This window comes from Trichosurus vulpecula (assembly GCF_011100635.1).
Source record: "Trichosurus vulpecula isolate mTriVul1 chromosome X unlocalized genomic scaffold, mTriVul1.pri SUPER_X_unloc_1, whole genome shotgun sequence".
In the NCBI taxonomy this organism is placed as follows: domain Eukaryota; kingdom Metazoa; phylum Chordata; class Mammalia; order Diprotodontia; family Phalangeridae; genus Trichosurus; species Trichosurus vulpecula.
In genome coordinates this window covers 8,211,797-8,283,118 of record NW_023494377.1, presented here as the reverse complement: position 1 = coordinate 8,283,118, position 71,322 = coordinate 8,211,797, and the positions used below count along the sequence as shown (strand labels likewise).

General features: G+C 42.7%; 2 protein-coding genes and 1 pseudogene across 2 annotated transcripts; 2 read left to right on the top strand and 1 right to left on the bottom strand.

Moving 5' to 3' along the window:
* The first annotated feature begins 24,376 nt into the window (after window positions 1-24,376).
* LOC118833089 (medium-wave-sensitive opsin 1) lies at window positions 24,377-40,899 on the top strand. The gene is made up of 6 exons (XM_036740477.1): window positions 24,377-24,485; window positions 25,141-25,437; window positions 27,007-27,175; window positions 31,644-31,809; window positions 37,120-37,359; window positions 40,789-40,899. The coding sequence occupies exons 1-6, from the start codon at window positions 24,377-24,379 to the stop codon at window positions 40,897-40,899; spliced, it is 1,092 nt and encodes a 363-aa protein (XP_036596372.1).
* Window positions 40,900-41,307: 408 nt separating this feature from the next.
* TEX28 (testis expressed 28) lies at window positions 41,308-49,741 on the bottom strand. Its single transcript, XM_036740385.1, has 3 exons — window positions 49,020-49,741; window positions 46,335-46,470; window positions 41,308-41,881 (listed from the first exon to the last, which is right to left on the bottom strand). The coding sequence occupies exons 1-3, from the start codon at window positions 49,733-49,735 to the stop codon at window positions 41,528-41,530; spliced, it is 1,206 nt and encodes a 401-aa protein (XP_036596280.1). The 5' UTR covers window positions 49,736-49,741; the 3' UTR covers window positions 41,308-41,527.
* A 12,393-nt stretch (window positions 49,742-62,134) lies between these two features.
* LOC118833045 lies at window positions 62,135-64,117 on the top strand (annotated as a pseudogene).
* Window positions 64,118-71,322: the final 7,205 nt, after the last annotated feature.

The following is a 71,322-nucleotide window of genomic DNA, read 5'->3' as shown; positions in this document are numbered from 1 at the left end:
CCAAAGTGATTTTCTTTAAATGAAAGTCTGATCATATTACACAATTCCCCTCCTCCCCTTCAGTAAACTCCTGTTTCCAGGAGCAAATACACAATGCTCTGTTTGGCATTCAAGCTTTTTATCACCTAGCCCCCTCCTACCTTTCTAGTCTTATGCTTTACTCCCCAACATGTACTACTTAATCCAGTGACAATGGCCTAAAGTCCGTTCCATGAAAAAGACCCTCCATCTTTTGGCTCTGGGCATTTCCTCTGGCTGTCCCCTATGCCCAGAATGCTTTCCCTCCTCTGCTCTGACTAGTGACCTCCCTGGCTTCCTTTAAGTCCCAACTAAACTCCCACTTCCTATAGGAAGCCTTCCCCAACCTCTCTTAATTCCAATACCTTCCCTCTGCTATTTCCTATTTATCTTGTATGTAGCTTGCTTTCAATATATTTGTTTGCACATTTTCTCCCATGGATTATCATTTATCATTTTGATGGAGCTTCCATTTCAGAAGTTCTCTAGTGCCTACAAGGTCTTGTTTACCTTGGAGAACTTTGAAGGGGAATACCTCATCACCAATAAAACTGCCATGAAACAGATCAGAAAGGGAGCTTAGATGGATGGGGAAGACTAGTGAAGTCTCATACTTGAAACAGCTCTCCAGTCGAGAGCTATTAAGCAGGGACTTATTCTCACTGATATTTTTTAGACTTTCAGTGGGAGATAAGGAAGAGAACTGTGAAATTCTTTTTCTCTGCTTTCACAGTTCTGGCCAGATTGGAGATTGCAGAGATAAAGACAGGCAAGAAAAGAACGGAAATCTTTTTTTTTCCCAATTTGTAGAAATTTATGGCATTATAAACTAATTAGAAACTAAAAATTGTAACTGAAATGTCATAACTTTAGTGTAAATTTCCAAATTATGATTTAAAGGTTTTTCTAACTGCTAAAATATCTTAGTGGATTTTTAGAAGATTACAGTCATGTTCCCAGCCAACTACTTGACCTTTGAGCTTTTTGTCAGGATATGACTGCTTGTAGAGTAGAGAGTACTTTGTTCCAAGTTCTAGGGGCTGTTTTCAGAGCTACTTCTACTCCACCATCACTGCAAGCTCTGCCACACCTGAGCTTTTCCTCCCCCAAGAACCGCCAACCAGGATGGCGACCCAGATCCAAGCAGGGCAAAGCAGGAGAACCTGCTTCTGTGCCAGCAAAGTGCTCTTTGCATTCCAGCTCCCTTCCTGGAGGGTGATAGTTGCATTTTGTTCCAGTAGAAGGTGACTTCACCTATTAGAGAATAAGTAGAACTGATGCTAGTTTGAAATGGTTCAACAGAATTTAGTTCTTTAGGTAAATTAGTAGCAAAGTCACCTAAATTGAAATAGTCTATGCAACTCTGGAAGCAAAAGTATAGCAATTAATTGGTATTATATAGGGAAGTCTTTACAGGAGAGATTCAATGGAATGTTAGACTAGAACAGGAATAGGGAACCTGCCCCCTCAAGGCCACATGTGGCCTTCTAGGTCCTCATGTGCGGCCCTTTGATTGATTCCAAACTTCACAGAACAAATCCCCAATGAAAGGATTTGTTCTGTAGAACTTGGACTTAGTCAAAAGGCTGTACCAAGGACCTAGAAGGCTACATGTGGCTTCAAGGCTGACAGTTCCCCACCCCTGGACTACAATATGATTGAGAAATTAGAAGAGATAGACTTACTGAGGATAAATTGAAGTGAGAAATGAGTATAAAAAGAAAGGTCAGTTTTGAAGTGGTAGGCTTTTATTAAAGTCAAGAAGGCAAGAGAGAAGATTTAAGTAAATAGAGATGAGAGAAGAATGGGTGGAACATTGAAGAAAGTCAGAGTCTATTCATACTGACTGAATAGAGGGTTTGCAAGTCAAAGATTTTGAGTGTTGTAAAGAGGTTTGAGAAAGTTTCTTTATTCCATTGAGATAAGAAGGATTTGAGAAACTTTTTGGAGAAATGCCTGTTAACAATTTTAGACAGACAATATTCTATGGGTTCTATCAAATTATTTGTTGTTCAGTTGTTTTCTGTCATGACTTTCTGTGACCCCATTTGGAGTTTTCTTGGCTAAGATACTGGAGTGGTTTGCCATTTCCTTCTCCAGCTCATTTTGCAGATGAAGAAACTGAGGCAAACAAGATTAAGTGGCTTCTCCAGGGTCACACAGCTAGTAAGTGTCTGAGGTCACATTTGAACTCAGTTCTTCCTGACTCCAGGCCCCAGCATGCTATCCACTGCAGCTCCCCCTAGCTGCCCTCTATCCGGTTACCAAATGGAAACCATAGAAATAGATTTCTGGCATGGTAATATTTGAGGATAGTATATTAAAATTCTGTTCTTAAAGGACATTAGATGGGCACAGCCCAACCCTTAGAGCCTCATGAGCTCCAAAAAGAGGGGAATGAGAAGGTGAGACTGTCACCATGAATCCTTGAAAGGGAGCTAACTGAAAGCAGTGGGCTGTATAATTTAAGGTGCTGGCAGATAATGGCCCTTAGGAAGATTGAGATTTTGAATGTTATCATTAGACAGAGAGACATAACTCTACTCTAGTACCCTTCTCACCCAGACAACAGAGTGGCCAGCCTTATGACCCCTTTTCATTCTTTCCTTAAAGAAGGACTCACAGTCTTCCTTAGAGAGGGGTGAGCAATATTGTAGAAATAGCCGTTCAAGCTTCATGGCCTATCTATATGTTTCATATCCATGTGGATATGCGCATCTTACATGGGCAACACACCTTGCATAATGTAAAATATTTTTAGTATAGTAGGTTATATATATTTACATAATTTACAAATTAACATATGGGGGGTACATTTAAAATTTTTTTACCAATAGAGGTCTACTATTTAAAAAGTTTGGAGATCTTTACTTTGGAGTATAAAATCATTTGAAAAAATATTACAGAGGAAGGTGACAGCCACCTCACAAAATGGCAAAAAGCAGTGGAAGGAAAAATAGAAATAGTGAAGTGTTGAGGCAGAGTACATTTAGGGGAAAAGGTAATGAGTTTTGTTTTGGATACATTGATGTCAATAAGACCTCCTGATGGAGAGATCCAGCATGCAGTTGGTAATGCCAAACTAGAGTTCAAGAGAGAGATATTAGGGTTGGATACCGTAACAGCAATGTTATTTGCAGGTACTGTGGTTGTGTAAGGCCAATAACACCAGCACAAAGGAGGGCTGCTAGCATAGGTTCTTTGATCTGCTTTTCTAAGGAAAGCAACTTTAACGGGTTTACAATGTCATTTCAATTAAACATACATATATCATTCATTTAGTTCAGGGGAAAAAGTCAGCACCCTGAACTTCAGAAAAAACACAAACAGAAATTAGAAGCAGAAATTATATAAACTGAGCAAACAACACAGATCAGCAGACAGAGCTTCTAACTGTATGTCCATAGCAATACATAGATACACAGTTACCAGAGAGAGAAGCACCAACATCTGGATTTTCAAAGCCAGGGCGGGGGGGGGGGGGGGTGGGGTGGAGAGGAGGTTACTTAACAGCTACTCAGAGTCTCATCTGGCCAAATCACATGAATGCTCTTCCAATGAGTGAGCCCTAAAGCAAAATGCTAACCTCAGAGTATATATACACTTCTTCAGGGTCACAACCATGTGACTCAAACTCATGTGACTTAAGCTTTCTTGTGACTTAAGCAGGTCATCAATGACTCTTGATTCAATCAAAGACTCTTGATTCAAACAAAGGCAACACTCAATCAAAGGCACTTGATTGCCTTAGTGCTGAGAAGCACTCCAAAAGAAAAAAAAGACAGCAAAAAGTCCCACTTTGCTTGCCATTACAAATACATAGATGGAGAAGTCATCTTTGTAAAGATGTAAAGATCAAACTATGGGACTTAATGAGATTGGTGAAAGTAGAGTCCAGGACAAAGACTTGGGGGTAGGGGTGAGAGGCATTTACCCTTGGCAATGAATGATGATCTGTCAAAGGAGACTGAGAAGGAACCGTTCAAGGGAGAAGAGCATCTCAGAAGGCAAAGGAGGACAAAATATCCAAGCCAAGGGACAAAATACCCAAGACAATGTCAAAAGCTCCAGAAAGGTCAAAGAGAATGAGGCTTGAGAAAAGTTCATTAGACTCATTTATTTTTAATTAACAAGTATATATTTGCTCTCTTTCCCACCTCCTCCACTCCCAATCAAAAGATAACAAAAAAGTAAAATAAAGTCCTCATAACAAATATACCCAGTCAAAACAAAACAAATACCCACATTGTCCATCTTAAAAATATGTCTCAATCTGCACCCTGAGTCCCCCACCTCTCTGTCAGGAGGTGAGTAGAATGTTTCATCTCCAGTTCTCTGGAATTGTGGTTGGTCATTGCATTGGTTAGAGTTCTTTCAAAGTTTTTTTCCCCCTTATAATGTTTGTTGGGGGCGGGAACACTTAGAGCTAGCTTGCTGCCATATTAGGAGATAAAGTAGGACTCAGCCTGTGATTGGACGATAGAGCTCGCATAGGGAGGGGTAAAGCTATAAGAGCACTCGCTTCGGGGAAGTGCGGCGTTCAGGGATGTAGTGGCGACGGAATAAAGAGCTTCCTGATTACCTCAGGTGTTTTGTCTGGTTCATCCTCCGCGAGGGTCGCGGAGGCCGGTGGCGCCCCGAAGACTCATCATGCTGCGACTTGGTGAGTGAGAGGACGGGCTAGCAGTGGGGGGACAGTAGCGCGAGTGCTGGAGATAGAGCACTCCGCAAATGTTACTCCATACACTATCCACTTGGTTCTGCTCACTTCACTCTGTATCAATTCATACAAGTCTTCCCAGTTTCCTCTAAAACAGTGCATTCTGTCATTTTGGATGGCACAATAGTATTCTGTCATGCTACATGCCATAATTTGTTAAGTCGTTTCTCAATACCTGAGCACCCACCTTAGTTTCCAGTTTTATTCTCCCACAAAAAGAGCTACAATGACTACCTTTGTACATATAGATTCTTTTCCTCTTTCTTTGTTCTCTTTGGGATATAAATCTATTATCAGTATCACTGAGTCAAAGGGTCTGCACGTTTTAATAACTAGCATCTCTCCTCATTCCTCCCCTAGGACTGAGACCCTTATCCAGGAGTGGGGTAGAACCAGCTCTTACCAGCTTAGGAGAGCCAATTGTTAAATTTTTGATGTGATCGTTTACACCTTGGAAACTGGCAAACACTACAAATCAGGGCTTGATTTCTTATTTTGTTGATTGTCTAAACTTAAGAAAGTGATAGAGAAAATGCTAATAATGCAAATTAAACTTAAATGTATGTTACACAGATTTTTTTAGAAAGCTGGTTGTTAAATATTTACCAGCACACCCCTGCACGTATCTCCGAGATTTAATTCTCTACAAAGCTCTATGCTTAGCTTCCCATTTCAGCCAAGTACTTTTCTGAGTTTGGAAATGATCTTTCTGGCTTCTCCTATTTTGGGGGGATGTCTACTTTTGCCCTCTAAATACAGGGAAGATGACAGCTATGTTATCCTCTCACCTGCCCTCTCACCCTCACCATCTGCCTGAAAACAGCCTCCTTCTTCCTACTACCCACCAAGCCAGGGAAGACCCTCATCCCCCTCCTGCCCGGCTAGGGGATTACAATTTGGAGTTGTCTTTAATCTGACTAGCCCAGAGTGAACTGGACATCCCAAGGAGGATTAGAGAATCACTGGTGGCTAGGTGTCACTTTTCATCAGGCTCTGCTTCTATATCTGAACAGAAGGTGGGGGGTTCAGGGAGGGGAAGAGGAGGTGTTCCCCCTTCCCTCCCTGAAGTGAGCTGATTTGGAGCACTTCTCATTAACTAGCTTACTGCTTGGGGGTGGATGTGGAGGAGGGGAAGGGCACTGAAGAGGAAATGAACTTGGATGTGACCTTGGACAAGTACATGAGTCTGCTCCCCTCTTTGTGCTTCACTTTCCTCCTCTGTAAAATGAAGGAGTTGGCTGTCATATTGGCAAAAATGACAAAAGATGGAAAGACTTAGTGTTGCAAAGATTGTGGATTGTGGATAGATACCCTAATGTACCATTGGTGGAGTTGAGGATTGGGCCAGAGCAGTTGGAAAGTATTTTTAGAAAGTGACCAAAATTTCCAAATCCTTTGACCCAGAGACCTCTCTGCTAGGCACAAGTGGCAAGGAGAAATTTATCACATGGCTTTTTTGTGGTAGGAAATAATTGGAAGCAAAATGAGTTGAGTGCCCATGGATTGAGGAATGGATAAGCACATTGTGGTATATGAATATAGTAGAATATTAATGACTTGCAGGAAATGATGAATATGAAGAATTCAGAGAAGCATGGGAAGACATGAGCTAATGCAGAGGGAGAGGCAGGAGTAGAATGATTTATACAACAAACAGAATAATGTAAAGGAAACAACACTGAAGTACATCCGACCTCCGACCTCTGCCTGTCTTGCCTCAAAGGACTAACGATTAAGCATGTATTCTTCCTACCTCTGGGCAAAAAGGTGTCGAACTATAGGGGTAGAATGGGCTAACATTGTTACACATAGTCAGGGGTTGGGAACCTGCGGCCTCAAGGCCACATGTGGTCTTCTAGGTCCTTGGGTGTGGCCTTTTGACTGAGTCCAAGTTTTATAGACCAAATCCTTTAATTAAAGGGATTTGTTCTGTGAAGTTTGGATTCAAAGGGCCACACTTGAGGACCTAGAGGGTATTTGTTCTGTGAAGTCTGGATTCAGTCAAAGGGTTACACTTGAGGACCTAGAGGGGATTTGTTCTGTGAAGTTTGGAGTCAGTCAAAGGGCCTAGAGACCTAGAGGACCTAGAGAGTCACATGTGGTCATGACATGGTCAATGTGGTGATTTGTTTCATTTAAATTATTTTACTTAACTCTTTATTGAAAAAGGGAGCTCTATGGGAGAAGGGCAAAGTTACAAGGATGTGACAGAAAGAGCATCAAGAAAACCTTTAAAAAAAGACAGTGTTGGTTTGATTCCAGATCATAAAGTTCTTGCCAGCTCTGACATTCTGAGGCTGAGACCACAGCATGTATTAAATAAAAGATATTTGTTTATGTTTTGCTTTAGAAACAAAGCATATGGAGTTGGATGTTGGATTAAATTTGTCTCTTAGATTTTGTGGAAAAAATTAGGTAGGTTGGAGTGGAGACAGGGCTCACCCGGACTCTTCTCTGTAAAGGGGATGAGCTCAAGTTCATCATGAGATCTGCTTCTCTTCCCCCCACCCCCTTCTGTGTTGCTCAGTCATACAGTCACGCCCATCTCTTTGTGACCCAGGACTAGACTGTCCGTGTCCATTTCTTAGCAGATACTAGAGTGGTTTGCCATTTCCTTCTCCAGTGAATTAAAGCAAACAGAGCTTAAGTGACTTGTCCAAGGTCACATGGTAAGTGTCCGAGGCTGGATTTGAATTCAGGTAGCACTGAATCCACTGAACCACCTAACTACCTCCTAGGCAGACAGAGGTTGAGTGACTTGCCCAAGGTTGCACAGCTAGTAAGTGTCTGAGGATAAATTTGAACTCAAGTTTTTTTGACTCCAGGCCTAGCCCTCCATCCACTGAGCCATCTAGCTGCTTCCCACCCCTCTCTCTACCCAATGACAATACCTTCCCAGGGAACAGGAGCCCTCAGTGTGAGGGTCATCACTAACATTGTCATGGAGCTCAGCCTTAAGATTTAATAAATGCCTTGTCTGCAGAGAGACCGCTAAACATATCTTCCTGGACTCCAAGATATATGGTACCATGGTGGCTGAGTGGGGTCAAGTGACCTCAGGATTTCAAGCCTTCATGGGTCCAGATTCTATAAGCACTGGCAGACCTCTGACAATGAAGATCATGAGCCCTTCCTGTCTTGCTACATGGTTTTTCAGGGTTGCCATGGCTGGAAAATATGTTACCCTGTGCCCCATGTGTAACTAGCAGGGCTTGTCCTTGGCCACTATACATACTCTCCATCTATAGGCCCAGACTCCAAGCCTTCCTGACTTGGTAGGATTGAGAAGGCACCAGAGGAAGACAACAGTGGAGACAGGTGAATCAAGAGCACACATTTACAAGAAGTTGTTAGTATCCATAGGTCTTTATTGAGTGCCTAAGGTATGCACATTCCTATGCTCAGTTGTTCTGCCTGAGGGCAAAGGACTGGGTCAGATGAGCTCTCCAAGTCTCTTCAGGCTCTAAGACCCATCTTATTTTATATATGTAAGTCTCATTTCCTCAGCTAGATTCCAAGCTCCTTGAGAGGAAGGCCTATGTGTCCACCACAGAACAACTGAGCATAGGAATTTGCATATAATTGGGGAATGGCTCTCACTTTCATAAATTTGACTCAGTTCTCTATATATTTGAGAAATGAGGACTTTATCAGAGAAACCTACTTCAAATTTTTTCCCCACAATTACTATTGCTAACTGTATTTCCCTCCATCCTATTCCCACCCACATTTATTCTATTCTCTCTCTCCTTTCACCCTATCCCTCCTTAAAAAAGTGTTTTGCTTCTGACTACCCCCTCTCTCTATCTTCCCTCCTTTCTATCACCCCTCGTCCCTTATCCCCTTCCCTTCCTACTTTCCTTTAGGATAAGACAGATTTCTATAGCCAACTGAGTGTGTATGTTATTCCCTCTTTGAGCCAATTCTGATGAGAGTAAAGGTTCACTCACCCCTCACCTCCCTTCTTTTCCCCTCCACTGCAAAAAGCTTTTTCTTGCCTCTTTTATGTGAGATAATCTATCCCAATTCTACCTCTCATCTTCTCTTTCTCCTAGGACATTCCTCTCTCATCCATTAATTTCATTTTTTTTAAGTTATCATCCCTTCATATTTAACTTACACCTGTGCCCTCTGTCTAAATATACTCCTAACTACCCTAATAATGAGAAAGGTCCTATGAGTTACAAATATCATCTTTCCATGTAGGAATGTAAAGAGTTTAACCTTATTAAGTCCCTTATGATTTCCTTTTTCTGTTTACCTTTTTATGATTCTTTTGAGTCTTGTATTTGAAAGTCAAATTTCTATTCAGCTCTCGTCTTTTCGGCAAGAATACTTGAAAGTCCTCTATCTCTTTGAATATCCATTTTTCTCTGGAAGAGTTATACTCACTTTTACTGGGTAAGTGATTCTTGGTTGTAATCCTAGCTCCTTTGCCCTCCAGAATATCATATTCCAAGCCCTCTGATCCTTTAATGTAGAAGCTTCTAAATTTTGTGTTATCCTGACTATGGCTTTGCCATCCTTGAATTGTTTCTTTCTGGCTGCTTGCAATATTTTCTCCTTGGACTGGGAACTCTGGACTCTGGCTATAATATTCCTGGCAGTTTCATTTTAGGATCTCTTTCAGGAGGTGATCAATGAATTCTTTCAATTTCTGTTTTACCCCCTGGTTCTAGAATATAGTTCAGCTTTCCTTGATAATTTATTGAAAGATGATATCTAGGCTCTTTTTTTGATCATGGCTTTCAGGTAGTCCAATAATTTTAAAATTATCTCTCCTGGATCTATTTTCCAGGTCAGTGTTTTGGCAAGGAGATATTTCACATTGTCTTCTATTTTTTTTATTCCTTTGGTTTTGTTTTATTGTTTCTTGATTTCTCATAAAGTCATTAGCTTCCATTTGCTTCATTCTAATTTTTAAGGATTTATTTTCTTCAGTGAGCTTTTGGACCTCCTTTTCCATTTGGCCAATTCTGCTTTTTAAGGTATTCTTCTCCCCATTGGCTTTTTGGCCCACTTTTGCCATTTGGCCTAGTGTGTTTTTTTAAGGTTTTTTTTTAGTATCTTTTTGTGTCTCCTTTAGTAAGCTGTTGACTTGTTTTGCATAATTTTCTTGCATCACTCTCATTTCTCTTCCCAATTTTCCCTCTACCTCTCTTACTTGATTTTCCAAATCCTTTTTGAGTTCTTCCATGTTTTGAGACCAATTCATATTTTTCTTGGCCACAAGCTCTGTTAGGCTAATGTTCCTCCTTGCCCTAGGACTGCCACCTAGGACTGCAACCCAGATCTGAGTTTGGGCAAAGCAAGAGTCTTGTCCCAGTGCTATCAAAAAGACCCTTGTAATTTCCTTCTGAGCAGTTGTTCAATCTCCTTACCTTCTGTGGGCTGAGAGCCCTGGAAGCTGCTGCTATGGATTCAATCACTCTCAAAGCCTGCTCCTGGTTTGCTGTGGCTGGGGCTGTGCTGGCATGGCCTGTGCTCCACTCTCACCCAAGGGCAACAGACCTTTTCTACTGACCTTCTAATCTGTCCTTGAACCTTATGAGCTGAGAGGTCTGGAAACTGACACTGCTGCCAGTGATTCAGTTGACCCAAGGCCTGCTCCAGGTTGGCTAGTGCCTGGTCTGTGCTGGTATGGCCTGTGCTGGACTGTGTTCCTCTCTCACCCTGGTGCAACAGACTTTTTCTTCTGACCTTCTAAGTTGTCTTGGGCTGGAAATTTGTTACACTCTGTCTGTTTGTGGGTTCTGCTGTTCTAGAATTTGTTTAACATCAGTTTAAAAAGTTATTTGGAGAGGTATGGGGGAGAGCTCAGGCGAGTTTCTGCCTTTACTCCACCATCTTGGCTCTGCCTCCTGGAGATCCCCTTAAATACCTACAAATGCACTCACTGGTCTGAGACAACATCATCAACATCATCATCATCCTCACTCCTCCTTAGTGTCACATCTCAGGTGTGTACAACCTTTTTCAGCTTGCAAAGTGCTTTTCCATCCATGGGTGATGGCTTGAAGTAGTGGTCAACATGCTAGATTTCTAGTCAGGAGGCCCAATTTCAAATCATGCCTGACATACTTTATAGGATCATAGTACACTGACTGCCTGTTTTCCAGCCAAATCTAACTACCATTTATTAATCAACAGGCATTCATTAAGTGCTATGTTCCAGGCATTGTGCCATATGCTGGAGATGTAAAGAAAGGCAAAAAATAGACCCTTCTCTCAAGGAGCTCACAGTCTAAGTGGGGCGGCACAACATGCCAACAACCACGTACAAATTATATATATATATATATGTACATATATATATATACACACACACACACACACACACACACATATATACATATATATGTGTGTGTATGTGTATGCATATATATATATATATATATATATATATATATATAAATAAATAAATATATGGTAAATTGAAAGTAATTAACAAAGGGAAGGGAATAGAATTAGAGATCATAAGGAAAGGCTTCCTGTAGAAGGTGGGATTGTAGTTGTGCCTTAAAAGACACCAAGAGGTAGAGATGAGGAGGGAGAACATTCCAAGCATGGGAGACAGCCAAGGGAAAGGTTTGGAGTCAGGAGATGAAGTATCTAGTTGAAGGAACAGCAAGGAGGCTAGTGTTACTGGATCAAAGAATATGTGGCAGTTTGTAAGGTGTAAGAAGACTAGAAAAGTAGGAAGGAGCCAGGTTATGCAAGGCTTTATAAGCCAAACAGAAGATTTTATATGTGATCCTAGAGGCAATAGGAAACCATTGGAGTCAATTGAATGGGGTGGTGGTGGTGGTGGTAATGATGTGGTCAGACCTGCACTTTAGGAAGATCAGTTTGAGGCTGAGTGGAGGGTGGACTGGAGTAGGGAGAGCCTTGTGTCAGGCAGCCCTACCAGCAGCTATTGCAATAGTACAGGGGTGAGGGCTTGCACCATGGTGGTGGTAGTGTCAGAGGAGAAAAAGGGGCATATAAAAGAGATGTTAGAAAGGCAGAAACAATAGGACTTGACCAGTGAATGGATATGGGAGGGTGGTGAAAGAAAGTGAGTTGAGTATGATATCCATGTTATCAGCCTAGATGACTGGGAGGATGGTGGTACCCCCAACAGCAATAGGGAAGTTGGGAAAAGAGAAAAATTTTTTGGGAGGGTGTGGAAGACATGCTGTCTTTTGGATATGTTGAGTTTAAGATATCTATGAGACATATAGTTTGAAATGTCCAATAGGCAGTTGGAGATTTGAGACTAGAGGTCAGGAAAGAAGTTAAGGTTAGACAAATAAATCTGAGAATCATCTGTATAGTTGGTTGTTGTCCTTTGTTCTCGAAGAGGACCAATATGACAGGACTATGTTGAAGCCAATGTGTCCAACTGTGGCTGATCAGACCGTTATGAGCTTGGAAGGCTCTACCACAGGTTGGGCACAAATAGTCCGTGTGAACCTTTGGGGTGGAGATGGCTCTAAATTTGCACAACTCTTGTTTCCTTCAAGCTACTGCCATTCTGCTTTGCTTATAGAGCACAGAGCCTTCTTTGATGTGGGCACAACATGCTGGGCAATCCTATGCCAGTGTCTCACATGTCTCACAATTGATTCCAAACTTCTTCAGAGTGACCTTGAGAATGTCCTTGTATCACTTCTCCCAACCTCCATGTGAGCACTTGCTTTGTGGGAGTTCTCTGTAAAGTTCTCTGTAGTCTTTTAGGCAAATGTACATTTGGCATTCAGGCTACATGGCCAGCCCATCAGGGTTGATCTCTCTGCAATAGAATTTGAATGCTTGCCATTTCATCTCAAGACAGGACTTCAGTGTCCAGTACCTTATGCTTCCTGGTGATCTTCAGACCCTTCCTATGACAATTCAAATGGAAGTGATTCAGTTTCCTGGCATGGTGATGATATGCTATTTAGGTTTCATAGGCATACACCAATGAGGTCAGCACAATGGCTCTGTAGACCTTCAGTTTGGTAGTCAGTCTAATACCTCTTCTTTCCTATACTTTCCTTTGGAGCCTCCCAAACACTGAGCTAGTTCTGGCAGTTGTGTCAGATGTTGAGGTTGACGCATACATCTGCATAGAATAATAGTTGAATCTATAGGAGATTATGAGATCACCAAGTGAAATAGTACAGAGGGAGAAGAGAAGAGGGCCTAAGATGGAGCCCTGTGGGACACCCATGGATGAAGATCCAGCAAAAGAGACTGAGGAGTACCTATAAAGAATAACCAGGAGAGAACAATGTTATGAAAACCTGGAGAGAAGAGAGTATCCAGGAGAAAACAGTGATCAACAGTGTCAGAGACTACGAAGAGGTCAAGAAAGACGAGAACTGAGAAAAGGTCTTGAGATTTAGCAACGAAAAGATTGTTAGTAATTTTGGAGACAGTACTTTTGGTTGAGTGATGAGATAGGAAGCCAGACTAGAGAGAGTTGAAGGAGTGAGAGAGAAGGCGATGGAGGCATCAATTGTAGGTGGCCTTCTCTAGGAGTTTAATCACAAAAGAGAACAACTATATAGGAACATAATGAGGACTTTTTTTTAAGAATTGGGGGAACATGGGAAGGAAAGAAGGGAATGGCAAGTATACAGGGAGAGATTGAAGATTTGTGACAGTGGGGAATGATAGAAGAAGCAATCTGCTGGAGAAGATGAGATGGAATGAGATCACTTGTATGTGTAGAGGGTTAGCCTTGAGAAGGAGGACTGCTTCTTCATGTGGGTGAACAAGGGTGAAGGAGGAGATAATGGAGGAAGGCATCTGTGTGATGGGAGATGAAGAGGAGGATAGAAGAGGTACCTCTCAGTGAGTGATCTCAGTTGTTTCAGTAAAATATTAGGCAAGATTCTCAGCTGCGAGGTTGAGGAAAGGGGGAGTCATGAAAGGTTAGGGAAGGGATGGAAAGATTTGGAAGAGCCTTTGTATAGTTTATAAGCACTGAGGTTATAAAAAAAAAGTGAAAAACAGTCCCTTCTACCAAGGGGCTTAGGTTTTTTTTTAAAATTTATTTATTTATTTTTAGTTTACCACACACGGTTCTACATAGTTTTGAGTTCCAGATTTTCTCCCCTCTCTCTCCCTCCCTCCCCAAGACAGCATGGAATCTCATCTCATATAACTGTCATGTATAACTTCGCATTGAATTAATTTATGCACTAGTCAAGTTGTGGAGAAGAATTTTGACCAATGGAATGAATCATGAGAAAGAAGACACAGAACCAAAAAAAAAAAAAACAACCCAAAAACAAAAACAAAAGAGAAGCAAAAAAAGGCGAGCATGTAGTGCGCCTCGATCTGTATTCAAACTTCACAGTTCTTTCTCTGGATGAAGATAGCATTCTCCTTTGTGAGTCCCCTGGAGTTGTCCCTGCCCCTTAGGTTGCTGAGAAGAGCGCAGTATGTCAGGGTTGGTCCTCACGGAATCCATATATCTGTGGCTGTGCACAACGTTCTCCTGGCTCTGCTCCACTCACTCAGCATTATGTCGTGTAGGTTTTTCCAGGTTGTTACAAAGTCTGCATCATCCCCATTTCTTATGGCACAGTAGTATTCCATCACCTTCATATACCACAGCTTGTTCAGCCATTCCCCAATGATGGGCATCCCTGTGATTTCCAATTCTTGGCTACCACAAAAAGAGCTGCTATAAATATTTTTGTACATATGGGTCCTTTTCCCACTTGTGTGATTTCTTTGGGATACAACCCTAGAAGTGGTATTGCTGGGTCAAAGGGTATGAACATTTCTATAGCCCTTTGGGCATAGTTCCAAACTGCTCTCCAAAATGGCTGGATCAGCTCACAACTCCACCAGCAATGCAACAATGTTCCAATTTCCCCACATCCTTTCCAGCATTTATCATTTTCCTGTTTTGTTATTTTAGCCAATCTGACAGGAGAGATGTGGTATCTAAGAGTTGTTTTGATTTGCATTTCTCTAATCAGTAGTGATCCAGAGCATTTTTTCATATGCCTATAGATAGCTTTAATTTCTTCCTCTGAAAACTGCCTGTTCATATCCTTTGACCATTTCTCAACTGGGGAATGGCTTGTATTCCTATATATTTGGCTCAGTTCCCTGTATATTTTAGAAATGAGGCCTTTATCAGAGATACTAGTTGCAAAGATTTTCTCCCAATTTTCTGCTTAAGGGGCTTAGGTTTTAATCAGGGTGACAGCATGTATATGTATATATGTATGTTACTCAAGCCCCAAAGCCAATTGGTTTGGGATTTTCTCCTCATTGGTGGAGATTGATACCACTCCTGTATGAGGAGCAGGGTGGAGCTGGTGAGAGCAAAAGAGAAGAGAGATCCTCTCTCTTCAATCTCTTCGGGCTTTTTAACCTTTTCAGGTGCTTCTGACTTACAACTTTGAGGGAGAAGATGGATGATGCCAACCTCTCTTCAGGTTGCTCAAGGGAAGAAAAGGCTCTGGGAAGAAGTTGACATGCAAGGAGCTGATAGCCTTCATCATGTCCTCATCCCCAGCTTGTTTCACTAGAAACTTTGGAATTTTCCCCTTTGGGTGAGATCATACAATAACTTGGATATTGTAACCTGTTAATGTAACTTGAGTCCCAAAGCCCATTTGTATGGGACTCTCTCCTCATTGGTGGAGATGCCATGCTGGTATAAGAGGCAGAGAGGAGTTGGTGAGAGCTAGAGAGAGGAGAGCTTTCAGACCTCGGCAGTCTCTTTGGTGTCTCTTGAGTCTCTTCAGGTTCTGCAGTTTTGTTGAGCCCTTCTGGCACCCATTTTCAAGAGAGAAGATGATCATCTCATCAGCTCCCATGGATTTAATTACTATGCCCACGATTCTCAAATCTACCTATCCTGCCTTAAACTCTCACTGACTTCCAGTCTCATATCTCCAACTGCCTTTCACACATCTTGAATTGGGTGTCCAGTAGACATCTTAAACTCAATATGTCCAAAACTGAACTAATTTTGTCTTTTCCTCAAATCCTCCCTGTTTCCTACTTTCCCTATTACTGTAGAGGGCATCCTTATAGTCCATCAGGCTCACAACCAGTGTTATCCTGGACTCCTCACTCTCTCTCACCTGCTCCATATTCAATCCATTGCCAAAGCCAGTTGATTTCACCTTTGCAACATCTCTTGAATACTCCCCCCCACCCTTCTCTCCTCTGCCACTGCCACTGCCACTGCTAAGGTGTGGGCCCTCATCACCTCATGCCTTGATTACTACAATAGCTTCCTGGGAGGTCTGCCCACCTCAGCTCTCTCCTTGCTCCAATCCATCCTCCATTCAGAAATCAAAGGGATTTTCTTAAAGCTCATGTCACCCTCCCACTCAATACACTCCAATAGTTCCCCATGGTCTTCAAGATCAAATACAAAATGCTGTTTGGCATTCAAAGACTTTCATGAGCTAGACCCCTCCTACCTTTCTATTCTTACACCTTACTCCCTGAAACATACTCTTTGATGCTGTGACACCAGCCTCCTGGCTGTTCCATGAACAAGACATTTCATCTCTTGGCTCTGGGATTTTTTCCTGGCTGTCCTCCATGTCTGGAATACTCTCCCTCCTTCTCTCAGACCAATGACTTCCTTGGCTTCCTTTAAGTCCCAAGTAAAATCCCACCTTCTACAGGAAGCCTTCCCCAATCCCTCTTCATTCAGTATCTTTCCTCTGTTAGTTATTTCTTATTTATCCTGTATATAGCTTGCTTTGTATATATTTGTGTGCATATTGTTGACCCCATTACATGGAAAGCTCCTTGAAATCAGGGACTGTCCTTTGCTTCTTTTTGTATCCCTAGTGCCTGGCATATGGGTGTTGTTGTTCAGTCATTTCAGTTGTGTCCAACTCTTTGTTGATCCCTTTAGTGGTTTTCTTGGCAAAGATACTGGAATGGTTAGCCATTTCCTTCTCCAATTCATTTTCCAGATGAGGAAACTGAGGCCAATAGAGTTAAGTTACTTGCCCAGGGTCACATAGCTAGTAAGTGCCTGAGGCTGGATTTGAACTCAAGTCTTCCTGACTCCAGGCCTGGCACTCTATCCACTGCAGTGCCACCTAGCTTCCCATATGGTTGACAATAAATATTGATTGAGTTAGGATTTGAACCCATGTCTCCTGACTGTAGATGGAGACTCCTACCTGCTATGCCAGACCTCCTCCTATACATAGGAAAGTACTTTGAAAACTGTGAAGCCATGTAGCTGTGTGACCTGGGATAAATCACTTCTCAGAGCCATTTCCCCCATGTATAAAACAGGGACCACAGTCCTTGGCCTCCCATCCTCTCAAGATACTTATAAAGCATACCATTTCCAAACCTTAAAGTCTTAAGAAGTGGGAATTATTATTTTCCATTAATTTATTTGATCCTCAGATATAAGAAGAAGGGCAGGTCTGTGAGCATTGTCCTCACTTTAAAGATAGAGTAACTAAGGAACAGAGCAGGAAAATGGCTTGCCTGAGGTCACATAGAAAGTCAGTAGTAGAGTTGGGGTCAAGAAACCAGGTTTTCTGATTTCCAGAGCAGGGCTTTCCCCACTCTTCTGACTGTCCCCCTTCTGGTTCACTTTCTGGCCCTTGAATTGCTCAGCATCACTGTCATCTTTCTTCCCCATTCCTGCCTTTCCTCCTCTTCTTCCTCCTATCAACCAACCAATAAGCATTTATTAAGCACCTACTATGTGACAAGCATTGTCCTTCCCTGCATCCCTCCCACCCCCTCCCAACCTATTTTTCAAAGAGATAAATAGGCTTTAAAATGGTCTCAGTTCACACACACACACACACACACATATACACATAGCATAGTGAATTTCTAGATCCCTAATCTGCCTTATACTAAATCAGGTCATGATCTCCCATTAGCCCTGATTGTCAATTAACTGTCCACTTCAATATTCTCTTTCTGTTTGTATTAGACAGTGGGAGTTGATGATCCTACAGTCATTTCTGCGTCTCCTTTCTAGACCCTCTCCAGGTCCCCCAGGCACTAACTAGGGCTTCTATTCTGGCCCAAACTTTGGAGAGCCCCCTTATTAGAGGCAAAGGTCACTGCCAACATCCCACATTGGTCACTGTGGATTTTCTGAGTCCTAAACACAGACCTCTGAAAGTTTACAATCTGAGACAGATGACACAAGCATTCAATGTAGTTCAATTCAATTTCTTTTTTTCTTTTGTTACAAGTCTGAATCACTTCATTAGGCTCTTGAGTACAAGTCAAAGCATTGCTCTTGCCTCACCAGGGATTTACTACCTCTTACAGATTAGTGCCCTACCTCATTTGTCAAGATAACTTGCTGGTCACAACAAACACCCTTTTTCAACAATTCAAGAGGGGACTCTACACATGCACATCCCCAGATGGTCCATATAGAAATCTGATCGATTATATACTTTGCCCCCAAAGGTGGAGAAGCTCTACACAGTCAGTTAAAACAAGATCTGGAGCTCAATCATGAGCTTCTTATTGCAAAATTCAGACTTAAATTGAAGACGGTAGGGAAAATCATCAGACCATATAGATATGACCTAAATAACATCCCTTGTGAATATGAAGTGGAGGAGATGAATAGATGTAAGGGATTAGATCTGGTAGAGAGAGCACCTGAAGAACTATGGACAGAGGTTCACAATGTTATGCAGGAGGCAGTAAAAAAAACCCAAACCAACCAAAAGCAAAAACAAACATTCCAAAGAAACAGAAGAGCAAGAAAGTGAAATGGCTGTCTGATGAGGCTTTATAAAGAGCTGAGGAAAGAAGGAAAGGGAAAGGAAAAGGAGAAAGGGAAAGATATGCCCAACTGAATGCAGAATTCCAGAGAATAGCAAGGAGAGATAAGGTTTTCTTAAATGAACAATGCAAAGAAATAGAAGGAAACAATAGAATAGGAAAGACAAGATCTATCTCTTCAAGAAAATTAGAGATATCAGGGGAATGTTTCATACAAAAATTGGTCACGATAAAAGACAATGGTAGGGATTTAATAGAAACAGAGGAGATTAAGAAGAGGTGGCAAGAATATGCAAAAGAACTATACAAAAAAAAGATGGTGTGGTTACTGATCTAGAGCCACATATCTCGGAGAATGAAGTCAAATGGGCCTTAGGTAGCATTGCTACCAATAAAGCTAGTGGAGGTGATGGAATTCCAGCTGAGCTATTTAAAATCCTAAAAGATGATGCTGTTTAAGGGCTGCACTCAGGATGCCAGCAAATTTGGAGAACTCAACAGTAGCCACTGGATTGGAAAAGATCAATTTATGTTCCAAGCCTAAAAAAGTACAATGCTGAGTAATGTTCAAATTTCTGAACAATTTCTCATTTCATGCACTAGCAAGGTTAAGCTAAAGATTCTGCAAGCTAGGCTTCAGCAATAGGTGAACTGAGAATTACCAGAACAGCAGGCTGATTTTCAAAGGGACAGAGGAACTAGAGACCAAATTGCCAACATTTCCTGTATTATGGAGAAAATATGGGAATTCCAGAAAAAAACATCTACTTCTGCTTAACTGACTACACTAAAACCTTTTGACTGTGTGGGTCACAAAATGTGATGGGTGATGGGAGATGGGAGTACCAGATCATGTTTCTTGTCTCCTCAGAAACCTGTATGAGGGCCAAAAGTTAGAAGTAACAGTTAAGGGGCAGCTAGGTGGCTCATTGAATAAAGCACCGGCCCTAGAGTCAGGAGGACCTGAGTTCAAATCTGGCCTCAGACACTTGACACACTTGCTAGCTTTGTGACCTTGGGGAAGTCACTTAACCTCAATTGCCCTGCCTTCCCTCCTCCAAAAAAAGAAAAAAAGATACACTAGAAGTAACAGTTAAAACTGAATGTGGAGCAACTGATTGGTTTAAGATTTGAAAAGGACTATGACAAAGCTGTATATTGTCACCTTACTTATTTAACTTATGCAGAGTACATCATGCAAAACGCCAGGCTGGACAACCCAAAAGCCAAAATTAAGGTTGCTGGGAGAAACATAAACAGTCTCAGATTTGCAGATGATACCACTCTGATGGCAGAAAGTGAAGAAGAAATAAGTAAAAACTGATTTAAAGCTTAACATAAAAAACCCTAAGATCTTGGCAACTGGTCCCATCATGTCCTGGCAAACAGAGGGAGAAGAAATGTAAGCAGTGTCAGATTTTATATTCCTGGGCTCAAAGATCACTGCAGATGGTGACTGCAGCCATGAAATTAAAAGATACTTGCTCCTTGGAAGAAAAGCTATGGTAAACCTGGGCAGCATTCTAAAAAGCAGAGACATCACCTTGCCAACAAAAGTCTGTATAGTCAAAGCTCTGTTTTTTTTCCCAGTAACAATGTATGGCTGTGGGAATTGGACTATAAAGAAAGATGAGCGTTGCAGACTTGATGCTTTTGAATTGGGGTGCTTGGGGAAGCTTTTGAGAGTCCCTTGGATAGCAAGGAGATCAAATCAATCAATACTTAAAGGAAATCAATTCAAACTATTCATTGGAAAGTCAAATACTAAAGATGAAGCTTAATGACTTTGGCCACATAACGAGAAGACAGGACTCATTGGAAAAGACCCTGATGTTGGGAAAGATTGAAGGCAAAAGGAGAAGGGGACAGCAGAGGATGATATGGATAGTGTCATGGAAGCAATGAACATGAGCTTGGACAGACTTTGGGAGGTAGTGGAGGATAGAAGGGCCTGGCATGCTATGGTCCACGGGGTCACAGAGAGTTGGACATGACTCTGAACAACTGAACCACAACAGCCCTGCTTCATTTCATCCTGGGTGTTGTTCTGAGGAACCACTTCAATTATATCCATGGAAGTGAGGTGGTGGGTAGAGTCCAGTCTTTTAGTCAGGGTGGAAGCCTGAGTTTTAGGCCTTTTCACCCTCCTGTTTTCTTTCCTGGTACTATACATGACTGGAATTTACATGGAGAAGTCTGAATCATATTCAGTACCGTTGTCTTCAGAGAACTGTGTCTCTGTTGGCAGTCTGGCTGAGGTGGCCAGTTCTTGCTGTTGCCTTGTGTCTCAACTACCCTAGAAAAGACTTCATAACAAAGTCCCTCCTTCTGCAGAGAATAAACAGATCCTTGCAGAGCACAAAGAAGGTAGTTCCTTTTCCTTCTTTCTTTTTCTTTCCTTCTTCCTACCTATTCATCCTCTATCTATTTATCCTCTCTGTATATATGCATGTGTCTATTTATCAGTCCTCTGACTATGTATCTATCCACCCTCTATCTATGCATGTATCAATCTATGTATCTATCTTCTATGTATTTATCTGTCCCTATATCTGTTCATCTATGCACCTATCTTCTATCTATCTATCTATCCATCTTCTCTCTCCTTCTACCTATCCATGAAGTATGTATGTATCTACCTATCTATTTCTTTCTTTCTCCTTCTTAGTATTTATTGTAACACCCCCTCCCCTTGGCGTTCATTGGCCAACTCATGCTGCTATTCACAGGTTGGCACATGTGGTTGCTTAATATATGCTTGTTGCATTGACTTTGATGGGACTTGATCCTGCTCCTGAAAACTGCCTTCAGTAGGCTGGGAGGAGGGAGAAAATCATTACAGGTGGGGAGGACAGCATGTTCAAAGGTGCAGAGGCAGGAATGAATGTAGTGTGTCCAAGAAACATAAGGAAACTGGTGTCACTGGAAAGGAGGCTCCATAGAGGAGAGCTGTGGGAAATAAGTCTGGTTAGGGAGGTAGGAGCCATGAATACTTGAATATCAGAAAGAAAAGAGTCCTGAACTTGAGCATGACATGGCCAGACCTATGCCTAGGAAGATTCTTTTGGCAGTCTTGCTGGATTAGAGAGAAGAGAGAAGATGCAGGGAGACCAGTTAGGAAGCTAGTACATTAAGTCCCAGTGAGAGATGATGAAGGCCTGCTCTAAGGTAGTATCTGGTGGGTGATAGGGTGATAGAGGAATGGATAGGTGAGATAGTTTGAAGAAGAATCAATAGGATTTGATGACAGATTGGCTCGAGGGTTTCAAGAAGTAGAAAGAATTCCAAGATGACTCCAAGATTTGTAACATGGGGCCCTGGAAGAGAGGTCATGTTGCTGACAGAAATGAGATGGCTGAGAAGACAAGCCATTATGGGGTATGTGTGGTGAAACAGAGGGTCACTAACAACTTGAGCCCCCTGGACAGATTTAACTAAGGATGTGCTAGTGGGGAGGGGAAGTGATTTCAAACCTTAAGCCACAACGTACTGTAGGGAAAAAGACCCAGGGACACTGCCTCATGTCTGAGAAGGCCGAGGCTCTAGGGACATAGGCCCATGACTGGAGACCCCCTGAGATGGAAACCATGTGGGGCTGGGCTGGGGAGATGTAGCAAGGGAGAGAAGTGGGACCCCTGGTTAGGGTCCTATCCCTAACCCTAACCTTCTCTTCTTATTTGAATTAATTACTCTTGTGGACAATCCATTTCTATCCTTTTAGTGGTTAGAAACCAATCTGACAGCACTCCAGCTGGGACAAAGGTTTGGTTGTCCTGTCTAGAAATGTGCTCCATTTTGGACCCTTGAATTTAAGGTGAAAGAAGCACATTCATAGAAAGTCATCCTACATCCTTCCTTCCTTCCTTCCTTCCTTCCTTCCTTCCTTCCTTCCTTCCTTCCTTCCTTCCTTCTTTCCTTCCTTCTTTCCCTCTCTCCTTCCCTTCCCTCCTTCTCTTCCCTCCTTCCCTTCTTCCTTCCTTCCTTCCTTCTCTTACTTCCTTAATTTTCTTTCCTTCCTTCTCTTCCTCTTTCTTCTTTCTTCCCTTCTTTTCCCTCCTTCCCTTCACTCATTCCTTCCTTCTATCTTTCTCTTCCTTCCCTCCCTCCTTCCTTCCTTCTTTCCTTCCTTCCTTCCTTCTCTTCCATCCTTTCTCTTTCTTTTTTCTTCCCTTCCTTTCCCCACTTCCCTTCACTCATTTCTTCCTTCCATCTTTCTCTTCCTTCCTTCTATCCTTCCTTCCTTCTTTCCTTCCTTCCTTCATTCTTTTCCTTCCTTTCTTTCTTTTTTCCTTTCTCTTTCCTTCCTTCCTTTCCCTTTTCCCCTTCCTTCCTTTCCTTTCCTTTCATCTTTCTTTCCTTCCTTCTCATCCTTCCTTTCTGTTTCTTTTTTCCTTCCTTCCTTTCCCTAATTCTTATCCTTCCTTTATCTTCCTTCCTTGTTTCTCTCCTTCCTTATTTCCTTCCTTCCTTCTCTTCATTTCTTTCTCTTTCTTTTTTCCTTCCTTCCTTTCCCTCCTTCCCTTCTTTCTTTCCTTTTTCCTTTCTCTTCCTTCATTCCTTCCTTCTTTACTTCCTTTCTCTTCCTTCCTTCTTTTCCCTCCTTCCCTTTTTTCCTTTTCCTTCTTTCTTTCTTTCCTTCCTTCCTTTCTTCATTCCTTCCTTTTTCTTTTTTACTTTCCCTCCTTCCTTTCTTTTTTTCCTTTTCCTCCCTTCCTTCTTTTCTTCTTTCCTTCCTTTTATCCTTTGTTCCTTTTTCCTACTTCCATTTCTTCCTTCCTTTCTTCTCATTCCTTTTTCCTTGTTTCCTTCCTTCCTTCTCTTCCTTCCTTTCTCTTTCTTTTTTCCTTCCTTCCTTTCCCTAATTCCCTTCCTTCCTTCTTTTCTCTTCCTTCCTTCTTTCCATCCTTCCTTCTCTTCCTTCATTTCTCTTTCTTTTTTCTTTCCTTCTTGTCCCTCCTTCCCTTCCTTACTTCCTGTCCATCCTTCCCTCCTTCCCTCCCTCCATCCCTCCTTCCTTCCTGTCTTATTGGTGAGAATGCAGGGAAATGTCAAGAGAGAAAGTTTTGTGGGGGCCTTTATCGTGGGGGACTCTAAGCAACCAAGGACAGCCTGGGGGCTCTGATGTGGAAGGATAGACCATGTAAACGGGAGAGGAAAGAGCAAGCATCCTGCAACCAGCTGTAGGTTATGAGCTGACCAGCCTAGAGTAGGGGGCAGAAGGGAGCACAGGGGGAGGTGGGAGGGGGAGCAGCTGGCTGCCACTGGAACCCTTGGATTCAGTACTTGGCCCAATGTCCTGTCCTTACCCCTCCTCAGATTCTAGTTGCAGAGAAGTCTTTTTAGAGATGGACAGTGGATTTGCTAAAAATGGAATTAGGGTTAGGGTTAAAAGCGGAGAGTGCATCTTCCCCACCTAATCTGAAGAACCACCACAGGCGCCGAGGCCTGGGAAGCTCCGGAAGGGCAAGGCAGGTCAGTCACTCCAGGTCCTGTCCTTGGAAGACGGAAACCAGGAATATGCTGCAGGGCCTGGTCAGGGCTTCCTCACCTCCCATGCCTCTCTTCCCTACCACCTCCAAGCTTGTCCAATACAAATGGATCAGAAAAATGATTATGATTTTCCCTGGGTAGGCCAATGGGGGTGGTGAGAGGGGGATGGAGAGGCTTAAGCCCCTGGCCCAATTAAGAGATCAGAAGTTTAAGCATTTGGGGAGCTTGGAAGGTGAGGAAGGCCACAGCTAATCCAGTAAGGCTGGTATAAAACCCAGTGATAGGGCTACCACCAGGGCAGACAGCAGGTGGGGGAGGGGTGGAGGAAGGCTTCAGAGCAGAGGAAGAACTGTGGGTAGGCAGCTGAGGAGCATAGAGAGGGGCAGGGAAAGGGAAGAAAGTAAGGGGGCCATGACACAAGCGTGGGACCCTGCAGGGTTCTTGGCTTGGCGGCGGGACGAGAACGAGGAGACGACTCGGGCAAGCCTTTTTGTTTATACCAACAGCAACAACACAAAGGGTGAGTCTGTGCTCAAGATGGTAGAGAGGTCACAGGTGAACAGGGCGCCTTGCCTTTCCCACCCCAGGCCAATGGGCTGAACATCAATGGGTAGAGTGGATAAAAACTGAGGCCATTCTCATTTGGGAATGGAAAAGGGGCCATCAAAGCAAGTGTCCACCCACATAGACCATCATGGGTCCCCTCCTGTCACTCAGGAGACACTGCTAGGTCATTGAATGATGGAATGGGGGAAACATGAAGCTAGGGCAGAGACATAGAAAGTCTTGCTCAGAAAGAAATCACTGAAGAAAGAGATGGGAATCTGAAGGCTTTAGTGAGTGGGGCAGGCCTCACCAAGGAGGGTGACCAAGAAAGGCAGAGGGTAGGGGGAGGAAAGGTTTTGAACCCAGGAATGGTGCCATGGAAGGAGAAATCCAATCCAGGCTTCATGAACTGCTTTTCCCCCTTGGTGGGTGGTGGCACGAAGACAGCCCAACATTGACTGTGGGGGCTTCTCCCTTGGTTGGGGGAGATGGTTTTTTTTTGGGCATGGTTTCTTAGTACCTTATCTGACGACTTGGTTTTTGGGAGGGGGCTCCCACCCCAGTGTCCATTACCTGACTGATTTTTCTTTAATCCATCCTATCAACCACTCGATACCCCCCTCCCATAGGCCCATTTGAAGGTCCCAATTATCACATCGCCCCACGCTGGGTATTCAACCTCACCAGCCTCTGGATGGTCTTTGTGGTCATCGCATCCACCTTCACCAATGGGCTGGTGCTGGTGGCAACTATGAAGTTCAAGAAATTACGCCACCCCCTGAACTGGATCCTGGTGAACTTGGCCGTGGCTGACCTGGCAGAGACCATCATTGCTAGCACCATCAGTGTCATCAACCAGATATATGGCTACTTCATCCTGGGCCACCCGATGTGTGTCCTGGAGGGCTACACAGTCTCTCTATGCGGTAAGGCAGCTCCAGGAGCAGCCTGGAAACAGAGATGGACCTAAGGTGGTACTTGATTCAGAGGGGACAGAATTTAAAGGGTGCTCTCTCAGTTCTTCACCAGGCAGATACAACAGAGCTTAGCACTTACTTATCAAGAATGATTAGTGTCAACCTGGAAGTTTGGTTAAAGAGGCATATTATTTATTCCCTTAAGCTAGCAGATATATACATGGAGTCAAAAGATAATTCTGAATGATTTAAGCAAGTTGAGGAAGACCTATATATTCTTAGAGCAGTCCCAACTCAGGATGTCTCTGTCACTCAAAAATTATAGCCTCCACATGTTTTAACAATAGCATGAGAAAGGAAGTTTCTTAGTTGGATAGGTTGTAAATACAATAAGATAAGTGACAAAGTGTCAATTGAAATGACAATCCCAGGATATATGTGTTTCCCCCACATAGCATATGTCCATAGGATACCAAGATAAGATAAGTCCCATTATTCAAGAGAGTGTCTGAGTCAGGGCACCTTGTCCTTAGTGGTCATAAACAGAAGATTGCTCCTGGTCAGCCTCATTTGGTTCTGTAGTTACTAACACGGGAAGGGGCATTCTGGGTTTACTCAGAAAACAGAGAAAAGTGTGTCTGTTATGTCAGGGTACTTCTTCTGGTTGATTAGTTCAGGCTTTGGTGCTCACTGGGGCTCAAATGATCTTAAATGATTATCATTAGTTACAATAGGCTTCTCCAAGATGGTTGGCTGGGTTGAGCTCCCACCTGATCCTGCCTTGTGCTCTCCTAACTGAAGCCTTGCCATGTCTTGCGGTGCTTGCTCCAGTCATGTGAAGATTTATGAAAGAGAGAGGGTTTGCCAGAAAACAGAAATGACCATGGCTTTGGCAGAGTGGCCCTACTGTTAAGGTGTGGCCAAGCCATAGAAATGAGGGTGGAGAAGCAGATGACTACAAAAGAGGAGGAAAGGAAAAAGTGGAAGAAAAATGAAGAAAGATGAGGAATTTTATGTGCATTTGCATAGTGTTAGAAAGAAAAAAGGAAAGAAAGAAATACAATAAAAAAACAGGAAGAGCAAGAGAATGAAAGATAGAAAAGAGAGAAAGAAGGAAAGAAAGGGAGGAAAGGAAGGAAGGAAGAAAGGGAAAAGGAAAGGAAGGAAGGAGGGATGGAGGAAAGAAGGAAGAGAGAAGAGAAGGAAAGAGGGAGGGATGGAGGAAGGAAGGAAAGAAGGAAGGAAAAAAGAATGGAAGGAAAGAGGGAGAGATAGAGGAAGGAAGGAGGAAGGAAGGAAGGGAGAAGGGAAGGAAAAAGGGAGGGAAGGAGGAAGAAAGGAGGAAGGAAGGAAAGAAAAAAGGAAGGAAGGAATTTTTCTAGGTGCTTGGGAGGCTGAGAGCATGTCTCTCCCTGGAAGTACTGATGCCTCTCCCTGGGTTGGGCTGATTGGTGGGGGCTGGAGGGAGAGATAAGAGGCAGTCATTCCCTTCCCATGTTGGAATCTCTTGGAAAACCTGTTGGCTTCACCTCAGTCCCTTCTGACTCCATCCCTTGCTTCTTTCCCCTCTTTCTCTAGGCATTACAGGTCTCTGGTCCCTGGCCATCATTTCCTGGGAGAGGTGGGTGGTGGTGTGCAAGCCTTTTGGTAATGTGAAGTTTGATGCCAAGCTGGCCATGGTAGGCATTGTCTTCTCCTGGACCTGGGCAGCTATCTGGACTTCACCACCCCTCTTTGGCTGGAGCAGGTGAGCATTCCCAAGGAGTAGGAAGAGGGCTCAACTATCCTTTCCTCAGAGTTTGAGTATCAGGCAAAGTCACGCATACTTATTGCATGACAGTTCTCTGGGCCTCAGTTTTCCCAACTGTAAAATTGGAATGATGGTATTTCTACTATTTCCTCCACAGTGTTGGTAGGAGGAAAGTGCTTTGCAAACCTTAAAACACCAGAGAAATGGGAACTATTACCATTATTATTATTACTATTAATAATAGTAATAATAATAAATGAAACATAGAAACCCCACCAGGGTTTGAATTATATTCAGCTTGATTCAATTCAATCCACCAAACACTTTTAAATGCCTTCTATGGCCAGTTTCTCCTAGGCTCTGTGATTCTGGGTGCAAATCTATAGTTTTGGAGAGTTTCCTCACCAGGAATTTCCAATGAAATCATACCTCTGGATATTCTCTTTCTTCCTGTCTCCTTCTCTAAATTTGTAAGACTCTGTGTTAGTGATACAAAGGATAGAGACCCTGGCCTCTAGAAGCTTCCGCTCTATTGGGGAGATCCAATTGGGGCCCAAGAAGTAAACCCAAAATATATACAAAGTGATTTCAAGAGAGAGAGAAAGCATGAGAATAACTTGTGGGAGTGAGGGAAGGGAAGCGGGCCTAGGAAGAGCAGCCGAGATGAGCCTTGGAGTCATTGTAGGTGAGGAGAGAGAATGTTCCAGACATGAGGGAAAAGAAGGAAATGAAGGAGAGGTGGGAAATGGAATGCCTTGTAGGGTGCACGGCCAGTAGGCCAATTTGACTCGAGGGAACATAAATACTATGTCAAAAAAGGTAAACTGTTCTCTGGAAGAGAGACTGAGGCTGAGGACTTACCACATCATTTAAGTCCAGTTGACGGGCAAGTCAAGACATCACCCCATGATGTCCTTGGTCTTCTTCGAGGAAGAAGAAGAGCAAGAACAACTAAGCACCTACTATGTGCTAAGTGCTTTACAAATATGATTTCAATTGATTATCACAACGACCCTGGGCAGTAGGTGCTGTTCTTACCTCCATTTTATGATTGAGGAGACTGAGGCACAGAGAGGTTTAAATAACTTGCCCGGATCATATGGGCTAGGAAGCATGAGGCTGGATTTGAACTCCAGTCTTCTTGACTCCAAGCCTGGTGCTTTATCCACTGTACCTCGGTAGTATCTCTACCATATTTTTGTTATTCTTATTCCATTGTTTCAGTTGTGCCTGACTCTTTGTGACCCCATTTGGGTTTTTTTGGCCAAAGATACTGTGGTGGTTTGCCATATTTCCTTCTCCAGCACTCTATCCACTGCGCCACCTAGCAGCCCTCTCTACCACACACTATTATCTTTATTTCTATGATGCTTGTATGTTACACCTATTGTTTTGTTTTATTCTTATGACACTTTATGAGGTGGATTATACAGATTTCCCCTCATTTTACATACCAGAGTGGGACTCAGTTCAGCTAAGGGTCACATAGTGGTCAAGTGGGGTTTGATTCCCTAACAAGGGCTCTGGCAACCTGGGTCCTTTTCCATTGCCTCCAGGATTTCTCAGGCGGGTTCTGCCTCCAACTTGTGCTGAAACCTTGGGCACATGGGACTCTCTCTGTCTCTGGCTTAGAGCTTTCCCATCTGTAAAATTAAGAAGTTTGGCTCTTTTTGGCAAAGAAGACCAACGAGTCCATGCCTCATGTTGATTCATCTCCTTAATGTTCAGTCAGGCACACCGGCTTTGGCTCCACCACCCATGGGACACATTCCATCTGAGGCTTAGTTTCCTCATGTGTAAAATGATCAAGGCCTCTCTATCCCTGACATTCTTTGGTCTTTCTTTCCTTTATTCATCTGTCTCTCTATAGAAACTTTTAGACGGTGCAGTGGATAGAGCACTGGTTCAAATCTGGCCTCAGATACTTGTTAGCTGTTTGACCCTGGACCAAGTCACTTCATCTCTTCTACCTCAGTTTCTTCAACTGTAAAATACAGATAATAATTGCACCTATCCACAGGGTTGTTGTGAGAATCAAATGAGATAACATCTGTAATGTACTTAGTTTTGAGGTGCCAGTTGGGAGAGCTGGTTCAGATGTGAAGGAATTCACTTAGACGACTTTCTCTTAAGCAACGGGGGCTTTATTGATGCAAAAGTAGTGAGTTAGCCTTGGAAAAAAAGACTAGCAATTTACAGAGGGACAGGAGCTTGTTTTTATAAGGACAAGATAAGAAAAATTTATGACCCAGGATGAAGGAGACAAGGAATTTTGTGGTCCAGGATAAGGGGGAAGTTTTATGGTATTTCAAGATAAGGGGAAGAGACTTTAGGATGCCTTCAGGTTAGAGAATAAACTTGGGAAAAAGCAACTCTTAACCCTCAGGGCACTGCCTGTATCCACATCATTAGCACAGTGATGGGCATACAGTAGGCACTTAATAAGTGCTTCCTCTCTATCTCTCTCTTACTGTGGTTCTTCTGAAAATGCTAACCCTTTAAGAGTTTAAGAGGTTTCTACTATGCCCCATCCCAATGCTCCTCTCTCAGGGCTCTCTGACTCTTGGTGATGTCAACAGGTGTCCTTTGACCCCCACACTCCATATTCCTCTCAACTTTGGGGAGGGGGGAGTGAGGAGCAAGCTGAACCAAGCCAAAGAAAGGGCTTAAACTGTAGCAGATGGAATTAAGGTTAGACCAGAGAAAGAAAGGAAGGCTGTGAGATGTGACGCTCTGAACACAAAGGAGTGGTCTTTTCCACTGTGTGCCTGTTTCCTTCTCTGAAAAAACGAAGGGTTTGAATGAGATCACTCCTCCAGCTGAGTCTATGATCTATCATAGCATTTCTCAAAGTGTGATCTTTACTAGGCTTGTGTTTCTGCATTTAAAAAAAACAGGGATTTGAGCCAGCTGACCTCTGAGGGTCCTATGAGCTCTGAGCAGTGGCTTCAGGCCTAGAACCTAGGTTTAGTATATTTTCTACTAGACTCCTGTAGAAGGAACTGCGTCCTAAAAGGGATGGGAATAGTATTCTTCAGTCAAGCTTCAGTAGGCACCTCCTAAGCTAGGTGGCACTGCAGTGGATAGAGTGCCAAGCCTGGAGTCAGGAAGACCTGAGTTGCAATCTGGCTTCAGACACTTACTAGCTGTGTGACCCTGGGCAAGTCACTTTACCTCTGTTTGTCTTAATTCACTGGCGACGGAAATGTCAGAATGTTGAGAGCAGAGATTTGGAAGAGTGGGTTCAAGTGTGAAAAAAATTCACTTAGGCCTTCTCTATATCCATTGGGAGCTTTATTACATGAAGTAGCATGGGTCTCCTAGCAAGAAAGCTATGTGAGACTCCGACATTTGGGGGTGTTATGCTTACATAGAGGTTTCAGAATGATGATGTTGTTTTAGAGGTTTTTATGAGGGTTAAAGATTAAAGACAGCACAAGAAAGATTTTATGACATAGGATGAGGGAGACAAAGGGAATTCTTTTTTTATTAGTTTATTTATTTTTAATTTTCAACATTCACTTCCTTAAGTTTTAAATTTTCTCCTCCTCACTCCCCCCTCCTTCCCCAAGATGTCATGCAATCCAACATAGGATCTTCATATACATTCTTATTAAACATATTTTCACATTCGTCATGTTGTATAGAAGAATTAGAATGGGAGAAACCATGAGAAAGAAAAAACAAACCAAAACGAACAAACAAAAAAGAGAAAAGAGTCTGCTTCTCTCTGCATTCACAGTCCATAGTTCTTTCTCTGCATGTAGATGGCATTTTCATCATGAGTCTGATAAAGGGAATTCCTTATGATTTAAGGATTTAAGGACAGGGCAGGAGGATGCAGGTTAAAAATTTAAGGACCCAAGAAACACAGGATAAGGGAGACAAAGGCATTTTTTTTGGTTCAGGTCCAAGGAAAGGGGGAAAGGGCTTTAGGATGCCTTCAAGTTACAGAATAAGCTATGGAGCTTCACAAAGTACTGGAAAAGCAACTCTTAACTCTTAGGAAACTATGTGTATCCACATCAAAACCACTCCAGTATGTCTGCCAAAAAAACCCCTAAATGGGGAAATGAAGAGTCGTACATGGCTGAAAAATGCTTAAACAACAAGAGGACAGAGACTACTTTGCCATTGTATCCCTAGTGTCCAGCAAAAGACTTGGTACACAGCAGGTGCGTAATACAGGCTTTTTGGAGCATTGTCGAATTGTATCTTGGCTCAGGGGAAAGTATGGGGTTTGGAGTCAGAGAATCTGGCTTCAGATCCTGAATCTCCTCCTTGTTATCTGATGGACCCCCAGGCAAGAGCCTTCCTCTACTCTGGGCCTCAGCTTCCTCAGCTGTTGAACCAAGGCTTCTCCTGACTTCAGGCCCCAGAACCTATGTGACAAGGTCATGTGATAGCCCCAAAGCCTGAGTCTTCTTCTTGCCCTTCAGTTTCACTCTTGTCCCTTCGTTCTCAGGTACTGGCCTCATGGGCTGAAGACGTCCTGTGGCCCTGACGTGTTCAGTGGCAGCTCCGATCCTGGTGTCCAATCCTACATGATTGTCCTTATGTCCACCTGTTGCGTCTTTCCTCTCAGCATCATCCTCCTGTGCTATATCCAAGTGTGGTTGGCCATCCGGGCAGTGAGTACCCTTTCACCTCAAAAAGTCCACCTTGCCAGGGGCTCTGGCTCAGGCTTCCCAGCAGTAAGAGACTTGTGAAGAATCTGAAAAGCAACAGGGCATGTTGTGCTGGATGTGAAACTGGGAAGAGCAAATCCTGCCTTGGACATTTAACAGCCGTGTGACCCTGGGCAAATAACTTGTTTCTGAGCATCGATTTTTTTTTTCTATAAAATGGGGGTGATAATTATAGCACTTAATGGATAGGAGTATTACAAGGCTTAAATAAGAGAATGCATGTAAAACACTTTATAAACCTTAAAGTACTATATAAACGTTTACAATTATCATCATTCTGAACCTGTACAGCATGGGAAAAATACCCTAAGTGCAGAGGAACCCCCAAAGAAGGAGGGCTCAGATTGTAGGATCATAGGATCCTGAATCTGGATCTGGAAGGGACCTCAGAAACCACTGAGTCTAACCCCTTCATTTTACAGAGGAGGAAACTGAGGTCCAGGGAAGGGAACGGACTTGTCCAAGGTCCTGGAAGCAGTAAATGGTAAAACTGAGAATGGAAGCCATCCAATCACCCCAAAGGAGTCCATTGAGAGATGCTTTTAACAGATTCCTTGAACTCTTTGGATGAGTTGTGGAAAGAGACATCAGCATAGTACAACTCAGCTGATAATAACGCTTAATCAATTACAGTTAGAAAGCATTTCTGAGACATAATCTTGTTTGAGTCTCACAATGACCCTGGGAGGGAGATCCTAGAGGCGTTAGGATCCTGATCCTCAATTAGGAGGAGATGCTGAGGTTCAGGGAGTGACAAGGCCAGGATCATACAGCTAGTAAGTTTCAGAGGCGAGGCTTGAACCCGCAGCTTTCTGACCCCAAGTCTGCCTCTCCTATCCATTCTGCCTCCATCTCTCTCACCCCCTTCATCTGTCAGACACTGTGGAATAATGTTCTAAGTCTGGTTAGTGTGGGTGGGCATTAAATCTATATTAATGGGATATTCGTGACCCAGAATCAGAAAAGTATGAGCTTCTTTGATAGTGGACATGGACATATTTTAATCTCTTCATGTTCTCTTTCTCCCCCATTGCCCCTCATGACTGAAGGTATATATTTAAAAGACAGGGGCTTAATATGGCTCATGGCCATAGTAACTGGCTTGCCTGACACTAGACCCTTGGCCTTATTAATAACAATAATAGATAACATTTATATATCACTTTGAAATTTATAAAGAACTTTATATATGTTATCTCACATGATGTTCACAATAGTCCTGGGAGGTCGGTGCCATTGTTATCATCGTTTTACAGATGAGGAAACTGAGGCAGACAGAGGTTAAGTGACTTGTCTAGATTTGCACAGCTAGTAAGTGTCTAAGGCAGGATTTGAACTCAGGTCTTTCGAACTCTGTGTCTAGCTCTCTAGCCACTAGGCCACCGAGCTGCCTATGGTTCACAATGTGTACTAATAGAGCTGTCAATTGATCAGTCAATCAACAAGCATTTCTTAGGCACCCACTATATGCCAGGTACTGTCCAAGGTGCTAGGAGTACAAAGATAAAAATGAAAGTCTTTGCCATCAAAGAGCTTGTATTCTTTTGGGGGAGATAACAAATGGTTCCTATGGGCCAGACACTGTGCTAAAGCCCTGGAGATACAAAGAATCTCTCTCTCTCTCTCTCTCTCTCTCTCTCTCTCTCTCTCTCTCTCTCTCTCCCTCTCCTCTCTCTCTGAGTCCTCTCTCTCTTTTCTCCCTCCTTCCTTTTCTCTCTCTCCATCTTCCTCTTGCTCTTTCTCTGTTTCTCTGTCTCTGTCTCCCTCTCCTCTCTCTGTCTCTGTCTCTCCTTTTGCCTCTCTCTCTCTCTCTCTCTCTCTGTCCATCTCTCCTCTCTCTCTCCTTCTTCCTCTCTCTTTCTCTCTCTCTCTCTATCAATCATCTATCACCTATCTATCTCTATCTACAGTTTTCCCTTTCATATTGTGGGAGTTGGGGGTGTAGTACTCCGTAGGATCTGGAAAATCCATGTAAAAGTTTTTGACCCTCTTGTTGTACCAGGGGAGAAGTCTGAATTTTTCCTTTTCCTTTTATGGGGTGTTTACAGTACTTTATTATAAAATTTGGGTTAAGTATTTGGTCATAGGCTCTGTGTCATCTGTTCGCCCTCAAGTGTCGTCTGTAGCTTCCACAAAATTCCCAAAATATTCCCATTGAATTTCTTATGCCGACCCATGATATATCCAAACCATGATGGGGAAAGTCTCGATGTGGAAGGGATGACTGTATACACACACATGTATGTATATGTATATTACATATATGTCTAAACCAAATATTTACTAAACACAATATAATTTATAATAATATAATTGAAAACAAATATATGCCAGAGGAACACAATATATTTTAGGGGCGCAGGCTGGAGCTAGGAATGGGAAGGCACTGGGTGTGTCTTGAAAGTCTTCATGTAGATGATAGTTTTTGAACCTAGATTTGAAGGAAAGTCAGGGCTACAAGAGGCAAAGGTTAGGAGAGCTTGAACCCCCCAAATGCAAGAAGGCAGGGAGCCCAGAGGTGGAGCATTTTATGTATGAGGATGAGCCCTAAGGACAGTCTGGCTAGACTGGTGACCGTGTAAAAGGGGAGGCTGGAAAGGGCACTTGGGACTTCAAAGGCCAAACAGAATTTGATCTTAGCGGTCATAGGCAGCAGTTGGACTTTATTGAATTGGGCGATGATGTAGTCAGACTGCTTTTCAGCTCTCCAATTACAGGGAGAGAATTGCAAATGAAGATTGACCTGGCTCCTGAGAGTAGCTCAAACCACACTCAAATGAGATACTTTTTGATGGGATTTTATTTCCTTGCTTCAGATCTGTTACTTCATTACTGTAGAGAACTTCCATTATGGAAATTCCTTCTAATGACGCATATCCATACAGTTCATCCCAACTTTGAGTGGGGTATAGCCTGGCATAGTAGATAGAGGGCTAGGTAGGAAATTAGGAATACCTGGGTTCAAATCCTGCTTTGGGCATTTGACAGCTGTATGACCCTGGGCATTTCACTTAATGTCTGTGAGCATCAATTTCTTCATCTGTAAAATGGAAATAGTTGGTTGTTTGGTTGTTGTCCTTCATTCTCAAAGAGGACCAAAATGACATCACTATATTGGGGTTAAGGTACAGTGTGTCTGACTGACTGATCAGACCAGTACGAGTTCGGAAGGCTCTGCCACAGGTCAGCCACAAAAAGTCCATACAAACACTTAGAAATAGATGTAATGACACCACTTAGTGGACAGAATTATTGCAAGGCTTAAATGAGAGAATGTAAAACAGAAATGTCTATTATTATTATTATTATTAATTATTATCCTGCCCCAGGGCTGGCCATAGTCCCTTAGACACTTTGAAAGCACTTGGGGGAGTCATCAAGGTCTTAGAGGGAGCTGTGGAAAAGAGAGGCCTATCCCCTTTCCACCTCAGTGAGAGTGTAACCATCATCAGCTTGACTGTGGATTGTGGGACTTGAAAAAATAAACATTTTATTAAAAACTTAATAATTAAACATCAGTACAAACAACCATACTTCACTCTTTTTATGTTTTTATTCTGGCAGGAGTGGGGTTGTGGAAACAAGCCTGTGATTTCATAGATATGGGAAAGTTGCTCCCATCAAGGTGGGAGCACAGGCTCTTCAATTTCGAGCCTGAGAGTTTTGTGGGGGTGCTTGAGGGAGGCAACATGGCTAGCAGGCTCTCAAAACCCGGGTCCTTCTGACTGCCAGGCCAGTTGGCTCTCGAACCCAGGTCCTTCTGACTGCCAGGCCATCTCTACTTCTCTTGGCACAATGCCTCCCTGCCTCTCATTTAAGTGACTCGATTTCAATCAGTGCTTTCTCAGTTTTTCCTTTTAAATCCCCATTGGGATTCTTCATTTATTCATTTTTGGTCATTTTTCCTCCTCTCATAGTTTTTACTTCAGTAATTGTCAAACTTGTTGGTCTCAGGAACCCTTTATCCTCTTAAAAATTATAAAGGATCCCCCAAAGTTTTTATTTATGTGAGTTTATATCTAGCATTAACTATCACATTTGAAATTAAAACATCTTAGTATTAATATGAAGATCGTTTTGACTTCCCAGACTCCTTGAATCATTATGCAGTTGACAAGAAGTTGGAAATCATCTGATAGCTTTAGAGCTGACAGGAGCCTTAGCTTGTCATCTAGACCATAGGAACATAGCTTCCTCATATTACAGAGATGGAAACTGAGGTCTAGAAGGTCAAAGTCACTTACAGTCAAGAATTGGGCTGGGGGTGGGGAAAGGAATGGGGTGATCAAGGACTTCTCTGTGTAGGTCACCTAGAAAGGTCATAAGATCATGGACTTAAAGCTGGAGGAGATCTTAGAGGAAACTGAATCTAAGAGAGGTGAATTTACTTGCCTAAGGTCACACAGGTAGCAAGTAGCAGAGTCAGGATTTGAACTCAGGTCCCTCAAATAGAAGGCTCTTCCCACTACCCCAGGATGTCTCCTGGGACTGGTAAATTGCTAGATGAGGGAGAGTCATTGTCCTTCAGAGGTGCTCTAGGAGAGAATTTGGAAGGGAACTGAGGAGACTTCTCATTCCTCCACACTAAAGAGATATATATTTCCTACTAGGAGGAGAGACCTGAACAGAATACAGATTTTAAATGCCAAGTGCCCATCTTCTTTCAACTTCCAAGGAGCCAACCCTGAACCCAAATTTCTTCTGAGCTTTAAATAAGTTGTCTGGTCAAATAATGACTGATGTGAAGACCAAAAAAAAAAAAAAAATCAGTGTTTTATATGAGAATTCTAATCCAAAGAATTCCTTGAGTTACTGTTGTGTATGTGTGTATATGTGTGTGTTTGTGTATGTGTGTTTATGTGTGTGTTTGTGTATGTGTATGTTTATGTATGTGTGTGTATGTATGTGTGTCTTTGGGTATGTGTGTATTTATGTGTGAATTTGTGTATGTGTGGGTGTCTATTTATGTGTGTGTATATCTTTATGTGTGTTTGTGTCTGTGTGTTGTGTTTGTATGTGTGTGTGTGTGTTTGTATGTGTGTGCTTATGTGTTTGTGTATGTGTGTCTTTATGTATGTGTGTTTGTGTATGTATGTGTGTCTTTGTGGATGTGTGTGTGTGTATATGTGTGGCTGGGGGAGGGGGCCTAGTGCAGACCCTAGGGCACAGGACCCAGAACACTTGCCCCAATTTGTGAAGTCTTAGCCATGGCTCTTGTTTATCTGTTTCTGATAGGCTGCCTCCTTCCCTTAGGTTGCTAAGCAACAGAAGGAATCCGAGTCTACACAGAAGGCTGAGAAAGAAGTGTCTCGCATGGTGGTGGTAATGATCCTCGCCTATTGCTTTTGCTGGGGGCCCTATACCTTTTTCGCATGCTTTGCAGCAGCCAACCCCGGCTACGCCTTCCACCCTTTGACGGCATCCCTGCCTGCCTACTTTGCCAAGAGTGCCACTATCTACAACCCCATCATATATGTATTCATGAACCGGCAGGTAAGTAGGACAACGAGAACCAGGTTCGAATTTCAGCCCTGCCACTCTCTGTGGGAGTGCTCTCGAAAACGGTCATCAGGCGTTGGACCAATCAGTGGTCCAAACTCCCCACTGTCTTGTATGTGACAGTCTGCTAAGGGACAGACAATTGGTGGAAGAAAGTGTTGTCACAGCATGTACAGCCCTCAAGAACCTGTTAGCATCTATCAGCTGCAGATTAGGACCAGAGTCTCTAAGATTGAAAGAGACCTTCTAGATTGTTTATTTTACTGATAACTAAACTGAGGCTCAGATAGGGGCAGTGTCCAAGGTCACCAAGGTAGTGTTAGCACTAATACTTTTTTTGGAATTTTGATATTTTATTTTTCCCAATTACATGTGGAAACAATTTTTAACCTTCATTTTTTTTTTTTACAATTTTGAGTTCCAAATTCTCTTCCACTCTCCCTCCCTGAGGTGTCAAGCAATTTGGTAAAGGTTATACATGTGCAGTCATGCAAAACATATTTCTGTATTATTCATGTTGTGAAAGAAAACACAGACCAAAAAAACAAAACAGGAAAAAGAAAGTAAAATAACAATATTGATGCTAATCTTAATAAGCCTGGTTCAGTGGATAGAGAGCTGGCCTCAGAGTCAGAAAGGTTTGGGTTCAGATCCTGCCTCTGACATATATTGGCTGTTTGACCCCAGGCAAGTCACTAATCCTCAGTGCCTTAGGGCGTTCACTAAGACAATGAATTGCAGAAAAGATCCTAATTTGCATTGTTAGTGGCATTTTCCTTACAAGGGCTTTCTCTGTACCAGTGAAGTGGCAGGCTCATACCTAGAAGAAAAAAAAAGGGGGGGGGGAAGGGCCAATCCTGTACACGCGCTGGACCACCGATTCCAAATAAGATCATAGATTTAGATGGAGAAAGCCCCATAGAGGTCATCCCATCTGACCCCATCATTTTATAGATGATAGAGGTGTCATGGGTAGTAAATGGGAAGCCCATTACTTTTTCGAATCTCTCATACTGTTCTTAAATGGATTTGGACTTTGACTTCATGTCTCACCACTCTGGGAAACCATCTTATGTTTACTCTCTGCCTTGGGAAAAAAAATCCATTTTGTCTGCTCCCAAACTACATTCCTCAAACTTCAAAGGATTCAGCCCATGTGCAATATTGTAGGCTTTGGAAAACAAATTCCTGGTTACCCTTTGTATTACTTTCAAGATTTTACAGACTTTGACACTATCCTCCCTCTCTGTCTCTCTGTCTCCCTCTCTCTGTCTCCGTCTCTCTGTCTCTCTCTCTTTCTTTCATTCTCTCTCTCTCACTCCTGTCTCTCTGTCTCTTTCTTTCTCTCCCTGTCTCTCCTCTGTGTCTGTCTGTCTCTGTCTCTCTCCTCTCTCTCTGTCTCTTTCTCTGTCTCTGTCTCTCTGTCTCTCTCTCTCTCATTCTCTCTCTCACTCCTGGCTCTCTGTCTCTCTCATTCTCTCTCTCATTCCTGTCTCTCTGTCTCTTTCTTTCTCTCCCTGTCTCGCCTCTGTGTCTGTCTGTCTCTGTCTCTCTCCTCTCTGTCTCTTTCTCTGTCTCTGTCTCTCTGTCTCTCTCTGTCTCACTCTCTCTCTCTCTGTCTCTGTCTCTCTCTCTCTTTCTCTCTGTCTCTGTCTCTCTCATTCTTTCTCTCTCTCACTCCTGTCTCTCTGTCTCTTTCTTTCTCTCCCTGTCTCTCCTCTGTGTCTGTCTGTCTCTGTCTCTCTCCTCTCTCTCTGTCTCTTTCCCTCTCTCTGTCTCTGTATGTGTCTGTCTGTCTGTCTGTCTGTCTCTCTCTCTCTCTTGCTGTCTTTGTCTGTCTCTCTGTTTCTCTCTGTCTCTTTCTCTCTGTCTCTCTTGCTATTCTGAAATCTTCATCATCTTCCTTCACATCAGGACATCTGGGTAGCACAGTGGACAGAACTTCAAATGCAAACTGAGACATTTCCTAGCTGTATGACCCTGAGCAAGTCACTTCACCTCTGCCTGCCTCAGTTTCCCTATCTGTAAAGTGGGGATAATATTAACACTTACTCCATTGGGTTGTTGTGAGGATCAAATGAGATAATTGTAAAGTTCCTGGCATATAGTGAGAACTATCTAAATGTTAGTTGTTATTATTAGGAAGGCCCTATGGTAATCTTAGAGTCTAGTGACTTTCCCCCCTCCTTTTCCCCCTTCTCCACTCAAGAAGCTTCACTGGTTTCCTGCAGTCTATACGAAGACTCTTTACAATGTGGTCCCAACCTGACGTTCTGGAATTGTGCACATGCTCACCTGTGAGAGAGTGACAGAGAGACAGGGAGAGACAGAGACAGAGAGAGACAGAGACAGAGAGAGAGACAGACAGAGAGAGACAGATAGAGACAGACAGAGAGAGAGAGAGAGAGAGAGAGACACACACACACACACAGAGACAGACAGAGAGAGAGACAGAGAGAGAGAGAGAGACAGAGAGAGACAGAGAGAGAGAGACAGAGAGAGACAGAGAGAGAGAGTCAGAGACAGAGAGAGAGACAGAGAGAGAGAGACAGAGACAGAGAGAGAGAGAGAGAGCATGAGGAGGGAGAGGCAAAGGGATAAATGTAGTGGAGTTGCAATTTTAAGAAATTTCTTGAATGGCTGGGGTACATGAGAAATTCCTTTCAGCTAATTAAAAAAATATTGGTGTCAGTTCAGATATGATGAGGGAACTTGTGTAGAAGCTAAAGCTGCTCAGATCCCCTCAGGTACCAACCGGCAAAAGAAAAAAAAAACTACTGCATCTGAATTGCCCTTCTGGGTGGAGGAGAAGAGGTTGGTGTAGTAGAGAAAGGCCCACTCAATGCTTCCTTCCTCTTCTGACTTTCCCTAGGAAGAACAGGACAGAAAAAAGGGAAGGAGCACCATAAGCCACTTTCTCAAGGCTTTTTCTCGAGGTTTCTTTCCCACCCAGATGTGTCCAAACATAGTTTGCGTGACTGCCATGAAGGTGGCCATTTTTAGGCAAGGCCAGTTGCTGTCCAAGGTGACAGAGCAGTAAGGAACTCTCCCTCTGCAGCCTTGTGCCGTGGCCAGAGGGCTAGACCTGTTGGCAATGGAGACTGGAGGCCAGCCTCTCTGGCCCTTACCAGCTGTGTGCCTCTATTGCTTAACCTCTCTGAGCCTCAGTTTCCTCATCTGAAGGCTGTTGTGAGGGTCAAATGAGATGATACGTAAATGTCAGTTATTCTTGTTAGATTGAGGTAGTATGGGGTTTCTTACATACATACTCTATCTAGGTGTCTGTCTAATCCAGAGCATTCTTAAGGTTGGAAGAAAGTAGAGACAGAAGGAAAGATTATGAAGTTTTTCTGGTGGCACGTGATGAATCAAATACATGCAGGTCCACTTTGCAACACTGTCTGATGCTTTCTTTCCTTCCAGTTCCGAACCTGCATCCTCCAGCTTTTCGGGAAGAAGGTGGATGATGGCTCTGAAGTTTCCAGCACCTCTAGGACAGAGGTCTCTTCTGTGTCCTCGGTGGCACCTGCATAAACTCCCCCCACCTCCCCTTCCCCCTGGCCTCCCACACCCCGAGGCCTGAGAACAAGGAACTGTGCCTCACACAGAAACAAAACCCTCTAGCCCCACTTTTCCAGGCCTTAGTCTTTGCTTTTCTTCCCACTCTCATCCTGCCCTGTTTCCTTCCCAACTTTGTGGAACAAAGTGTGGATTCTCCTCTCCTAGGCAACCAGCCACAAAGGTTGCCAATACTAGTCTCCCTGCAGCTTTCCCCCTTCTGAGTTTCCAGTTGTTTGAGAGACCCCATTCCTCCCTTTCTCGGCAGCAGTCAGAGTGTAAGGCTGCCAAGGTCATCCCATTCTCAAAGCAGAGGTGGAACAGAGGGCAAAGATGGTTCCAAGGAGGAGGCACCAGGGAACACAAAGGAGACAGATGTGTTACTTCTCTGATTTTAATATTTAAGCACTCAGTAACGTAGACAGTGGAAAACCTCATCCCTTCTCTGAATCACCCATTTTGGGAGAAGGGGGTCAGGAAGTATGAGCAGAAATAACCCGGAGGAAGGTATCAAATTTTTGAAAACTTCACAGCAGAGGCCGGGGCATTCCTGAAGGAGATGCCCAGCAGGCACTCTCAGGCTGGGAAGGGTTATCCTGCTCCTTTAAGCCCAACTTGACAGAGACCTGGAGTCTCTGTAATACATCTTTGATTTTGTTAAGATCCACTCATGCCAGTAAGTATACAGGATAGAGTACTTCTGCCAGGTGACCATCCCAAGCCCAATGAGCAGGAGAATGGTATAGAAATGGAAGCGGCACCTGAGGAAAGGCCAGGGGCATGAACAGATGGTGGACACACAAATGAGGAGAATGGTACTCAAAGTGAGGAGCAAGGTCATGAACTTGGTTAGGAGGATTTGGGAGTGGCATCTGGGCTTCTCCATTAATTCTAGTTGGGCTGCTTCCTGCTGGGTCTCCAGCCTGGAAATTCGATTCTGAAAGGTCTCCATCAACTCCTGAGGATGACAAAAGTACACACACACACACACACACACACACACACATACATACATGTCAGAAGTCCCTCATCGAAGTTCTAGACTTACATGCTATTGAGTTCTTAGCGAGCGCCCAATGAAAGCTTAGAGTATTCTGATAGATGCCAACTTATAGTCACTTATAGTGAAGCGTGCCTGTTGCCTTCAACTTAGGAGGTGGTGGACAACAGGCACAGAGTGAGGCATACACTGCTAGGTGGGCCCAATATGGTTATTAATTTTGCTTAATTGTATTTTGCTATGAAGGAGGATTTCATTGGGAGTGGATGAGTCATAGGGAAATGAAGGAAGTAAAAAGATCATCAACCATTGAATGGAATTGAATCGCATATTTTACGTTTAAGAGGGGAGAGACCAGAGGGAATGCAGAGAAATGAAAGAGAAATGATGACTAAGGTGGGGCCAGGCCTCCCTGGGTGCTGCTTCCAGTAGTGAGGAGGAGGCTGTCAGGACCCAGCTCTTCTCATCCTTGTGATCAGGGGGGCCTGCTGATCCAGCAGGGATTTAGGGGCAATGTCCAGGGCTTATTAAACTTTTCCCACTCTCGACCCCTTCAGTGCTTCTTTAACTGTGAGTCATAACCTCACATGGGGTCGAAACCCACAGTTTAAGAACACTAGGGTACAGAGGGCCAGCTTTGGGATCAGGAGGACCCACATTCAACACCTGCCTCTGACCATTGGTTACGTAACTGGACAGATCACTTAACCTCTCAATGCTCTTAGCAATCATCAAAGATTGTAGTAAGCTATAGGCGGGGCTGCCTTTTCTGTTTTGTTTTTTCTTAGTTTTTAATTTAATTTTTATTTTCAGTTCCAAATTCTCTTTTTCTCTCTAACCCTCCTCACCCATTAAGAAAGCAAGAAATATTGCTGGGGCAGCTAGGTGGTGCAGTGAGTAGAGCGCCAGCCATGGAGTCAGGAGGACCTGAGTTCAAATGCGGCCTCAGACACTTGACACATTTACTAGGTGTGTGACCTTGGGCAAGTCACTTAACCTCAATTGCCCTGCCTCCCTCCCCTGCAAAAAAAAGAAATACGATTCCCATTATACATATAGTCATGCAAAATGCATTTTTGCATTAGCCATGTTCTGGAAAAAAAATAAAGGAAAAAAATATGCTTCAATCTAAACTCAGAGTTCATCACCACATTTTTTATCACCAGCCCTTTGCGGTGGATCATTGTTTTTTGATCAGTCTTTCACAGCTTATTTCCTTACAATATTGTTGTCATTATATTAATTGTTCTCTTAATTGTATTAATTGTTAACCAGGAGAACAATTCCATCACAATCATATATACCACATCCTGTTTAGCTTTCCCCCAATTTCCAATTCTTTGCCACCACACAAAGAGCCGCTATAAATATTTTTGGACACATTTGTCCTTTATGGAGTGAACCTTTCTACGCTAAGAATTCCCTCCATGGTTGAAATCAAAGGTCTGTACCAGAACAGCAGGGGTTAGGAATTCAATCTGTGGGCTTGGAACAGTCTGAAACGTACTGATCAGACAGGCTCCAGGTCCGTGGCCTTGGGAACGTAGCAAGTGTTCCTAAATCCCGTTATTAAAGTGTTGACAGGGAAGGTGATTGGCGACGAGGGAGACGGAGGAAGTAAAAGGAAGCTGTATGTGTACGGAGAGACCTAATCATTCTCAAGTTCCTATTTCCTTTGCCCTTGAAAAGACTTCCGGCTGTCAGTTTGGGGGTGCAGATCCGAGAGAAGGAGAAAGGGAGAGCTGTGTGCTCTGTATGCAATGCTAGCCACAGAAGGCAGGCAGCCTCCGGGTTCAGAAGGATGTGCTGAGGCAAAATGGCCACGGTAGATGGTGGGAGCGCCAAGATCCAGGCCCAGAGCTAAGATGCGCACTGCCCTCCCGGGCTCTGACAGGCAGTAATGCTAGCATGAGTCAGATCCGGGCTAAAGCCAGTCTCTGGGGCGCCAGACTGGGTAGTGCTCTGAAAGCCGGATCAGCTGATGGGCGGACAAACCTCCTCCCGGCCAGGATTTCTTTTTCTGGGCTGATTAAGGTCATTGACCCTTGAAAAGAGGTGCCAGAATCATAACCCTGCACATAATCCTTTCACACCCTCCACACCCCCATCCCCAGAAGGAAGTTTAGAAGTTTTCCATTTTGGAAAAAGGTCAGGAGAATGGGTGGAAAAAAGTAATTGAGCTGAGTGCTTCCTAGGGTAACTCTGAACAAGCATCCCATTCAGGTTCCTGGGACAGTAAAAGTATATGTGGCTGCAGTATAGACTGCCTGGAAAATGACATGAAATACAGAGGCCGCAGGACTGAACAGGATCTCCCAAGTGCAGGCTGGGGGTGGAGCCAGAGCCATAGCTGGAGCCAATTTTTCATAATTTGTATATGTCAAGAGATATTTGCTTTTCTCCCTCCCTCCTCCTCTCCCCTTTCTCTCTCCCTCTTTTCTCCCTCTTTCCCTCTCTCTCTATCTCTTTTCTTCCTCCCTTCCTCTCCCGATCTCTGTCTCTCTCTCTTTTCTCTCTCTCTCCTCCCTCCCACTTCTTCTTTCTCTCTCTTCTGTCACTGTCCCTCTGTGTCTGTTTCTCTTTTCTTCCTCCCTCTCTCTTCTCCCTATTTCCCTCTCCCTTTTCTCCCTCCCTCTCTTTTCTCCTCCCTCTCTCTTCTATTTCCCTCTCCCTTTTCTTCCTCCCTCCCTCCCTCTCTTTTCTCCCCCTTCTCACTATTTCCCTCTCCCTTTTCTCCCTCCCCCCTCACTTTTCTCCTTCCTTCCTCCCTCTCTCTGTCTCTCTCTTTTATCACTCTCTCTCCTCCCTCCCTCTCCTCTTTCTCCTTCCCTCCCTCTTTTCTCCCTCCCCCTCTTCTCTCTCAGTCCTCTCTTTTCTCCCTCCTTCCTTCTCTATTTTCTCCCTCCCTTTCTCTTTTCTCCCTCCCTCTTTTCTCCATCCCCTCTCTCTGTCACTCTCTTTTTTCTCTCTTCTCCCTCACTGCCTCTCTCTTTTCTCCCTCCCTCCCTCTCTTTCTCTCTCTATTCTCCCTTCCCCTCTTCTCTCTCTGTCCCCTCTCTTTTTCCCCTTCTCTCCCTCTCCTATTTCTCCTTCCTTCCCTCTCTCTCTTTTCTCCTTCCTTCCCCCTCTCTTTGTCTGGCTCTCTTTTCTCTCTTTCTTCTCCTTTCTCCCACCTCTCAGTCCTCTATCTCTTTTCTCTCTCCCTCTCTCTTTTTTCCCTCCCTTCTTCTCCCTTCTCTCTCTTTTCTCCCTACCTCCCTCTCTTGTTTCTCCTTCCCTCTCTCTCTGTCTCTCACTTTCCCCCCCTCTCTCTTTTTTACCTCCCTCTCTCTTTTCCCCCTCTCTTTCCTCTCTCTTTTCTCATTCTTTCTCTATTTTCTCCCTCTCTCTTGTTTCTCCCTCCCTCTCTCTCTTTTCTCCCTCCCCCTTTCTCCCTCCCTTTCTTTCTCCCTCTATTCTCCCTTCCCCCTCTTCTCTCTCTGCCCCCCTCTCTGTTTCTCTTTGTCATTCTCTCTCTCTTCCTCCCTCTCTATTTGCTCCCTCTCTCTCTGTCTCTCTCTTTTCTTCCTCTCTCTGTCCCTTCTTTCTGCTCTGTCTGTCTCTCTCTCTACCCCCTCCATATTTATACATTTCATATGTGCGTCTGTGTGTCTGTCTGTCTCCCTCTGCTTCTGTCTCTCTGACTCTGTCTTTTCACAGACCCTTAGATCAGTATTGAATCTAGTCCAGAGCTTAGGCCTTCAGAGTGTATGCAGGGAAAAGCCTAAGAGTTTCTAGGATATGCGCCTCCTGGTGAGAAGTAAGGGTAATGTGGCCTTTGGAGAAGCCGGTACACGTATCCTCAATACCCTCTGAGTTAACCAACCACTTGGCTGGTGGCCTGAGGTTAATGCCACCTGGTGTCCAAATGATATTCTACGTTCCCTAGCTGGTAAATTAATTAGCTGATTGCCCACTTTTCTGTAGGACTACTAAGTGTACACCTAGTTTGTACCTCCTATCACAATAATAAAATATTCTAACCCATTAAACTAAAGTGGGTCTAATGGAAAAGAGTAAGCATACCGAAGGTTGAGGCCATGCCAGCTCTGAAATAAAGACTGGCCTTCTTACAACAGCAAGAGAACCTGAGGGAGGGCTTGGGCCCCTGAGGAGTGCTGATGGGAATCACCCTAAATAGCAGGCATTGCCACCCGCATCAGTGTAGCAGTGACTCACACCAGGAGGGTTCTAGACCCTTTGGAATATTTAGGATATTTGGGCTGGCTTTAGAACCTCTACATTAGGACAATGTCTGGCTTTGGCATTCAGTCTTTGTATGTAGTCACCATACTTCATTCTCCTAGAAATGAATGCCATGGCATGTATTTCTCTCCCTGCCCCCCCCCCCATCAAACCCCAAAGGCCTCACCCATATCTCTTTGGCTCTCTCATAGGACAGATAGACCATCTTCTCTTCAGTGTAGGCCAAGTTCTGTTTGATAAGGGAAATCTCACCCAGGTGCCCCTGTATGTGGTCATTGATCAGTTCCTCAATCTCCTTTTGCCTTACATGTGAAAAAGAAAGTAACACCACCTCAGGAAACAGTATTCACTTCTCCAGGGCCGGGAAAATACTTGGGGTCCTCTTTCCTCTCCCTTCTTTTCTTTAAAGCTTAACTAAAACCTTACCTCCTTCTAAAATGCCTCCCGAGACTCAATTCAACCAGCATCCATTTCCCCACACAAAACAAGTTTTAAAGCTGGAAAGGACCTTAGACCTCATCTAGTCCAACTCACTTCTTTTATACAGGAAGAACTATAAGTCACAGAGAGAGTAAGTGAATTGTCCAAAGTCACAAAAGTTGTAAAACCAAGATTCAAATCCAGCTCCTCAAACTCCAAATCTAGCATTTCTCCCATTGCATTCCCCACTTCTAATAAAATTAAATTCAAAGACTCTTGGAATCAGAGAACCAGTGAGCTGCTAACCTCTTGAGTACTTGATGCAGTCATTCTGGCCATGGGTCAGAGGTCAGGCTGTCATCATTGATCTTCTGCTCAGATCATCCTTCACCTGGAATCCCCTCTCCTGTCTATCTGTTCACATGACCAGCTTTGAAGATGTGACTCATCCCACATTCTTTGATTACCCCAGCCCCTACTGTTCTCTGTCATCCCTGAAATCCAACCATCCACATGAGCATTCAATTCTACTCAGCCTTCTAGATTCCATGTTGCAGATCAGGGCTATCCAAAATGCAGCCGATGCGGCCCACAGTGTGATTAATGTGGCTGCCTACAAGCATAGAAATTTACATAAATGCTTTAGTAAACTAAGCCGAGCTATTGCAGAGCTCTCACTAAAATGGCAAATCAAAATATATTGTCCATCGTTTCAATAAAAACCTAAGGTTGGACAGCCTTGTTGTAGATTCAACAAACACTCAGTTCTTTTTTTTTTTTTTTTTTTTTTTTTACAAATCTTGATTTCTATATCTCTCCTCAACTACCTCATTAGCTCTTTGAAGGCAAGAACTAAAGATCCCCAGTACTCAGCACAGAGTCAAAAATATGGGATCAGAGGATTTAAATTGGTAAAGAGTCATTTAGAGGCTGTCCCTTTTTTACAGAGGAGGAAACTGAGGCCCAGAGAGAGCAGTGAGTTGCCATGGTCACACAGCTAGTAAAGTGGAAATTCTGAGATTTCAACCTGGTCTTCTGCCTCCAAGTCCAGGTATTTTTCCATTAGAGAAGGATGCTCACAAAGACATTGACTGATTTTTCATAGCTCCCTAACTAGAGCAAATCCCCTTTGTTGTCTAACCCAGAAAAGTGACTATAATGATGAGCTTTTTGGTCCAGGCAGGGCAGAGAAGCAATTCTCAAATCATCCTGAGGTATCTTGTCTGCTATACTTCAGAGGTGAAACTAGGGTGAGACGAGCAGAGCTTTTCCCCAGGGCCCTGAATTTAGAGGGTGCTAATAGCATAGGCAGTCCTGCAATATCCAGAAACTAGTTTAGCACCTGGTTAGAAAGTCTAATTCAGGGCTGTCCAACCTTAGGTTTTTATTGAAACAATAGACAACATATTTTGATTTGCCATTTTAGTGAGAGCTCTGGGGTAGCTTGGCTTCCTTTTACTAACACATTTATGTAAATTTCTATGCTTGTAGGGGGGCTGCATAAATGTGGCCTGTGGGCTGCATTTTGGACAGCCCTGGTCTAATTAGTTAAAAAGGAAGCTATCATATGGTAGGTATGTTGTGCAAGAGATAGAACACTGGGCCGGAAGTCAGGAAGACCCGTGTTCAAACCCAGCCCCAGACGCTAGTTGTGTGGCCTTGGGTAAGTCACTTGACTTCATTTAACCTGTTTGCCTCAGTTTCCTCGCTTGTAAAATGGGCATAATAATAACCTCTACCTCCCAGGGTTGCTGTGAGAATGAAATGAAACACTTGTAACGTGCTTTACAAACTGTAAAGTGCTATATAAATGCTATTATTATTATTATTATTATTATTCTAAGACAAACTGTATGACTTCCCATCCCTACTCAGTTGAGGACAGTTTTCCCAAGGCAGAATTTACGGTACACTTGTCTTAGGCACAAGCAGTCCTAGTTATGGTTCTGCTGTTGTCAGATGCAAATTAGAAAAAGAAAGAAAGAATTTTTACCTAGATGCTCCCCAGGGTTGGCAGCCTGGGGGTTTTCCTACAAAGTGGTAGCCTTAAATAGATTTCAAAGTTTGTAGGAGAAAATTCTCAGCAGTCTGGGAAGGCTGAAAAAGTCTTTCCCTGGGAGCTGAGAGCCCTGGGTTCTAGTTCTCAATCTGTCTTTGATTAGCTTGGGGCTAGTTTCAGGGCCTTTCTGGACCTCATCATTGCATCTCTCTGAGACTCAGCTTCCCCATATGGGAGATAAATGAGTTGGACTTGGTGACTTCCAAGGTGTCTAAATGAGCTATGATCTTGGGTTTCTAAGTCATGCCTTGGGTCCCTACCAGCTCTTACATTTCATGAGTTTGTATCTGTCTGGCTGATGGACCATAAAAGAAAATGACCTATCTTTTGGCTAAGGTCTTGAGCAGGTGAAGGCAAAGGATCTGGTCTTACCTATATTTCACCTCCTCAAGAGACTCGATCATCAGCTTCAGGTCAGTCAAGTACTTCTCCTTCAGGACTTGATAAGATTGCTCAAGTCTGCCAGGGAATTTTTTGAGATCTTCTATCTCTTCCTTGATCTTCAGGAAAAATAGTTTCTGGCGCCGGCTCATGCTGTCTTTCTTTGAGGACTTTTCCTGTTGGAGGGCAGCAGCCAGTACATCTTCCTTTAAGGCAGCTAATGGATTTGTGGGTTGGTATTCCTCTGTTCTGGGCTTTGGGTTCTCCACCAAAGGGGCCTTGTCAGTGGGTTCCTGCCTCTTGTTGGCCTTCTCCTCCTTTAGTGATGAGCTCTTGGGCCTGTTACTCTCCTCCATTTCCTGGAGCTGTTGGTGATAGTGTCGGAGCTTGCGTTCTATGTGTGCAATACTGGCTGAAGAGCGCTGGTTCACCTTCTCGAAGGCTTGTCTAATGTGAGAGGCCTGGTGGCGGTTAGCTTTGGACACTAGTTTGATGTAGCCCAATGTGTTCTCATCCCGGCTGGTTTTCTCCACTTTTAGCTTCTCTGACAAGTACAGGATGTGATGTTGGACACTAGCCTGGAGGTTGCGGTTAATCTCACTGACTGATTGGCTGGGGTTGCCACTAGAGCTCTCATCGTTGGTGGGAGAGGATCTGTCTTGGTCGATGGGGCAACTGGAAGGGTGGGGGGCACTTTGATTCTTCATATGTTTTGCCTGCACCAGGAGAACAGAAATCACAAAGTTGGGGATACCGTGACCAGTGCATGTTGGTAGATTCAGTGACATTTTAGCAACTAGCTGGCACAGTCAGTAGAGTGCTGGGCCTGGGGTTAAGTTCAATTTCCACTTCAGATACTTGCTAATTATGTGATCCTGGATAAGTCACTTAATTCAGTGAGAAAGAGCTAAGCTAGTGAGTATAAGCTAAAGGCTAGCTTCCCCCTTAAGAGTGACCGGGGCAACAGCTTTCCTTCTGAACCAGACTTAGACCCCCATACTACCAATATTTGAGGGGACAGATACATAAAGTTTTAGCTTAATACCTCTCTTTGAGATAGTCAAAGAAAGGAGTAAGCATCAAGCCTGCCTCAGTTTCCTCAGTTGTAAAATGGAGATCGTGATAGAACTTACTTCTCAGGGTTGTTGTGACTGTTAAAGGGCTTTGCAAACATTAAAATGCTAATAAGTATTAATACTAATAATTAATACTAAGAAATATTACCTGTAGGTTTTGAATACATATATTCAAGAGAAACCCTGGGCAAATCTGGGATTTAACATCTGTAAAGAGTCATTTAGAGGCCACCTATACCCTTTTTACAGAGGAGGAAACTGAGGCCCAGAGAGGGAATGAGCTGCCCATGGTCACACAGCTATGAAGTGGAAATTATGAGATTTTAACCCTGGTCTTTTGACTCCAAGTTCAGGTATCTTTCCTATCAACACCCTCTCATATCCTCTTATAGCACCCTTCTTTTCCTTAGTAGCTCCATGGGGCTCTTCCTCATGATGAACCCCAGATCACCAAGATACTCCCCTGGGATGTTTCAGTTTCCTCATCTATAAAATGGGGGCAGTTGGACTTTGGGAAGACAGTGTGGTACAACAGAAAAGAGTATTGGATTTGGAGTCGGGGGTCTGAGCTGGAAATCTGATTTTGCCATGTATTCCCATGGTTACCACCTTTATGGGCTTCAGGTTCCTCCTCTGTGAAATAAGAAGCTTGGACAAGATGGCCTTCAAGGCCCCACCCACCTGGAGTATTCTGCTTAGTTCTGGGCACACATTTTAGGAAGGACAAAGTGGAACAGCTCTAGAAATCGACCGGGATGATGAGTGACCTGGACACCATGCCATTTGAAGAGACTAGGGCTTAGCCTAAGGAAGAGAAGACTAGGGAGACATGACAGCTGGTTTTCAGAATTTGAGAGAGGTCTTGTGAAAGAGGAACTAGACTGAGGCTGCCTGGCCCCCAGAGGAGAACTCCAAGCAAAGATAGTGGTGGTAGTGAGGCGGGGGGTGGGGAGTGGGGATGGGGAGGAGTTGAAGAGAGGCAGATTTAGTTTCTATGTAAAGAGAGGGTGTTAAGTCCAAGCTAGCCAAAACCAAAATGGGCTGCTGTGACAGTGTAAGATACACGTGCCCATGTGAGATGTATATCCTAGGTATAGCCATGTGGGTTGTCTAAAAGCGTAGACGTGGCTCTGTGATCTGCCTCCCCTTCTCCAAGTGAGACTGCAATTTCCTTTTTGAGGGGAACAGAAGAAAGGCCATGACTTCTTCCTTTGACTATCTCAAAGAGGGCTATTGGGATAAAATGATGTCTATCTATCCCTTCAAATATTGGTAGTACTGGAGTCTGTCTGGTTCAGAAGGAAAGCTGTTGCCCTGGTCACTCTTAGGGGGGAAGCTAGCTTTAGCTTACACTCGTCAGCTTAGGTTTCCCACCAAATGCTGGTTACACAAAAGACCATCCCAGATAGTAAAGGGTGAGTAAACACATTTACCCAAGCAAATAGATAACTCCCGAAGTTATGCAAATTAAAATATATTAAAGAATATACGAGTGAAGGAGCTCTGTATTTTTAAATTAGAAAAATGTTTTTCAGACAGAATCTCCCTGTCTCTCACAGGGGCTACTCAAGGGCTTGGTCCCACTACTGATCAGCATGAGAACTTTGAGCTGTTCTGTTTATGACCTGGGCTGTTTCACTCTACCTTAGGCAACCTGGTAGCCTCCCACTCCCTGGAACTCACCATATTAATGCTGAATTTAGTGTGGGCACTCAATCAACAAAGCCTCAGGACTCTGGAGCTCAAGAGATTTTCCAGGCTTAGCCTCCCTGGTGGCCGGGATTACAGATGTGTACTACCCTGTGGTGGTACTTGAATGATCTCTTTAGGTGAGAGTGAGATGAATCTCAGCTCCAACCGAGAGAGCTTGACCTCATCCAAGGAGGTCCATTTTGTAGTCTCTAGGGAGGCAAGATGGAAATCAGGGAAATGTTGGGCTGACTTCCCCTACATGTCTGCAGCTTCTCTCTCCATATGTCTCTCCCAAAGAGTCTCTGGAACCACCATGTCTCTTCTCCAATAAGATCTGGCACCAACTCCACCCTCCTGTCCCTTACTAGAACCATAGTCTCCTCATTTGAATCATCACTCTCAGTGCCCATATCTAGGTCAGAAAATCTCTGTACAACAAGTGGATGCTTTCTTTTGCTTAGCATTTGCTGAGTTGAGTATACATCAGTTCTCTCCACCTGCTCATTAGAAAGTCCAACTAGGAGCAGCTAGGAGGTGCAGTGAGTAGAGCACAGGCCCTGCAGTCAGGAGGACCTGAGTTCAAATCCAGCCTCAAACACTTGACACAATTACTAGGGCTATTTTGCAAAAAGGCAAGTTTCCAGGTCTCTCGGCATCTTTGTACGAGTTAATTTTCTATCAGTCAGTTTACTTGTGAGTCCTTTGAAAACCATAGTTTCTCAACAGAACTCTGTCTTCTTGTGGAAAGTCTCGACAACATATGCTAGCACATTGTCTTTTGTTTCTGCCACAACTTCTGGGCCGAAGCTGTGGCTGGTTGGCAGACCTCTCAGATTCTCTGTCAAATGAAAGATGCACTAACTGTGAGTAGCATCAGCTCCATCATCTGAAGTACTACAACACAAGCTGATAGGTAGGTGTGGTTCTTATGAGCATGGTGAGAAGCCCAGAGCATAATTCCTGGTGGAATTCTATGCCTGTATTAGGAATAGCACATATTGACTCCACTGAGATTTTTGTTCTGTTTAATCATGTGCAGTTGAATCACATGTGGATGGTAAGGAGTACTTTTTGATACTTGTCAAAGCGAACAGTTCCTCAAGTAGTTTGCTCTCAAAGTCTCTACTTTGGTCAGAGTGGATACTGGCAGGGGAGTAAGATACACTCAAAAATACTTTGCCCCAAATGAAGAATGCTGGAGGTGCTCTGAGAAAATATATGCATTAATGTACTGTTGGTAGAGCTGTGACCTGGTTAAGCTATTTTTGAAAGCAATTTGGAACTCTCCCTAAAAAACTATTCAACTGTGTGTACTGTTTGACTCAACAATACTGCTACTAGGTCTATACTCCAAAGAAGTCAAAGAAAGAGGAAAAGAGCCTATATGTACAAAAATATTTATAGCAGCCCTTTTGTGGTGGCAAAGAGTTAGAAATAGAAGGGGTGCCCATTAACTGGGGAATGGCTGGGCAAATTATGGCATATCAATGAGATAATATACTATTATGCTATAAGAAATGATAAAAGGGAAGGTTTCAGAGAAATCCGGGAAGACTTGTATGAACTGATGCAAAGTGAAGTGAGCAGATCCAGGAGAACAATTTATACAATAACCACAATATTGTAAAGACAAAAACTTTGACAGACTTAGGAATTCTGATTAATACAATGACCAACTACAATTCCAAGGTATTCAAGATGAAATGTACTTTGTTGTTCAGTTGTTTCAATCATGCCTGATTCTTCTTGACCCTATTTGGGATTTTCTTGGTAAAGATATTGGAGTGATATCACACCTATCAGAATGGCTAACATGACAAAACAGGAAAATGATAAATGTTAGAGAAGAGGTGGGAAAATGGAACACTAATGCATTGTTGGTGGAGTTGTGAACTGATCCAACCATTCTGGAGGGCAATTGGAACTATGCCCAAAGGGCTATAAAACTGCATACCCTTTGATCCAGCAATACCACTACTAGGTCTGTATCCCAAAGAGATCATAAAAAGGGGAAAAGATCCACAGGTACAAAAATATTTGTAGCAGCTCTCAATACATAGTCTTTTTGCTTCTTGCTGATAGCCCACTTCAAAGCCAAGAACTCAAGCTTATGGACAAGGTAATGAGACTTAGTATCAGTCAAACTTCTGCTGGCAAATACAATTAGCCTCTCGTGGCCATTGCTTTCTTGGTATAAGACAGCTCCCAAATCTTCAACTATGTGAACAAAAGTTTGCTTGAATTTGCAAACCAATACTGATGCATGAGTAAAGCAGTTGATTAGGCCCTTGAAGGGCTTTTTACCTTTGTCTGTCCATGTATAGCCAAAAGGCTTTGTAGGTTTTTAAAAAAATAATATTTTATTTTTCCCTAGTTACATGTAAACACAGTTTTTAACGTTCATTTAAAAATTTTGAGTTCCAAATTTTCTCTCTCCCTCCCTCATCTCCCTTCTCCCTGAGACAGTAAGCAATTTGTTATAGGTTATACATATTCAATCATACAAAACATATTACCATATTCATGTTGTGAAAGAAGACATAGATTCAAAGGAAAAAAACATGAAAAAACACAGAAAGTGAAAATAGTATGTTTCAATCTACATTCAGACTCCAGCAATTCTTTCTCTGGAGGCGGATAGCATTTTTCATCATGAGTCCTTTGGGATTGTTTTGGATCATTGTATTGCTGAAAACAGCTAGGTCATTCACAGTTGATCATTCTAAATGCGGTATTACTGTGTACAATGTTCTCCTAGTTGTGCTCACTTCACTTTGCATTAGTTCATATAAGTCTTTACAGGTTTTTCTGAAATCCGCCTACTCATCACAGTAATATTCCATAATATTCATATACCACAACTTGTTCAGCCATTCTCCAATTGATAGGAATATCCTCAATTTCCACTTCTTTGCCACCATAAAAAGAGCTGCTACAAATATTTTTATAAAAACAGGTCCTTCCACCCTTTTAAAAAATCTCTTTGGGATACAGACCTAGTAGTGGTATTGTTGAGACAAAGGGTATGCCCAGTTTTGTAGCCTTTTGGGCATAATTCCAAAATGCTCTCCAGAATGGTTGGATTAGTTCACAACTCCACCAACAGTGCATTAATGTCCCAATTTTTCCATGTCCCCTCCAACATTTATTATTTTTCTTTTCTGTCAAATTAGCCAATCTGATAGGTATGAGGTGATACTTCAGAGTTGTTTTAATCTGCATTTCTCACTTTGTAGGTTTTAATATAATTTTGCCTTTGTGGTTTTGATTGTCTTCAATCATATGTGCACAAGTGAAGTCACTCAATGGTTTAGTAATTGCAGCATAGTTCTAAACAAACTTGTGATAATAACCACCAAATTCCAGAAAAAGTTCTTAAGTCTCTAATGTTTTTGTGAGTGTGGGCACTTGAGAAGTGTTTCCACCTTCTTTGGATCAGTGCTCACACTTCTTGAGATATAACATGAACCACATAACAGAAGTTCTACAAAATTTTGTTGTTGTTGTTCAGTTATTCAGTCATGTCCAACTCTTTGGGACCCCATGGACCATACATAGCACCTTGGGCCCTTCTGTCCTCCACTATCTCCCAAAGTCTGTCCAAGCTCATGTTCATTGCTTCCATGACACTATCTCTCCATCTCCTCCTCTGCCATCCCCTTCTCCAATCTTTCCCAACATCAGGGTCTTTCCCAAAGAGTCCCATCTTCTTATTATGTGGCCAAAGTATTTAAGCTTCAGCTTAAATTTGACCTTCCAGTGAATAGTATAAATTACTATCGTTAAGTATTGACTGATTTAATCTTTTTGCTGTCCAAGGGACTCTTAAAAGTCTTCTCTAGCACCACAATTCAAAAGCATCAATTCTGCAGCGCTCAGCTTTCCTTATAGTCTAATTCCCACAGCCATACATTGCTACTGGGAAAGCTTTGACTCTATTGACTTTTGTCAGCAAGGTGATGTCTCTGCTTTTTAGGATGCTGTCCAGATTTGCCATAGCTTTCCTTCCAGGGAGCAGGAGTCTTTTAATTTCATGTTTGTGGTTGCCATGTACAATGATCTTTGAGCCCAAGAATAGGAAATCTGACACTGCTTCCATTTCTCCTCCCTCTATTATTGGCACTTGTCAGTTGACGGCTCCACACCGACTTCCTCCAGCTGATCCAACACTTATAAGTTGCTCCTCGAGTTCTTCCAGTATCTTACCAAAGACATTGATGCCATCAGTGATGCCGATACTTCCAGGTAGATCATGTCCCCAATTACTTTCTCCATAAACTGTTGGAAAGTGGCTAGTCCCACTTAGAGTGCATGCCCCATGATGCCTTGGCATACAAAATGGCAAAAGCTAGCTAGACAGATGAAAGTCGTGTTTACCTTGTCTTCCTCAGACATAGGAATTCAGTAGCATACACTAGAGGTGTCAAAGTCACAGCACACAGACCACATGCAGCCTGCAAAACCTCCTACTGAGACCTGAACCCGATTAAAATGTCACTGGGAAACATTTAACAAAATAAATAAAAATATAATATAGCATAGAGGCTGTTAACTTGAGGTTTTCTAAGTCAGTATGTTCTATTTGAGTCTGACACCACTGGTGTGCACTACACAAGAACAAGACTGAAGAATGCTGACTGCCTAGCAGACAATGCAGGGCATCTTGGAACTGGGCCCTAGCATCCTGGCACACTTTAGGTCTTTTGTTCAAAGTCTAGCAATCTACAGGGTCTGTATCTTTCCATTTTTTCTTAAGCAGTGACACTAAGGGCTATTGAATTCTGTGGTGATTCCATTAGCTAACACTTGAAAAAGATGGATTCTGAGATCTTTTGCCATAAGTAGAGGAATTCTCCTAAAATCAAGGGTTCTTAAACTGGAGTGTGGGAACTTTTTTAAAAAATAACCATCAATATAATTGATTTCCTGTGTATTCCTATGCATCTTTTTATGCATTTTATGACATTATTCTAATAAGGGGTCCATGGGTTTCACTAGACTGCCAAAGTGGCCTAGGACACAAAACAAGATAAGAAGTATTGACATAATTGCTGGAGCAGCTAAGTGGTACAGAGGCTAAAGTACAGGTCTTCAAGTCTGGAAGACCTTAGTTGGAATACTGCCTAGAACTCTTATTAGCTGTATGACCCTGGGCAAGTTACTTGGTCTCTCTGTTTGCCTCAGCTTCCTCATCTGTAAAATAGAGATAATAATAGCATCTCTCCCACAGGGTTGTTATAAGGATCAAATGAGTTCACTTTTATGAAGTACTTTGCAAATGTTAACATGCTATACAAAATGCTAGGCATTATTATTTGTCCTTTCTCTGTTTTTCAGGAATCGGTGAACTGGATGCTGTGGGTTGCTCTTGAGAGCATCCTATGTTTCACTCATCCAATGAGAATGCATCAGTCCTCTTGTGGAGGTTTAGCCTCAACCTATCCTTCTCCTCTTGGGGTACTGGGGAATCGCCCAAATCAAGTACATAGGGATCCAGTTCAAAGGTCAAACAGTCAGGGCTTCTGTGCTAGTCATGTCTATTCTTTTCTAGGCCTCAGCACAGTCTGCATGGATGTTCAAAGTATGCAGATGTTAGGCTATTTGCAGTACCTTGCTACAATTTAGAAAAGACTAGAATTAGTTCTACTCGGTGCTGACACTCAGTGTTGACAACACCCAGCAAGCGTTGGAGGGTCCAGACATAGCAGAACCAGTAGCTGCTTTCCTGCTGACGCCAACTTGCTAAGGAAATCTTGGGCTCATCTGGATGTATCCTAGGTATGGGTAGTCTTCATGATTATCATATTTGCCTCATGTTTTACTGAAAAATGAGGCCATTCACTGTGAGCTCCTTCTTCTCCCCTCCTCCTTACCTCACATAACTCAGATGCCTTCCATCTCTATCTCCTCTTTCATCCTTGTCTCACATAATGATGTGGTCTTTCTCTTTGCCAAATGCAAAGTATATATACAGGCACGAGTGATCTCATTTCATTCTCTTCTTCTCCAGCAGATTGCCCTCTCATCCCCAATCTCTCTCTGTCTACTGGCTTCTTCTCTACTGGCTACAAACACACCTATACCTCCCCTGTCCTCAAAAAACCCTCTCCTGATCCATCACCATTAGCTAGCTTCTTATATTTCTCCTCCTTTATATTATTTTGCTTGGTGATCTTATCAGCTTCCATGGATTCAATTATCATCTCTATCCAGATGATTCTCGGGTCTGTTTCTCCAGCCCTAGCCTCTTTCCTGACTTCTAGTTTCACATCTTCAATTGTTTATTGAACATCTTGAACCGGATGCCCCATAGACATTTTAAAGTCAACATGTCCAAAACTTAACTTATTATCTTTTCCCCCAAACCCTTCCCTCTTCCTAATTTTCCAATTACTGCTGAGGATTCCACCATCTTGTGTCATCCTTGACTCTTTCACCACTCATATCCAATCTATTGCCAAGTCCTGTTGATTCTAACTTTGTAACATCTCTTATCTATGCCCCCTTCTCTCCTCTGACACTGTCACAACCTGGTGCAGGCCCTCATCACCTGAGCCTGAGCAATTACAATAGCCTTATGTTTGGTCTCTTTGCCTCAGGTCTCTCTTTCCTCCTATCCATCCTACTCTCAGCTGTCAAAGTTATCTTCCAAAAATTTAGGTCTGACCATGTCACCTCTCCTCCCCCATTAAATAAACTCCAATGACTCCCTGTTATCTCCAAGATCAAATAAAAGATTCCCTGTTTGGCTTTTAAAGCCCTTCATAACCTTCCTACCTCTCCAGTCTTCTTACAACTTAACTCTTCCCCATAGTTTGGTGATACCAGTCTCCTTGTTCGTCGAATGAGAAACTCTATCTCTTGACTCCATGCATTTTCACTGGCTGTCCTTCATGCCTGGGATATACTCCCTCTTCATCTCCACCCCCTCAGCCTCCTTTGAGTCTCAGCTAAAGTCCCATCTTCTACAAGAAGCCTTTCCTGATCCCCCTTAATGCTAGTTTTTCCTCTCTGAGATTATTTCCAGTTTCTCCTGTTTATAGCTGGTTTGTACACAGTTGTTTGCATGTTGTCTCCTTCATTAGACTGGGAGTTCCTTGAGAGTAGTGGTTGTCCTTTTTTTAACCTTTGTATTCCTACCACTTACTACAATGCCTGGTATATAGAAGGTGCTTAATAAATGCTTGTTGATGACTTTATCACTCAAATCAACAAGTCTAAGTTCTGTCACAGGCTTTAAAGATATTCTACTCAAATATCTGTCATAAAATATTGGAAATGAAATATTGGAAAATATAGTAACATGAGATCAAATTTTTAGGACAGCATTGAAGTCCACAGTCTCAATTTTTACTATCACCTCTGCATGAGGTCCTATGGATCCAGATAGTCAACTAGACCTATAAGGAAGGAAAGAGAAGGAAAAAAAGCATTTATTAAGTGCCTAGGGCAGCTAGATGGCCCAGTGGATAGAGCACTGGGTTTGGAATCAGGAAAACTCATCTTCATGAGTTTAAATCCAGCTTCAGACACTTCCTAGCCATATGACCCTGGGCAAGTCACCTAACTCTGTTTGCCTCAGTTTCCTCATCTGTCAGATGTGTTGGAAAAGGACATGGAAAACCACTTCAGTATCTTTGCAAAGAAAACCTCAAAATAGGATCACAAAGAGTTGCACACAACTGAACAACACTGAATGCCTATTATGTGCCAGTCAGGCACTGTGCTAAACAGTTTACAAATATCATCACAACAACTCTAAGAGCTATTATCATAGCTATTTTAAAGCCGAGGAAACTGAGACAGAAAGAAGTTAAGTATCTCATCCAGGACCACACAGCTAGAAAGTGTCTGAGACTGGATTTAAACTCAGGTCTTCCTAACTTTAGGCCCAGGGCTATATCCACTTTGCCACCTAACTGACCCAGGAATTGACGATGAAATCATTGTGACTGTCCTCAGGGACCAGGATGACTTCTTTTCCCTGGTCTCCCCTTGGTTTTCTAAAGTCGAAAAAGAAGACATCAGCTTTTGCAAAACTAATTCTGCATTTATGGCACCAGGAGAGGCAACATGTGTATGGCCACAGTGATAACAGATGGCATTTCTTCATGTCCGCCATTCCCTTGGGCCTCTACATCACTCTAGAGAATGGGTTTGTGCATTATTCCTTCTTTCGCCTGGGTGTCTCTGGACCTGTACTTATGGCTCAGCAATGGCAATGCTATTCCTTTGCTTTGCTTCTGTGGCTCACACTTGAGAAGATCTGCTGAGCCCTTCATAGTGGACTGACTCCTTCAGTTCAGGAGTACCTGTGCCACCTCAGGCTTTCTTGGGAGTGGTTTCTGTTTCTGCAGAGCTATGATGAGGCTGGATGCATGAGGGTGTAATGTTAATGGGATATGAAGATCTTCCTGGCCCATTAATAGGCCTCACATGGAGCCCATTAAAGGAAGCTTGCTTAGGGGAGGCTTGCTTGTAGGAAGGTTTTCACATGTTTTGGTACTAAGTTGATTAGGCACTGAGTCACAAGGGTTGTAATGTCTTCTGGCTCTGAGAAGCATATATATACTCTGAGTTGGTATTTTGCTCTGGGGGATTTGTTTATGAGAAGGATCTTTTGATTCCCTGGTCAAGACTCTGAGTAGCCATATGTTCAGACTCCCTGACTCCTCAGATGTAAAGCCTGTCTTGATCCAGTTGTGTATGTAAGGTGTATAGCAATATTGTTTTGATTCAGACAGTTAAGGGCGCTGTCTGTTGGTCTTTCTAATTTCTCTGCTTGTATTTTCTCTGATGTTCAGATCTGACTCTTCCCCTGAACTAGTGAATGTAATTAAAGAAGATTGTTGACCCCTTTAAAGTTGCTTTCCTTTAAAAGCAGATCAAAGAACCTGCTAGTAGGCCATCCTGGGTATGCTAGGGTGCTTGCTGTTACAGAGGGTCATATACCAAGCCCTGTTCAGTCTCTGGAGTTCAATTGTACATATATACTCAAGATTCACTGTACCTATCTGTATCAGTATTTACAGATGTTGATCCCCCTTGAGAATAATCTCAACAGGCTTTTCTCCTTTAAATCAAGGAAGTGTACTCTAGCAATTTCTAGTGATCCAAGCTAGAAATCAAGTGCATGTTGAGAAGCTGGATTTCCTTACATGTAGGCAGTTCTTCTTTCTATGTATCACTCTACAAGAGTCTTCTGCCTTTCCTCCAAGAAGCTCTGGCACCAACTCCATCCCTTACTCAGTGTCATATCTTTCTCATCATTTTCTCTCTCAGTCAGGAGGTCACACCAATCTAAAGTTATATCCCCTTTGAAATACCCAGCCACATGCAAAATGCTCCAGGCTTGGTTGGGAGTTTGACTGTAGGAGATTTTCAAGCAGAGGTAGCAGGTACAGGTTTGATGTATTGGCTTCTGAGATTCCTTTTAATTTTTGGATTCTATAATTCTATGTTCAAGGAACAATGAGTAGTCCACTTTGGCTGGCAGCGGTATGCTGCATATGGGCTCATGAGAGCTGATTGTTAAACTTTCAGTGTGAGTATTTATACCTTGGAAATTGGCTACAAATCAGGGTTGGGCATTGTTTTATTGATCATCTAGACTTAAGAAAGTGATGAAGAAAATGTTAATAATGCAAATTAAACTGAAAAGCATGTTGTGTTTTTGGATTTGTTAAACATTTATATGCCCCTGAGCTAAAGCAGTGAGTATGTGTAGGGTAGGTATAGGGAAAGAGTTGGAAATAAAGCTGAGAAGAGAAGGTCCCAGTTTGTGGAATTCCCTAAGTATCAGGCTAAGGAATTTATTCATTAGGTGATGGTGACCCATTGAACATTCTTAAAAGGGGAAACCCATGTCTATATCTGTGATTTAGGAAGATTAATTTAGAAGTAGCCATAGTAGGGAATTCTGGGAAGTTGGCAGAATAAGGCAGGAAATTACCTGGCTCTCCCAAATTCCCCCACAATGTAAAATATTGTCTCAAAGTGAACTTTAGCTTGGCAGAAATAATTAAAAGTCCAGGAAAAGCAGTAGTCCAGCCTAAGACAACTTGAGAAGGCATTAGGAAGGACTTGACCTCTGGGTGGGGTGGTCTGACTGATAGAAGCGCAGATACCTTGGGGCAGAGCCCACCGAATCAACAAACAGCTCCTGGGGGTAGCTGTGTAGGTCAAAGCCTTAGCTTCAGGAACTTTCACCCCAAGCTCAATGTGGGGGTCAGGGGCTGATCAGGGAAGATTGCAGGGACCTCCGCTGGCTGGCACTGAACTTGGGGCTCAGGTATACTGACCAGACATGGTCCCAGACTGTGGCTGTGGATGAGGAGGATGCTGGTGAGTGTGGTCCCAGAGGGGAGGGGCCTTGCTGATGATGGGCACTTACAAGAGAGTAGAGTCTCTGGTTTTGGCTCCAGGGCAGAGGGGTGAGCTGACACCTGCAGCCATGGGAGGAGCAGCAGGGAGTAAGAGCATTTGTGGTAACAGTATTGCTGGAGGCCCTGGTTGTGGCTCAGGGGCAGAGAGGAGTAATGGAGATAAGGCCCCCAGGTAGAGCTCGGAAAACCACAGCACAAAAAATCTGAAGCCTGAAAAGTTATCCCTCACACCTTGAGACTAGAGTCCAACTCTTACATAAAGTTAACAGCCAAGAAATAAGCCACTTATAAAAAAAGGAGAGGCAAAAGAGAAAGAACTAGACCACAGATAACTACTATGGTGATAGAAAATATCCAAGTTCAAGCTCAGAAGACAGTGAAGTCAAAACAGCTACTTCTACTTCAAAGAAAAGTGTAAAATGGTCACAAGCCCAAAAAGAGTTCTTGGAAGAGCTTGAAAGGGACATTTAAAATAAAATAAGAGATGGTGAGGAAAAATTAGGAAAAAATAAAGAGTAATGCAGGAACATTTGGGCAGAATTGGGCAAGAAATTATGGCCAAATTTTAATTCTTTATTTTTAAATAGTGTATTGTTTTATGGTGGTGGGGCTTTATTACTAATACACAAATAAATTTAATCATTTAGAAGGCATTCTCTTTGGTTTAGAAATGGAGTTACAGGTACTGTATTTATTTACTTTATTTTGTGATGTGAACAGCTCCAATTCTTGTGCTGCCACTTTGATATCCTGTGGGGGTTTTTGCACAGGATGTGACCACTGTAGGATCAATGTTCTCTTTTCTTTCGTTATGTGATTGAAAAGCATTTACTATGGTTTGAAGTGTTTGTTTTTTGTAGTAAAAAATCATCTTTGTATCCTCTGAAGCCTTATAGTGCCTTGCAGAGAGTTAATGTTTTCATGTAGACATGAAGACTGTTTTGTTTATCTATATTGAAAGCAGTAGATAATATTCGGAACTTGTCAGGATAAATTACATACATTTGTAAGTTCTCATTCATGGGGAAAGATAATATAAGGATAAGGCACTTGATGAATCTATATTATGATTACAGAACCATCTACAAATAAAGGAATGATCACTAAAGCTCACTGAGTCCATCCCTCTTTCTACAAGTAGAATTACATCTAATCTAGTAGGTCCTCCTATCAAGACAGGAGATCACACAGCCCTCTTTGGTCATCTGTTCTAATACTTAAGAAGTCACATCAGGAAATTTTGTTTTTACATCTAACTCAATTAACCCATTCCTACTGAAGTAATTTCCTTTGGTACAATTGTCAGAATTTTTTCAAGGTGATGAGAGATGCCTATGATATGGCCAGAGGCATATGTCACTCAAGTGTGAAATATATTACATGGCTTCTTCCAGATTGGAGATCCAAGGAATCAATTTCTCCAACTCCAAACAGCCTATCTGTATGGTCTACATATCCTCTAACTTCCACCATATGCTCTCTGAGCTCTTCAAGAATGCCATGAGGATGATTGTGGAGAGCCATGAGTCTAGCCTTATTCCCCACCCATCGAGGTGATGGTAGCCCTGAATGAAGATTCCTCCATCAAAATGAATGATTGGAGGAGTTCCTTTGCAAAAGACTGAGCAGCTTTTCAGTCTTATGCACTCAATAGTTCCCGCTCCACAGCCAGACTCTGGGGGTATCTCTTTAGCTGATTTTGGCTACAAGCTCCTCATATTTTTCCGGGCATCACCAGGGTGAATTTCAGCTCTTCCACATGGAGGGCTGTGGAGCTGATGCCAAGATCAATCGAAAGGCCCTGTCAACAGATTCTTTGGAATGCCTGCTGGTCTATAACAAGCTGGCATGCTGTCAGTACCAGACCGTCTGGGAGGAAGGAGACAGGAGACCCACCATGGAGATCAGGAACATGGCTACCTATGGCATCAGCTAGGCAATATGCCTAGCTTACCATTGTTGACAAGCAGCCTCCTGTTTTTGCAGTGGCAATTATGAGGACACAAATTGATCTTTTCAGCAACTGGTTACCTTGGTAACCTTCTCCTTATCAGTATCACACCAAGGGGGGAAGAGTCTCCATAATGATATGTCTCTGTTTCCATGGCAACTGTTGTGCTGCACAGCAAATCCGAGGTAGCAATTTCTATGTTCATAGACCTTTTAGGTGGTCTCCCTGCTAACCAGTCTGTATGGTGACACACTGAGGAGGGCTTTAGAATGAGGAGTATACTAATGGCAGTTCTCTATGGCAAGCCTTCACTTTCATGGTGACCCCAGACAAAAGTTCTCACATCTCACCCTGGGAAGGGGGAATTTTCGGTGCTTTGCTGCTTGCCTACACTCCCTAGGTCTTCCAATTGGACCCTCCAGCTTGTTTTCTTCTTTCAGCCCTCACTAACCCCTCATTTCCAAGAGCTGAGTGCTTATTAGCATTAGGAAAGGACTAGTTGAGGCTGGGAGGGCAGTGGGAAGAGAGGACATCAGAGACTGGTGAGATAGGGAATCTCTGACTTCTGTCCTTCCCACTCCACTGAGGGACACAACATTAGTCATCCTTCCTTCATTCTTGGGTATATGAAGAGGGGACCATAATGGGAACTCCCACTGTCCTCCAGACCCCAAATATTCCCTAGTGGGAAAACACTCTTTTTGAAAGTGTCTAAAGATGATTCAAATACTGGACTTCACAGAGGCCACCATTCCCTCATCCTAAGCAATGTTTTCTCTTCTTCCCTGGTTCACATTCTTTATCTCATACATTTAATCCTGCCTTCAGCAGATCCAGTCTCTTGGCCTCCCCTTCTGTCAATTCTCACCTCCTCAAAAGGCTTGTGCTTAGTATGGCTTGCCCCCCCATATTATATATACATACGTAGTTTTGTATCCTCAAGATGGCCTTAGTAGCCTCCTCCTCAGATGCCCTGTATGTGAGGAGTTAAGTTGTATGCTCTTGGTGGTGCCTGGTAAAATGAGACTAAATGAGGGGAAAAATATCAAGGCCAGGAAGAGGTATCATCTAATCAAGAGATAGGCTGGATTTTTTGAGAAGTATTTGCTCTGGTATGAACATCTTGACTGATTTTCTGCCTAAATGGTAGAAACTATACTATATAAACAAGTCACCTTGGTTACCTTGTCTGTTCTTATCACCAAAAGGTGAAAACTTTGACTATTGCAAATCTTTTAATTGGTTTCTTTGTATCCAGTTTTCCCCTTCTCAAATCTATATTATATTACTTGGCTCCCACTTACCAATACATTGACCAAGTCTGGTAGTATATGTGAAATTCAGTATCTATAGTACCCCACCTCTGTAATGAAGGGAGGGAGGGACATTTTCTGAACTCTTCTCACTGGCCAAGGTTGATCATTGTAATTACACAGTGGTCAGCTTTAGAAAAATAACTTTTTTTGAGGGGGAAGGTGAGGCAGTTGGGGTTAAGTGACCTGGCCAAGGTCATACAGCTAGTAAGTGTCTGAGACCGGATTTGAACTGAGGTTCTCCTAACTTCAGGGCCAGTGCTCTCTTCACTGCGCCACCTAACTGCCCCTTTGTTTAGAGTCATTTTTACAGGTATTTGGAGGGGCTTGGGGGAGAGCTCAAGCAAGTCCCTGCTTTTACTTCATCATCTTGTCTCTGCCCCCTAGAAAAATAACTTTTAACAGGTATATGGAGGATGGATTGAAGAGGGGAAAGATTTGAGCCAGGGAGACCAATTAGAAGATTTTTACAGTAGCCCACGTGAGAAGTGACGAGAGCTTGAATTAGGGTGATGATGAGGGTGAGTGGAGAGAAGGGGACAGATACAGGAGATATTGTGAACATAGTAGTGACCATATTTGGCAGCTGATTAAATGGGGTATGAAGGAGAGTGAGGAGCCAGGGGTCATTCTGAAACTGAAACTGGGTGCCTGGAAGGATGGCAGTGCCAGTAATACAAATAAAGCAGTTTGGAGAAGGAGTGATTTCAGGAGAAAGATACTGAGCTCCATTTTGAACACGTTGAGTCTGAGATGTCAATGGAACATGCAGGTAGAGATATCCAATAGAGAAGGCAGTTAGGGAAGTGAGAGTGAAGAGAGATTAGGGCTAATTATATAAATTTGGGAGTTATTGTATAGAGATGTTAAATGAACCCATGGAAGCACTTAAGATCATTGAGAGAGTATAGAGATAGAAAAGAAATGGGCTAAGTGCAAAGCCTTGGGGACATCCATTATGAATGGGTGAAAGAAAGAACAGCCAGACAAGTAGGAGGAGAAGAGAGACAGAGACAGAGAGAGACAGAGAAAGAGAGAGAGAGAGACAGAGACAGAGAGACAGAGACAGAGAAACAGAGAGACAGAGAGAAAGACAGAGTAAGACAGAGACACAGAGAGACAGAGACAGAGAGACAGAGACAGAGAAACAGAGAGACAGACAGAGAGAAAGACAGAGTAAGACAGAGACACAGAGAGGCAGAGAGACAAAGAGAGAAGAGAGACAGAGAGAGACAGAGAAAGACAGAGACAGAGAGAGACAAAGACAGGGACAGACAGACAGAGAGACAGAGACAGAGAAACAGAGAGACAGACAGAGAGACGGAGACAGAGAAAAAGATGGAGACAGAGACACAGAGAGGCAGAGAGACAAAGAGAGAAGAGAAACTGAAAGGCAGAGAAAGAGAGAGACAGAGATACAGAGACAGACAGAGACAGGGACACAGAGAGATAGAGAGACAGAGACAGAGAAACAGACAGAGAGAGACAGAGACAGAGAAACAGACAGGGAGAGACAGAGAGAAGAGAGACAGAAAGGCAGACAGAGACAGAGATATAGAGAGACAGAGAAGCACAGAGAGAGAGACAGGAAGACAGGGAGAGAGAGAGAGAGAGAGAGAGAGAGAGAGAGAGAGAGAGAGAGAGAGAGAGAGAGAATGAGAGAGCAGTGTCATGGTAGCCAAGGGAGGAGAGAGTATCTAGGAAGGGGTGGTTGACTCTCAGAAGCTACAGAAAGGTCAGGTAGAATGAGGCTAAAAGGCCATTGCATTTAACAGTTGAGATCACTAGTAAACTTGGAGAGATCAGTTCAGGACAGTGGTGGGGTAGGAGGACAGATTGCAAGGGGCTGATAAATTAGTGGGAGGAAACTAAGTCTCAGGAAACTTCTTTTCACAGCCAAACTTATAGCTTTATTGGATGGCAATGACACATGAAGTTTAAAGGTTGAGGGAGACCTGGCCATGTTTGAACACAGTAGAGAAAAAGTCCATGGATAAGGAGAAATGGAAGGTGAGTGGAATACAGGGAATGATTGAGGGGGAAAGCTCTGAGAAAAGATATGCTCGAGTGTACAAGTGGAGGGGTTGGTCTTGGCAATGAGAAGGGCCACCTCTTCCTCTGAGACTGGAGCAAAGAAGAGAGTAAGGAATGATACAGAAGGAGTTTGAGGTATGGTATAGAGAGGAAAAAGTTCCTGGTGGGTGGCTTAGGTTTCTCAGTAAAGTAGGTGGTGAGGTCTTTTGCTGAGAAGAAGGTAGGGAGGGTAGTATAATTTTATCAAACATTTAAAGAACAATTAATTCCTATACTTTATAGACTATTTGGGAAAATAGGGGAAGGAGCCCTACCAAATTCTTTTTATGACACAAATATGATACTAATACCCAAACCAGGTAGAGTCAAAACATGGAAAGAAAATTATAGACCAATTTCCCTAATGAATATTGATGCAAAAATTTTAAATGAAATATTAGCAAAAAGATTGCAGCAACTTATCATGAGAATAATACACTATGACCAGGTAGGATTTATTCCAGGAATGCAAGGCTGGTTCAATATTAGGAAAACTATCAGCATAATTGATCATATCAACAACAAAACTAGCAAAAACCATATGATTATCTCAATAGATGCAGAAAAAGCCTTTGACAAAATACAACACCCATTCCTATTAAAAACACTAGAAAACATGGGAATAAATGAATCCTTCCTTAAAATTATAAATAATATCTACCTAAACCATCAACAAGCATTGTTTGTAATGGGGATAAGTTAGATGCATTCCCAGTAAGATCAGGGGTGATGTCCATTGTCACTCCTACTATTCAATTTGGTACTAGAAACATTAATTGTAGCAATAAGAGAAGAAAAAGAAATTGGAGGAATTAGAATAGGAAAAGAAGCAACTAAATTATCACTTTTTGCAGACGATATGATGATTTACTTAGAGAATCCTAGAGAATCAAGTAAAAAACTACTTGAAATAATAAACAACTTTAGCAAAGTTGCAGGATATAAAATAAACCCACATAAATCCTCGGCATTCCTATACATTACTAACAAAGTCCAACAGCAAGAGATAGAAAGAGAAATTCCATTCAAAGTTACTGTAGACACTATAAAATATTTGGGAGTCTATCTGCCAAGACAAACCCAGGGCCTATATGAACATAATTATGAAACACTTTTCACGCAAATAAAGTCAGACCTAAATAAATGGAAAAACATCAGTTGCTCATGGTTAGACTGAGTTAATATAATAAAAATGACAATTTTACCTAAATTAATCTATCTATTCAGTGCCATACCAATCGAACTACCAAAAAATTATTTTACAGAGCTGGATAAAATAATGACAAAATTCATCTGGAAGAACAAGAGGTCTAGAATATCTAGGGTATTAATGAAAAGAAATGCTACGAAAGGTGGCCTAGCCATACCACATATTAAACTGTACTATAAGGCAGCAGTCAGCAAAACCACCTGATACTGGCTAAGAAATAGAGTTGTGGATCAGTGAAATAGGATAGGTACACAAGATGGAGAAGTCAACAACTATAGCAATCTACTCTTTGATAAACCCAAAGAATCCAGCTTCTGGGCTAAGAATTCAGTATTTCACAAAAAAATACTGAGAAAATTGGAAAATGTTAAGGCAGAAACTGGGCATAGACCAATATCTTACACAATATACCAAAATAAAGTCAAAATGGGTTCATGATTTAGGAATAAAGGCTGATACTATAAGCAATTTGGGAGAACAAGGAATAGTTTACCTATCAGATTTATGGAAAAGAAAAGAATTCATGACACAACAAGAGGTAGAGAGCATTACAAAATGCAAAATGGATAATTTTGATTATGTTAAATTCAAATGCTTTTGTATAAAAAAGCCAATGCAACAAAAATTAGGAGGGAAGCAGAAAATTGGGAGAAAATCTTTACAACCAGTATCTCTGATAAAGGCCTCACCTCTAAAATATACAGGGGACTGAGTCAAATTTATAAGAATACAAGTCATTACCCAATTGAGAAATGGTCAAAGGATACGAACAGGCAGTTTTCAGAGGAAGAAATTAAAGCTATCTATAGGCATATGAAAAAATGCTCTAAATCACTATGGATTAGAGAAATGCAAATCAAAACAACTCTTAGGTACCACATCTGTCCTGTCAGATTGACTAAAATGACAAAACAGGAAAATGATGAATGCTGGAGAGGATATGGGAAAATTGGAACATTGTTACATTGCTGGTGGAATTGTGAACTGATCCAGTCATTCTGGAGAACAATTTGGAACTATGCCCAAAAAGGCTATAAAAATGTTCATACCCTTTGACCCAGCAATACCACTTCTAGGTCTGTATCCCAAAGAGATCACACAAGTGGGAAAAGGACCCATGTGTACAAAAATATTCGTAGTGGCTCTTTTTGTAGTAGCAAAGAATTGGAAATCAAGGGGATGCCCATCAATTGGAGAATGGCTGAACAAGTTGTGGTATACGAAGGTAATGTAATACTATTGTGCTATAAGAAATAGGGATGATATGGACTTCATAACAACCTGGAAAAACCTACACGATATAATGCTGAGTAAGCAGAGTAGAGCCAGGAGAACATCATACACAACCACAGATATATGGATTCTGTGACCACTAACCCTGATAGTCTTCGCTCTTCTCAGCAACACAAGGTGCAAGGACAACTCCACGGGACTCATGAGGGAGAATGCTATCTACATCCAGAGAAAGAACTATGGAGTCTGAAGGCAGATTGAGGCACACTTTATGCTTGCCTTTTTTTCCCCTTTTTTTCTCTTTTGTTTTTTTGGGGGTTTTTTTTGGGTTCTGTTTCCTCTTTCTCATGATTCATTCCATTGGTCACAATTCTTCTTCACAACTTGACTAATGTGTTATACATAGAAGATGTATCGGATTCCATGCCGTCTTGGGGAGGGAGGTGTGGAGGGGGGGTAGAAAACCTGGAGCTCAAAATTATGTAGAACTGAGTGTTGTAAACTAAAACTAAAAACTCTCAAAAAAAATAGAAGAGAAAGTTCAGAATAGCCACTATGGGAAGAGTAATAGAGATTCAACCAGAGAAGAATAAAAGAATTGCTATCTTTCTTTTTCTTATTTGTATCCCCAGTGCTTAGCACAGTGCCTGGAACATAGTAGGCCCTTGGCTTTTTTGTATGTGTTTTTTTTAACAAGATTTTGATAGGCAGGAACCATACCTTCTAGTATTCTCCATACTATGTGGAAGTCTATAGGTATTGTGTAAATGTTAGAATAGCAGTACCAAGTTTTTATTTTCTATCTGAAAATAGAATTGAGGGGGGCACCAAATTTATAAATGGTAATCAATCATAGCTTTCTTTAAAATTCTGTACTCAATAAGGATGCTGTATTTTTTTTATCTTTGATCGGCAATATATTTGGCATTAGACTTAGTAAAAAAGTAAGATTCTTTCAAGTTCTGAAAAATGTCACAAATTATTTCACTATAAAAATGGAAAGTATTCCCAAGGAAATATTTGTATAACAGTAAAGTCAATTTCGCCTGCTCATAGTAGGTACTTCATAGATGTTTATTGAACTGAATTGTTGCAATGAAGACCCTGATGAAATTATATGTAATCAATTTGTAGTTGGCACAGTTACATGATTTCCTCCAGCAGTGTTCAAAAGGATGTGAGTAGACATGAAGGTGAACCATTCATCACAGTGAACTCTACACATATACTTGACAAATATAAAAGTTCACACAATTTTAGAAACTGGAAGAAAATAAATGAGATTATCTTTCATAACTATGGCTAAGGGGGAGATTTCTTGGTCAAACAAGTGATAAAAAAGGTCACAAAAGAAAAAATAA

Excerpts from the sequence above, each read along its gene's own strand:
- LOC118833089 (XM_036740477.1), top strand. The coding sequence starts at position 24,377 with ATGACACAAGCGTGGGACCCTGCAGGGTTCTTGGCTTGGCGGCGGGAC. Across the intron at positions 27,176-31,643 it reads CCCCTCTTTGGCTGGAGCAG|GTACTGGCCTCATGGGCTGA; the intron begins GTGAGCATTCCC and ends CTTCGTTCTCAG. Across the intron at positions 31,810-37,119 it reads TGTGGTTGGCCATCCGGGCA|GTTGCTAAGCAACAGAAGGA; the intron begins GTGAGTACCCTT and ends TCCTTCCCTTAG.
- TEX28 (XM_036740385.1), bottom strand. The coding sequence starts at position 49,735 with ATGAAGAATCAAAGTGCCCCCCACCCTTCCAGTTGCCCCATCGACCAA. Across the intron at positions 46,471-49,019 it reads CTTGAGGAGGTGAAATATAG|GCAAAAGGAGATTGAGGAAC; the intron begins GTAAGACCAGAT and ends TTCACATGTAAG. Across the intron at positions 41,882-46,334 it reads AGAGAGCCAAAGAGATATGG|GAGTTGATGGAGACCTTTCA; the intron begins GTGAGGCCTTTG and ends TGTCATCCTCAG.